Source organism: Panulirus ornatus, chromosome 25 (assembly GCF_036320965.1).
Source record: "Panulirus ornatus isolate Po-2019 chromosome 25, ASM3632096v1, whole genome shotgun sequence".
Classification (NCBI taxonomy): domain Eukaryota; kingdom Metazoa; phylum Arthropoda; class Malacostraca; order Decapoda; family Palinuridae; genus Panulirus; species Panulirus ornatus.
Genome location: NC_092248.1, coordinates 22,312,165 through 22,384,253, shown reverse-complemented (window position 1 = coordinate 22,384,253; position 72,089 = coordinate 22,312,165). Strand labels below are relative to the sequence as shown.

General features: G+C 41.0%; 1 protein-coding gene across 3 annotated transcripts; it reads right to left on the bottom strand.

Moving 5' to 3' along the window:
- Positions 1-18,628: 18,628 nt before the first annotated feature.
- On the bottom strand, positions 18,629-71,312 carry LOC139757317 (solute carrier organic anion transporter family member 74D-like). 3 transcript variants are annotated; one of them, XM_071677721.1, is made up of 15 exons: positions 71,273-71,312; positions 66,237-66,425; positions 58,087-58,219; positions 53,453-53,698; positions 52,840-53,046; positions 45,045-45,185; positions 44,514-44,720; positions 44,112-44,276; positions 30,563-30,749; positions 29,252-29,390; positions 28,870-28,989; positions 22,230-22,357; positions 21,808-21,911; positions 20,563-20,664; positions 18,629-19,720 (listed from the first exon to the last, which is right to left on the bottom strand). In XM_071677721.1, the coding sequence occupies exons 2-15, from the start codon at positions 66,363-66,365 to the stop codon at positions 19,551-19,553; spliced, it is 2,178 nt and encodes a 725-aa protein (XP_071533822.1). In that variant the 5' UTR covers positions 66,366-66,425; positions 71,273-71,312; the 3' UTR covers positions 18,629-19,550. The 3 variants fall into 3 exon arrangements, with proteins under 3 accessions (XP_071533822.1, XP_071533821.1, XP_071533823.1); XM_071677720.1 differs by lacking the exon at positions 71,273-71,312 and adding an exon at positions 69,735-69,886; XM_071677722.1 differs by lacking the exon at positions 71,273-71,312 and adding an exon at positions 69,735-69,826 and having other exon boundaries at positions 66,237-66,437.
- Positions 71,313-72,089: the final 777 nt, after the last annotated feature.

Here is a 72,089-nt window from a genome sequence, read left to right as displayed (position 1 = left end):
TCTTTGCCAGCTTAAGGGATAAATCATAGAAACACCTACGAAACTCAAACTTGGATCCAATAGAATATATCTTCTCAAACTCAACATCAATGAACTATAGACTGCAAATACGTAATGCCGTAAGGAACATAGACTAGAATGATGATAATTCAACTCTGTTATGTTGAGCTAAGTAATAATGGATATATGAGCATAAATTGGTAGGTTTTCTGTTTATGCTAAACTTTAACTTGCCTCCGTTCCAGTGGATCATGCAATCTGAAAATGGTAACATACCATTATTTTCATTTTCTACAGTGAATTCCATGGAAAGTACTGCAGTGTTAAAGGGAGAAATGTTTGTAAATTTTCATTTGTTGCCCAAACACAAAGAATATCATCTATATAGCTAAACTAAATTGCATTAGAAGGTAAGATATCCTTTAGTAATTTTGTTTCAAAGAATTCCATGTAAAGATTACTTAATACAGGTGAAAGAGGGTTACCCATCGCCATACCAAATTTTTCAGCATAGTATTCTCCATCAAATTGAAATGCACAGTCTTTTATACAAAATTTCATCAATGCAATAGAAATAGACTTTGAAACATGAAAATGAATATCATCCGATACATCAAATAGACATTCTAAGAGGATATCAACTTGAACTTTTGCGAACAGAGACGAAACATCAAAGCTAACCAGTTTGAAATCAAAATTAGCATTAATATCATTAAGCTTGTTAACTAAGTCTACATTGTTCATGATGTTCGAATTTGATACCTTACCCACTAATGGGCTTAGTAAAGAATCTAACCACTTTGACAATTTATATGTGATGGAGCCCACTAAACTCACTATAGGTCTTGCTGGAAAATTTTGTTTGTTTTGATGAGTCCATACATATATGGCAATAAGGAGACAAAGATGACAAACTTTTGATAAGAGAACCATTACCTTTCAACAACTTCAGTTCTTTACTGAAATGAGAATTAACTGCTTCTATGTGATTCCTACTGAGTTTAAAGTATGTTGTGCCATCACTTAAAAGACCATTGATTCTAGATGAATAATTACTTTTGTCCATAATTACAACTGTGTTAGCCTTCTCTGCGTTAGTAATACATTCGGATAGTCACTTGTTTACCAAATGGCTTCTTAGCTAATGTCTATTCGTGCTACATTAACTGACTTTTATATTTCTTTCTTGTATCTCCCCTGATGATGTGATTATAACACGAAAGTACATCTGGGAACTTATGGTGTTTCATTTCCCCGTGGACTCATAGGAATATTCTTGATCATGCGCTCAATTATGATCCTCTTCAATTATCAATTTATATTCTATTATACTTTGTTGCTGTCCCCCGCGTTAGCGAGGTAGCGCAAAGAAAGAAACGAAAGAATGTCCCAACCCAACCACGTACACATGTATATACAAACACGTCCACACACGCACATATACATATCTATACATTTCAACGCATACATATATATATATATATATATATATATATATATATATATATATATATATATATATATATATATATATAACATACAAAGCTCCATCAGCCAGGATCGAACCTGGGACCCCTTGTGCAAGAGGCAGGCATGCTAACCGCTAGGCTAAGGGACTGTATAATAGGAAACAACTATTCGAAATACTAAGTACTCGAATACCCTTCGTCTCACTATGGTGAGCAACGGGGTCTATCGGTTGTTTCCGAACAGAACACATAGCCAGCTGATAGCGTTTTACCGAACCTGACTATACAACGCGGAGTTATAGTGAGACGAAGGGTATTCGAGTACTTAGTACTTCGAATAGTTTTTTCCTATTATACAGTCCCTTAGCCTAGCGGTTAGCATGCCTGCCTCTTGCACAAGGGGTACCAGGTTCGATCCTGGCTGATGGAGCTTTGTATGTTCTATGAAGGTGGAGGAAGAAAGTTAAGAGTAAATGTGAATAAGAGCAAGGTTATTAGGTACAGTAGGGTTGAGGGTCAAGTCAATTGGGAGGTGAGTTTGAATGGAGAAAAACTGGAGGAAGTGAAGTGTTTTAGATATCTGGGAGTGGATCTGGCAGCGGATGGAACCATGGAAGCGGAAGTGGATCATAGGGTGGGGGAGGGGGCGAAAATTCTGGGGGCCTTGAAGAATGTGTGGAAGTCGAGAACATTATCTCGGAAAGCAAAAATGGGTATGTTTGAAGGAATAGTGGTTCCAACAATGTTGTATGGTTGCGAAGCGTGGGCTATGTATAGAGTTGTGCGCAGGAGGATGGATGTGCTGGAAATGAGATGTTTGAGGAAAATGTGTGGTGTGAGGTGGTTTGATCGAGTGAGTAACGTAAGGGTAAGAGAGATGTGTGGAAATAAAAAGAGCGTGGTTGAGAGAGCAGAAGAGGGTGTTTTGAAGTGGTTTGGGCACATGGAGAGAATGAGTGAGGAAAGATTGACCAAGAGGATATATGTGTCGGAGGTGGAGGGAACGAGGAGAAGAGGGAGACCAAATTGGAGGTGGAAAGATGGAGTGAAAAAGATTTTGTGTGATCGGGGCCTGAACATGCAGGAGGGTGAAAGGAGGGCAAGGAATAGAGTGAATTGGAGCGATGTGGTATACCGGGGTTGACGTGCTGTCAGTGGATTGAATCAAGGCATGTGAAGCGTCTGGGGTAAACCATGGAAAGCTGTGTAGGTATGTATATTTGCGTGTGTGGACGTATGTATATACATGTGTATGGGGGTGGGTTGGGCCATTTCTTTCGTCTGTTTCCTTGCGCTACCTCGCAAACGCGGGAGACAGCGACAAAGTATGATAAAAAATAAAAAAATAATATATATATATATATATATATATATATATATATATATATATATATATATATATAGAAGAGTGTGGTTGAGAGAGCAGAAGAGGGTGTTTTGAAAAGGTTTGGTCACATGAAGAGAATGAGTGAGGAAAGATTGACCAAGAGGATATATGTGTCAGAGGTGGAGGGAACGATAAGTAGGAGACCAAATTGGAGATGGAAAGATGGAGTGAAAAAGATTTTGAGTGATAGGAGCCTGAACATGCAGGAGGGTGAAAGGCGTGCAAGGAATAGAGTGAATTGGAACGATGTTGTATACCGGGGTCGACGTGCTGTCAATGGATTGAACCAGGGCATGTGAAGCGTCTGGGGTAATCCATTGAAAGTTCTGTGGGGCCTGGAAGTGGAAAGGGAGCCATGGTTTCGGTGCATTATACATGACAGCTAGAGACTGAGTGTGAACGAATGTGGCCTTTGATGTCTTTTCCTAGCGCTACTTTGCGCACATGCGGGGGAAAGGGGCTTGTTATTTCATGCGTGGCGGGGTGGCGATGGGAATGAATAAAGGCAGACAGTATGAATTATGTACATGTGTATATATGTATATGTCTGTGTGTGTATATATATGTATACGTTGAGATGTATAGGTATGTATATTTGCGTGTGCGGACTTGCAGCCTTTATTCATTCCCTTCACACATGAAATGACACCCCTTTTCCCAGCGCTACCTCGCGCTGGGAAAAGACAGCAAAGGCCACATTCGTTCACACTCAGTCTCTAACTGTCATGTATAATGCACCGAAACCACAGCTCCCTTTCCACATCCACGGCCCACAGAACTTTCCATGGTTTACCCCAGACGCTTCACATGCTCTAGTTCAATCCACTGACACCATATCGACCCCGGCATACCACATCGTTCCAATTCACTCTATTGCTTGCATGCCTTTCACCCTCCTACATGTTCAGGCACAGATCGCTTAAAACCTTTTTCACTCCAACCTTCCACCTCCAATATGGTCTCCACTTCTCCTCGTTCCCTCCACCTCTGACGCATATATCCTCTTTGTCAATCTTTCCTCACTCATTCTCACCATGTGACCAAACCATTTCAGTAAACCCTCTTCTGCTCTCTCAACCACACTCTTTTTATTACCACACATCTCTCTTACCCTTTCATTACTTACTCGACCAAACCACCACACACCACATATTCTCCTCAAACATCTCATTTCCAACACATACACCCTCCTCCGCACAACCCTATCCATAGCCCGCGCCTCGCAACCATATAACATTGTTGGAACCACTAATCCTTCAAACATACCCATTTTTGCTTTCCGAGATAATGTTCTCGCCTTCCACACATTCTTAAACGCTTCAAGAACTTTTGCCTCTTCCCCCACCCTGTGACTCACTTCCGCTTCCATGGTTCCATCCGCTGCCAGATCCACTCCCAGATATCTAAAACACTTCACTTCTTCCAGTTTTTCACCATTCAAACTTACCTCCCAATTGACTTGTCCCTTGACCCTATGTACCTAATAACCTTGCTCTTATTCACATTTACTCTCAGCTTTCTTCTTTCACACACTTTACCAAACTCAGTCACCAGCTTCTGCAGTTTCTCACCCGAATCAGCCACCAACACTGAATCATCAGCGAACAATAACTGACGCACTTCCCAAGCCTTCTCATCCACAACAGACTGCATAATTGCCCTTCTCGCCAAAACTCTTCTATTCACATCCCTAACAACCCCATCCATAAACAAATCAAACAACCATAGGAACATCATGCACCCCTGCCAAAAACCGACATTCACTGGGAACGAATCACTTTCCTCTCTTCCTACACGTACACATACCTTGAATCCTCGCTACAAACTTTTCACTGCTTCTAGCAACTTACCCCCCACACCTTATACTCTTAATTCCTTCCACAGAGCATCTCTATCAACTCTATCATATGCCTTCTCCAGATTCATAAATGCTACATACAAATCCATTTGTTTTTCTAGATGTTTGTCACATACATTCTTCAAAGCAAACACCTGATCCACACCTCCTCTATCACTTCTGAAACCACACTGCTCTTCCCCAATCTGATGCTCTGCACATGCCTTCACCCTCTCAATCAATACCCTCTCATACAATTTCCCAGGAATACTCAACAAACTTATACCTCTGTAATTTGAACGCTCATCTTTATCCCCTTTGCCTTTGTACAATGGCACTATGCGGCATTCCGCCAATCCTCAGGCACCTCACCATGAGTCTTACATACATTTAATAACCTTACCAACCAGTCAACAATACAGTCACCCCCTTTTTTTAATAAATTCTACTGCAATACCATCCAAACCCACTGCCTTGCCGGTTTTCATCTTCCGCAAAGCGTTTACTGCCTCTTCTGTTTACCAAATTATTCTCCCCAAACCCTGTCACTTCATACACCTCCTCGACCAAAACACCCTATATCTGCCACTCTATCATCTAACGCATTCAACAAACCTTCAAAATACTCACCCCATCTCACATCACCACTACTTCTTATTACCTTCCCATTAGCCCTCTTCACCGATGTTTCCATTTGTTCTCTTCTCTTACGCACTTTATTTACCTTTTTCCAAAACATCTTTTTACTCTCCCTAAAATTTAATGATACTCTCTCACCTCAACTCTCATTTAATGTCCTTTTCACCTCTTACACCTTTCTCTTGACTTCCTGTCTCTTTCTTTTATACATCTCCCAGTCATTTGCACTAGTTCCCTACAAAAATCGTCAAAATGCCTCTCTCTTCTCTTTCAATGATAATCTTACTTCTTCATCACACTACTCACTACCCTTTCTAATCCGCCCACCTCCTACTTCTCATGCCACAAGCATCTAATGTGCAAGCCATCACTGCTTCCCAAAATACATCCCATTCTTCCCCCACTCCCCTTAGTCCTTTGCTCTCACCTTTTTACATTCTGCACTCAGTCTCTCTTATATCCCCTTTGTCAATCTTTCCTAACTCATTCTCTCCATGTGGGCAAAACCATTTCAAAACACCCTCTTCTGCTCTCTCAACCACACACTTTTTTTTACCACACATCTCTCTTACCGTTTTTTACTTACTCGATCAAACCACCTCACACCACATGTTGTCCTCATGCATCTCATTTCCAGTACATCCACCCTCCTCCTCACAACTCTATAGCCCACGCCTCGCAACCATATAACATTGTTGGAACTACCCTTCCTTCAAACATACCCATGGTTGCTTTCTCGACTCCCACACATTTTTCAACGCTTTCAGAACTTTCGCCCCCCCCCCCCCCCCCTATGATTCACTTCCGCTTCCATGGTTCCATCCGCTGCCAAATCCACTCCCAGATATCTAAAACACTTCACTCCTCCAGTTTTCTCCATTCAAACTTACCTACCAATTAACTTGTCCCTCAACCCTACTGTACCTAATATCCTTCCTCTTGTTCACATTTACTCTCAGCTTTCTTCTTTCACACACTTTACCAAACTCAGTCACCAGCTTCTGCAGTTTCTCACACGAATCAGCCACCAGCGCTGTATCATCAGCGAACAACAACTGACTCACTTCCCAAGCTCTCTCATCCACAACAGACTGCATACTTGCCCCTCTTTCCAAAACTCTTGCATTCACCTCCCTAACAACCCCATCCATAAACAAATTAAACAACCATGGAGACATACCGCACCCCTGCCGCAAACCAACATTCGCTGAGAACCAATCACTTTCCTCTCTTCCTACACGTTCACATGCCTTACATCCTCGATAAAAACCTTTCACTGCTTCTAATAACATACCTCCCACACCATATATTCTTAATACCTTCCACAGAGCATCTTTATCAGCTCTATTATATGCCTTCTCCAGATCCATAAATGCTGCATTTGCTTTTCTAAGTATCTCTCACATACATTCTTTAAAGCAAACACCTGATTCACACATCCTCTACCACTTCTGAAACCACACTGCTCTTCCCTAATCTGATGCTCTGTACATGCCTTCACCCTCTCACTCAATACCCTCCCATATAATTTACCAGGAATACTCAACAAACTTATACCTCTGTAATTTAAGCACTCACTTCTATCCCCTTTGCCTTTGTACAATGGCACTATGCAAGCATTCCGCCAGTCTTCAGGCACCTCACCATGAGTCATAGATACATATATATAGTACAGTCATCCCCTTTTTTTAATAATTTCCACTGCAATACCACCCGAACCCGCTGCCTTGCCGATATTCATCTTCCGCAAAGCTTTTACTACCTCTTCTCTGTTTACCAAATCATTTTCCCTAACCCTTTCTCACTTTGCACACCACCTCGACTAAAACACCCTATATCAACCACTCTATCATCAAACACATTTAACAAACCTTCAAAATACTCACTCCATCTCCTTCTCACATCGCCACTACTTGTTATCACCTCCCCATTGGCCCCCTTCCTTGAAGTTCCCATTTGTTCCCTCGTCTTACGCACTTTATTTACCTCCTTCCAAAACATCTTTTTATTCTCCCTGAAATTTAATGATACTCTCTCACCCCAACTCTCATTTGACCTCTTTTTCGCCTCTTGCACCTTTCTCTTGACTCCTGTCTCTTTCTTTTATACATCTCCCAGTCATTTGCAAAAATCGTCCAAATGCCTCTCTCTTCTCTTTCACTAACAATCTTACTTCTTTATCCCACCACTCACTACCCTCTCTAATCTGCCTACCTCCCACTCTTCTCATGCCACAAGAATCTTTTGCACAAGCCATCATTGTTTCCCTAAATACATCCCATTCCTCCCCACTCCCCTTACCTCCTTTGTTCTCACCTTTTTCCATTCTGTACTCACTCTCTCCTGGTACTTCCTCACACAAGTCTCCTTCCCAAGCTTACTCACTCTCACCACTCTCTTCACCCCAACATTCTCTCTTCTTTTCTGAAAACCTCTACAAATCTTCACCTTCGCCTACACAAGATAATGATCAGACATCCCTCCAGTTGCACCTCTCAGTACATTAATATCCAAAAGTCTCTTTTTCGAGCGCCTATCATTTAACACGTAATCCAATAACGCTCTCTGGCCATCTCTCCTACTTACATACGTATACTTATCTATATCTCTCTTTTTAAACCAGGTATTCCCAATCACCAGTCCTTTTTCAGCACATATCTATAAGCTCTTCACCATTCTCAATTCCAACACTGAACACCCCATGTACAACAATTTTTCCCTCAACTGCCACATTACTCACCTTTCACTCAAATCACCCATCACAATAACCCGGTCTCGTGCATCAAAACTACTAACACACTCCCTTGGCTGCTTCCAAAACACTTGCCTCTTATGATCTTTATTCTCATGCCCAGGTGCATATGCACCAATAATCACCCATCTCTCTCCATCCACTTTCACTTTTACCCATATCAATCTAGAGTTCACTTTCTTACACTCTATCACATACTACTACCACTCCTGTTTCAGGGGTAGTGCTACTCCTTCCCTTGCTCTTGTCCTCTCACTAACCCCTGACTTTACTCACAAGACATTTCCAAACCACTTTGCTCTTTACCCTTGAGCTTCGTTTCACTTACAGCTAAAATATCCAGGTTCCTTTCCTCAAACATACTACCTATCTTTCCTTTTTTCTCATATTGGTGTATATACATATATATATATCAGCATCTCTATCAACTCTATCATATGCCTTCTCCAGATCCATAAATGCCACATACAAATCCATTTGCTTTTCTAAGTATTTCTCACATACATTCTTCAAAGCAAACACCTGATCCACACATCTATATATATATATATATATATATATATATATATATATATATATATATATATATATATATATATATATATGTATATATATATATTCCCTGGGGATAGGGGAGAAAGAATACTTCCCACGTATTCCCTGCGTGTCGTAGAAGGCGACTAAAAGGGGAGGGAGCGGGGGGCTGGAAATCCTCCCCCTCTCGTTTTTTTTTTTAATTTTCCAAAAGAAGGAACAGAGAATTGGGCCAGGTGAGGGTATTCCCTCAAAGGCCCAGTCCTCTGTTCTTAATGCTACCTCGCTAATGCGGGAAATGGCGAATAGTTTGAAAGAAAGAAGAAATATATATATATATATATATATATATATATATATATATATATATATATATATATATATATATATATATATATATATCTTGACCTCCTGTATCTTTCTTTTATACATCTCCCACTCAATTGCATTTTTTCCCTGCAAAAATCGTCCAAATGCCTCTCTCTTCTCTTTCACTAATACTCTTACTTCTTCATCCCACCACTCACTACCCTTTCTAATCAACCCACCTCCCACTCTTCTCATGCCACAAGCATCTTTTGCGCAATCCATCACTGATTCCCTAAATACATGCAAGAGGTGAAAAAAAGGGCAAATGAGAGTTGGGGTGAGAGAGTATCATTAAATTTTAGGGAGAATAAAAAGATGTTCTGGAAGGAGGTAAATAAAGTGCGTAAGACAAGGGAGCAAATGGGAACTTCAGTGAAGGGCGCAAATGGGGAGGTGATAACAAGTAGTGGTGATGTGAGAAGGAGATGGAGTGAGTATTTTGAAGGTTTGTTGAATGTGTTTGATGATAGAGTGGCAGATATAGGGTGTTTTGGTCGAGGTGGTGTGCAAAGTGAGAGGGTTAGGGAAAATGATTTGGTAAACAGAGAAGAGGTAGTGAAAGCTTTGCGGAAGATGAAAGCCGGCAAGGCAGCAGGTTTGGATGGTATTGCAGTGGAATTTATTAAAAAAGGGGGTGACTGTATTGTTGACTGGTTCGTAAGGTTATTTAATGTATGTATAACTCATGGTGAGGTGCCTGAGGATTGGCGGAATGCGTGCATAGTGCCATTGTACAGAGGCAAAGGGGATAAGAGTGAGTGCTCAAATTACAGAGGTATAAGTTTGTTGAGTATTCCTGGTAAATTATATGGGAGGGTATTGATTGAGAGGGTGAAGGCATGTACAGAGCATCAGATTGGGGAAGAGCAGTGTGGTTTCAGAAGTGGTAGAGGATGTGTGGATCAGGTGTTTGCTTTGAAGAATGTATGTGAGAAATACTTAGAAAAGCAAATGGATTTGTATGTAGCATTTATGGATCTGGGGAAGGCATATGATAGAGTTGATAGAGATGCTCTGTGGAAGGTATTAAGAATATATGGTGTGGGAGGCAAGTTGTTAGAAGCAGTGAAAAGTTTTTATCGAGGATGTAAGGCATGTGTACGTGTAGGAAGAGAGGAAAGTGATTGGTTCTCAGTGAATGTAGGTTTGCGGCAGGGGTGTGTGATGTCTCCATGGTTGTTTAATTTGTTTATGGATGGGGTTGTTGGGGAGGTGAATGCAAGAGTTTTGGAAAGAGGGGCAAGTATGAAGTCTGTTGGGGATGAGAGAGCTTGGGAAGTGAGTCAGTTGTTGTTCGCTGATGATACAGCGCTGGTGGCTGATTCATGTGAGAAACTGCAGAAGCTGGTGACTGAGTTTGGAAAAGTGTGTGGAAGAAGAAAGTTAAGAGTAAATGTGAATAAGAGCAAGGTTATTAGGTACAGTAGGGTTGAGGGTCAAGTCAATTGGGAGGTGAGTTTGAATGGAGAAAAACTGGAGGAAGTGAAGTGTTTTAGATATCTGGGAGTGGATCTGGCAGCGGATGGAACCATGGAAGCGGAGGTGGATCATAGGGTGGGGGAGGGGGCGAAAATTCTGGGGGCCTTGAAGAATGTGTGGAAGTCGAGAACATTATCTCGGAAAGCAAAAATGGGTATGTTTGAAGGAATAGTGGTTCCAACAATGTTGTATGGTTGCGAGGCGTGGGCTATGGATAGAGTTGTGCGCAGGAGGATGGATGTGCTGGAAATGAGATGTTTGAGGACAATGTGTGGTGTGAGGTGGTTTGATCGAGTGAGCAACGTAAGGGTAAGAGAGATGTGTGGAAATAAAAAGAACGTGGTTGAGAGAGCAGAAGAGGGTGTTTTGAAGTGGTTTGGGCATATGGAGAGAATGAGTGAGGAAAGATTGACCAAGAGGATATATGTGTCGGAGGTGGAGGGAACAAGGAGAAGAGGGAGACCAAATTGGAGGTGGAAAGATGGAGTGAAAAAGATTTTGTGTGATCGGGGCCTGAACATGCAGGAGGGTGAAAGGAGGGCAAGGAATAGAGTGAATTGGAGCGATGTGGTATACCGGGGTTGACGTGCTGTCAGTGGATTGAATCAAGGCATGTGAAGCGTCTGGAGTAAACCATGGAAAGCTGTGTGGGTATGTATATTTGCGTGTGTGGGCGTGTGTATATACATGTGTATGGGGGGGGGGGGGGGGGGGGTTGGGCCATTTCTTTCGTCTGTTTCCTTGCGCTACCTCGCAAACGCGGGAGACAGCGACAAAGTATAATAATATATATATATATATATATATATATATATATATATATATATATATATATATATATATATATATATATATATATATATTTGCTTTGTCGCTGTCTCCCGCGTTTGCGAGGTAGCGCAAGGAAGCAGACGTAAGAAATGGCCCAACCCAACCCCATACACATGTATATACATATGTCCACACACGCAAATATACATACCTACACAGCTTTCCATGGTTTACCCCAGACGCTTCACATGCCCTGATTCAATCCACTGACAGCACGTCAACCACGGTATACCACAGCGATCCAATTCACTCTATTCCTTGCCCTCCTTTCACCCTCCTGCATGTTCAGGCCCCGATCACACAAAATCTTTTTCACTCCATCTTTTCACCTCCAATTTGGTCTCCCACTTCTCCTCGTTCTATCCACCTCCGACACATATATCCTCTTGGTCAATCTTTCCTCACTCATTCTCTCCATGTGACCAAACCATTTCAAAACACCCTCTTCTGCTCTCTCTACTAGGCTCTTTTTATTTCCACACATCACTCTTACCCTTACGTTACTTACTCGATCAAACCACCTCACACCACACATTGTCCTCAAACATCTCATTTCCAGCACATCCATCCTCCTGCGCACAACTCTATCCATAGCCCACGCCTCGTAACCATACACCATTGTTGGAACCACTATTCCTTCAAACATACCCATTTTTGCTTTCCGAGATAATGTTCTCGACTTTCACACATTCTTCAAGGCTCCCAGGATTTTCGCCCCCTCCCCCACCCTATGATCCACTTCCGCTTCCATGGTTCCATCCGCTGCCAGATCCACTCCCAGATATCTAAAACACTTTACTTCCTCCAGTTTTTCTCCATTCAAACTTACCTCCCAATTGACTTGACCCTCAACCCTACTGTACCTAATAACCTTGCTCTTATTCACATTTACTCTTAACTTTCTTCTTTCACACACTTTACCAAACTCAGTCACCAGCTTCTGCAGTTTCTCACATGAATCAGCCACCAGCGCTGTATCATCAGCGAACAACAACTGACTCACTTCCCAAGCTCTCTCATCCCCAACAGACTTCATACTTGCCCCTCTTTCCAAAACTCTTGCATTCACCTCCCTAACAACCCCATCCATAAACAAATCAAACAACCATGGAGACATCACACACTCCTGCCGCAAACCTACATTCACTGAGAACCAATCACTTTTCTCTCTTCCTACACGTACACATGCCTTACATCCTCGATAAAAACTTTTCACTGCTTCTAACAACTTTCCTCCCACACCATATATTTTTAATACCTTCCACAGAGCATCTCTATCAACTCTATCATATGCCTTCTTCAGATCCATAAATGCTACATACAAATCTATTTGCTTTTCTAAGTATTTCTCACATACATTCTTCAAAGCAAACACCTGATCCATACATCATCTACCACTTCTGAAACCACACTGCTCTTCCCCAATCTGATGCTCTGTACATGCCTTCACCCTCTCAATCAATACCCTCCCATATAATTTACCAGGAATACTCAACAAACTTATACCTCTGTAATTTAAGCACTCACTCTTATCCCCTTTACCTTTGTACAATGGCACTATGCACGCATTCTGCCAATCCTCAGGCGCCTCACCATGAGTTATACATACATTAAATAACCTTACCAACCAGTCAATAATACAAATATATTTTTTCTTTTTTTATACTTTGTCGCTGTCTCCCGCGTTTGCGAAGTAGCGCAAGGAAACAAACGAAAGAAATGGCCCAACCCCCCCCATACACATGTATATACATACGTCCACACACGCAAATATACATACCTACACAGCTTTCCATGGTTTACCCCAGACGCTTCACATGCCTTGATTCAATCCACTGACAGCACGTCAACCCCGGTATACCACATCGCTCCAATTCACTCTATTCCTTGCCCTCCTTTCACCCTCCTGCATGTTCAGGCCCCGATCACACAAAATCTTTTTCACTCCATCTTTCCACCTCCAATTTGGTCTCCCTCTTCTCCTTGCTCCCTCCACCTCCGACACATATATCCTCTTGGTCAATCTTTCCTCACTCATCCTCTCCATGTGCCCAAACCACTTCAAAACACCCTCTTCTGCTCTCTCAACCACGCTCTTCTTATTTCCACACATCTCTCTTACCCTTACGTTACTCACTCGATCAAACCACCTCACACCACACATTGTCCTCAAACATCTCATTTCCAGCACATCCATCCTCCTGCGCACAACTCTATCCATAGCCCACGCCTCGCAACCATACAACATTGTTGGAACCACTATTCCTTCAAACATACCCATTTTTGCTTTCCGAGATAATGTTCTCGACTTCCAGACATTCTTCAAGGCCCCCAGGATTTTCGCCCCCTCCCCCACCCTATGATCCACTTCCGCTTCCATGGTTCCATCCGCTGCCAGATCCACTCCCAGATATCTAAAACACTTCACTTCCTCCAGTTTTTCTCCATTCAAACTCACCTCCCAATTGACTTGATCCTCAACCCTACTGTACCTAATAACCTTGCTCTTATTCACATTTACTCTTAACTTTCTTCTTCCACACACTTAACCAAACTCAGTCACCAGCCTCTGCAGTTTCTCACATGAATCAGCCACCAGCGCTGTATCATCAGCGAACAACAACTGACTCACTTCCCAAGCTCTCTCATCCCCAACAGACTTCATACTTGCCCCTCTTTCCAAAACTCTTGCATTTACCTCCCTAACAACCCCATCCATAAACAAATTAAACAACCATGGAGACATCACACACCCCTGCCGCAAACCTACATTCACTGAGAACCAATCACTTTCCTCTCTTCCTACACGTACACATGCCTTACATCCTCGATAAAAACTTTTCACTGCTTCTAACAACTTGCCTCCCACACCATATATTCTTAATACCTTCCACAGAGCATCTCTATCAACTCTATCATATGCCTTCTCCAGATCCATAAATGCTACATACAAATCCATTTGCTTTTCTAAGTATTTCTCACATACATTCTTCAAAGCAAACACCTGATCCACACATCCTCTACCACTTCTGAAACCACACTGCTCTTCCCCAATCTGATGCTCTGTACATGCCTTCACCCTCTCAATCAATACCCTCCCATATAATTTACCAGGAATACTTAACAAACTTATACCTCTGTAATTTGAGCACTCACTCTTATCCCCTTTGCCTTTGTACAATGGCACTATGCACGCATTCCGCCAATCCTCAGGCACCTCACCATGAGTCATACATACATTAAATAACCTTACCAACCAGTCAACAATACAGTCACCCCCTTTTTTAATAAATTCCACTGCAATACCATCCAAACCTGCTGCCTTGCCGGCTTTCATCTTCCGCAAAGCTTTCACTACCTCTTCTCTGTATATATATATATATATATATATATATATATATATATATATATATATATATATATATATATATATATATATATATATTGTTACGAACATATGTGTGTGTGGCCACATGTTCGTATATATGTATGTGTGTGTCTTTGTGTATGGTGTTGCTGCTATTTCTTGTTAGGACGAGGATTAGGGTCTTCCTCTGCTATCGGCTCGGACCTCACTTCTCTGACTGAGCCATTAGTCTTGATAATCCTGTTATAAACCAGATGACGTCAGTCCCTCAGCACTTGGGCCTCACCCAAGGCGTCAGGTCAAGTCGTGAGGTCAGCCTAAGGAGTATGTCATCCCGTGCATCATCGCCACTGTCGTAAAGAAGATAACAGAGGAGGTTGAGCTTTAGGCAAGATGTGGGACGGACTCAGGATCCTCCAAGCCAATCAGTAGTTTCGGATACCACCCTCCTCCAATCACAATTGGATCTTAGGCTCATAGTCAATCAAGAATAACATTGTAGGGTAACAGGACAGACGCTCGTTCTTACTTGTAATAAATACCCCTGACACCTGCTGAGCCTCGATTTTCCCTCTCTAGCCCAGCGAGGTAAGTGGTGTACCTCTGTCCCAAAAGCCCCTTACCCGATTGTAGTGCACGATATAGACTCTACGATATTGTACCATCTCTGCAATTCAATTTCGAGTGTCATGGAGTATTGTAACTTATCATAGAAGAGTTTAACAATGAGTGTATCTTGAATCATGTCATCGAAGATAAATTGTCATAAAGGAAAGAGATCTCCTAGTTTGAAATCTTATCTCGAATGTTAAACTCATGTTCAGTGTTAACGTAAATGATTTGTGCCTGGTTTCATGTGTTTATTTTGTGCACTTTAGTTCTTTCATTATAAGTAGTTTTAATGCTGGTGTTAGATTTAATCCCATGACTTTAAGATAGTGTTATCCTGTGTTGTGCAACATAACAAATCTAACGTCTCTGCAAAGACAAGGATCAGTATAGTATTTGTAACATATATGTAATTGGCGACCTTGCTAGAATAAGTATTGAGTTCGTAACATTATATATATACATATATATATATATATATATATATATATATATATATATATATATATATATATATATATATATATATATATATATCGTTAATGGGATGGCCTTGATTAGGGCTTCATCTGCCTGTGCCGTCTCATGAAAAAAAATAAAGATGAGCTCATAAAGAAACTAGACCCATGTGAAGCATATGACCCCAATGGCATATCACAGTTTGTACTCAAGGAAATGGGCTATATATTCTCGATGGGCCACCTGACTTATTCATCATCAACCCAGCAGAAGAAGGATCTGCACCGAGGAAGTTGTAGACCTTGAACTATATTGTCACACGTGCACTCATGGACAACATGACCTGTCAGGAAACGGGTGATTGCTTGTGAAGACCAATACGAAGGATCATTACCCTCGCGCCAATTTGCTCGTCACACAAACGACCAACGCGGCGTTTTTACCCATCTCCCCAAAGTATGATTTACGTTTACTTGTAGAGGACAAAACTAAAACGTGATGGAGAAGTAATAATGAAAGTGAAATCAACTGAAAGACTAAGGTACAACCTCGACATTTTTCACAGACCAAAGCAAAAATCCTTCCGTACTATACTACCTAAAGCCACTGTCAGATGGATATGTCTACGCAAGTTGAAACTCTTACCTGTCACTCCGGTGCTTGTGGCGGCTTGAGCTGATAACGGTGGGCAACTTCAAGTTTGATGAGATAAAACACACTGTACTCGAAGCATATTCGTGGCTTTATCTCGCACTATAGCACTATACAGAAGACAGAATAATCCGCTGACGACGAGTTCGTGGGGTTAACAAAAGCAACACAAGCACCTATAAGTAACACAGTGGTAAGTGATCTACTCTGAGCTTATTAGGGTCTCTGGATTCGGCTGCAAGTTTGGGATACCTCCCCTGGTGGCGACCCATGAAACTAAAAGTATAAACAAACTAAATCTTCACCACGCACTTTAAACCATGTATCCTTGTTCTTATGCAAGAACTTAAAAAGCCTTTGATTTTCTATCTTTGTTTTTTTACTGTGATGCACATGTGTTAGGAGAAAAACATTCAAAGGAGATCTAGTAAATTAGATAAGTCCCGACATATCCGGGTAACTGCGCATCGCATGTAAAACCGTTCTTTAAAAAATACACACACATACATACACACACACACACATACACACACATACACACACATACACATACACACACATACACACACACATACACACACACACACACACACACACACACACACTCACACACACATTTGGGTTGCATAGAAAGCGAGACTATAAGAAAGTGGTCTTAACACTTGAAGAACGTTGTCAACATTTTTCGCTTACTGGATGAAGCGTGACGTTGACATACGGCTTTAATGAACAACCACACACACACACACACACACACACACACACACACACACACATGGACCTTTTTGATGTAACGCTCAGCGTTGCATGGGATCAAACTCGCGTAAGTTCGATTTATGGTTGTGGCAACAGGTCCACAGTCCATCCAACTGTTCATACTCCCCTGGAGCTGGTCGATAAAGTGGGTGCTTGGCAAAGGCTAGGGTGTGTAGACATGGTACATGTATGCAAGGTTAGGAGACGCGGCCACACGAGTCCCGGTACCACAGAAATAGTAATCCTCATATACCTAGCTTGAGCTGCAGGATGTGTGTGTGTGTGTGTGTGTGTGTGTGTGTGTGTGTGTGTGTGTGTGTGTGTGTGTGTGTGTCTAATTACAAAAACTAAAGACGCAGTACATACACAAGTTTAACCCGAGACGCACACTGACTCAACTACAGCTTTTATTCTAACAGATGAATAGAATTAAAAAATACGGTTTCAGATCATTATTCAAACTAAAAAAGACCAATATATTCTGAAAATAACTACTAATAAGTGTAGGAATTACATTACTTTTCCCCAGGACTGATCGACTGATCGATTCACGTCTTGGAAAAGTTGTTACAATCATCCAAATTCCTTTAGATATTCATTTTCACATGAAAATGATTTTTCTAATCTTCACATGAAAACCTGAGCTCACATGATTCATTACACTGCATAAAGGAAAGAAAAATTGATCTCTTTCAAACCCCTGACGAACGAGAACGTCAGATTCTCAATGATTCAAACTTGTAAAAAGTTGATTAAGCCACAAACGACATACGTAATGAAACGAAGGGAGGTTTTGAGGTACAAGAGAAATATTAGGTTAAAACTAGTCAGACCAAACAGTCACCACCCAACCCCTCCTCACACCTCCCAAGAGACCCAACCTGTCTCCCTCCTCACACCTCCCAAGAGACCCAACTTGTCTCCCTCCTCACACCTCCCAAGAGACCCAACCTGTCTCCCTCCTCACACCTCCCAAGAGACCCAACCTGTCTCCCTCCTCACACCTCCCAAGAGACGCAACCTGTCTCCCTCCTCACACCTCCCAAGAGACCCAACCTGTCTCCCTCCTCACACCTCCCAAGAGACCCAACCTGTCTCAAAGTTAACCCAGGTACGGACTCAGGGAAGGATGATGACCCGGAAATATTGAACGAGCAGCCTGGACACTTGCTAAGCCTCTTCCCACGCACGATCCAGTTTCTTGGTGTTTATGCCTTGATCAAGGCCACGGTTACGCAAAAGACGGTTCTTCCAGCAAGAAGCTACATCATTCTTTAAAGTGCGAAAGCAAAAACATAGAACTCTGAAGAAGATTCATAATAACATGGAAAACTATACATAAACAATGTATTATAAACAATGAAGTCACCATCCCAGATGATAACTGAAAGTAATCATGGCAATAGTAAGCAATCCACGCGGACGACTCAGGCTGGACTTTTCCATCGAGTTTTTAGGTTAGTTTTGGTCGAGCAACAAAACAGATGTTTGGATCTCGATCCTTTAATAAACTGTGAAGGAATGGTCGATTAATCTCATAAAAAAGTGGTGCTACCAAAGTCAACGATGAACGATGTTCGTTGTGAATAATGAACATAATGTAGGTACAATATATATCTATTTATACACAACATTTCTATATGCCTATGAATAGATTATGATGACAATGGAAGCAATGAAGATTATTATTACTTACGTCACTTGAAAATTAGAACTTGTAAAAGGTTAGCTCATGTTGACGCGCATGACCTGACCAGCAGACGAGGTTACAGTGTAAATTACTGGATGTTTATATACAAGGTGATCCTAAAGTAAAACAGAGGGAAATTACTGTAACGCCACATAGTTACATCTGTTACCTATAAATGTTTACATGTGCATTGGTAATTATTCCTATGATATATGTTAACATTACATGAATGGTTTGGTGAAACATTTGAAAACATAACTAAACTTACATCAATCTGGCATCAAGAAAACAACAGCCTCAACAACCCTCTACAATCGCGATTGTTGCAGCAAATAAAATTATTGCAGTTACCAGAGGCCTAGCTATGGACTGCACAGTAGTACATAATCACAGGGAGTGGAGACAACACCGTCATTATACCTAGACGTTCTTCCTTCCTAGGCAGCTCAGTCTCCTGTACTTAAGACTATATTCTGCCCTTTTAAATTAAAGCACGAGATATTTCTGTCGTGCTGTGTGTTGTATGGTTGAAGCCTGGGATCTTCCTGTTGTGCAGTGAGTGTCATATGGTCGAAGCCAGGGATCTTTCGTGCAGTGAGTGTCGTATGATCGAAGCCAGGGATCTTTCGTGCAGTGAGTGTCGTATGGTCGAAGCCAGGGATCTTTCTCTCGTGCAGCGAGTGTGGCAAGGTCGAAGCCAGGGATCTTTGGTCGAAGCGCATCACAAGAAAACATCGCCGTCAACTTGCTCATGTGTCGAGGGCTGAACTTCTTCCATGGCGGCGCGAGTCTTCTCCAGCATCATGTCCTCTTCTTTCTCACCGTAGAGATCGAGCTGACGACTGTAGTAGAATACCACTAGGTCACCGAACACCGAGACGAAGATGAACGCTGTCGGGGAGGGAAACAGACGAGTTGTATTCACGTGAAGATGAACAGAGAACATGGTGGAACGTATTCTAAATGGAACTCTTTATGTGGGCAAGTACACATCGGAGAATGGTGCATGATGGTACGACGGCATGACCCTTGGGTACAATGGCCTGGTTTTCCACTTGACCGTTGTATTCAAGGGTCGCACCGGCATCGTGTTCAAGGGTCGTACCGTCGTGATCTAGGGACGACTTAAGTCTTCAAGGTTCATTCGGTCATGTTTATGATGCACAATAAGAAACAAGACAACATTATCCAACGGAATTATGTGTAGAAGACATTTGAAGGAAACGTATGATGCATACTAGCAACCTCCAGGTGACATATACTAGCCACATACGAGCAAGTACTTACCAGGGGAGGGACAGTCAATAGTTAGCTACATACTAGCAAGCACCAGGAAGGATAGTAACATAACTAGCCACATACTAGCAAGCATCAGGATGGAGACAGACAACTAGCCACATACTAGCAGGCTTCAGGATGGAGACAGCCAAGTAGCCACATACTAGCAAGCTTCAGGATGAAGACAGACACAACTAGTCACATACTAGCAAGCATCAGGAAGGAGACACGAAACTAGCCACATAGTAGCAAGCATCAGGGTGGAGACAAACACAACTAGCTACGTATTACCGGGCGTCAGGCGGAAGATAGACACATTTATCCACATACTAGCAAGCACCAGGAGGGAGACACGAAATTAGCCACATACTAGCAAGCATCAGGATGGAGACAGACACAACTAGCCACACACTAGCAAGCACCAAGGGGAAGACAGACAACAACTAGCACCTTACCAGCAGGCACCAGGTGGATAATGAGTCTAAACTTGTCTGTATCGTAGAGCCAACAGTTGCCAGACTTCCCACATGAGTTGTCCCACACCAGACACGCCGAATCTATCAAGAAATAAAGAAAATTAAATCTACTTGATAAAGTAAGTAAAGACATAAATGAAGACAAAAAATATACATGTTAGCATAAAAGGAGATAGCATTTATGAAGGGTTCGTAAAGTTTTTGGTTAGTAATACGAACGGGAGGTGTAGTAGTAGTAAAATCAACATCAGAATGTAAATTATGTGAGTGATTTTAATGCTTCATCTTTATTCATTGTTCTCATGAAGACAAAAATGGCCGGGTGGAATAAAATGAAGTTAGTTACAGTATGTCGGAGTTACAATAGGAAATGAAAAAAAAAAATCAAAATATAGTTCCTCATAAGTGCTATACAGCCATCTCTTCTCAGGGTTATGTGTCCGAGAACATTTTTTCTTTAATGTTAAACGCCATTTTGAAATATTACATAAACTACACTGTCAGTGTCGATAATTGAATGTTCCCTGTAATATCAAGTCTTCGTTATGATAAGTCTGCGGTAACCATAACTTTTACTTGGATATTATTCCAAATATAATAAGAAAAAGAATAATAATGAGACCCTAAACAGGACCTTGCGGAACCCCACTGTTTACCAGTATTTACTACACATCACCATGTTCACCTAAGCTTCTCCAGGCTGGACGGTCCTGGAACGTTACTGATCAGCAACAACTGACACTTGACACACGAAAATACATACTATCAAACATAGCAATCCAGTTTTGCCTGTAGTATCACCTTATAAGAAAGATACAAGAATACAAACTATGATTTCCAGTATTCCATGACTCACGCTGCCGCCCAACAGACCTGTATTAATTTCCAGTGTTCTGTGACTCGCCCGCAATGACGCCTAGTTCCACAATTTCTAGTATTCCATGACTTACCTAGGATGACTCTCATTACCATAATTTCCAGAATTCTATGACTCATCTACGAAGACGTTCAGGTTAATTTCCATGATCCCATGATTCACCTACAATGATGGTCCATAACGATGATTTCCAGCATTCCATGACTTACCTACAAAGGCGTCCATAGCGATAACTTCCAGTATACCATGACCCACTTACAGTGACGTCCATTATGATGATTTCCAGTATTCCATGACTCTTCTATAATGGCGGCCACCAAGACAACTTCCAGTGTTCCATATCTTACCTATGATGGCGCCGAAGACAATGGGCGCGGGGATGAAGGCGAAGACACTAAGGAAGACATTGAGGGTCCCCAGGGCTATGCCTTTGTCCTCGTCCGCTACAGACCTGTCCACAAGTCAAAGCGTTACAGTATCAGTGCAGAAATCTTAAACTACTTGAAGATGAAAAAGATATCTACGACCTCTGAATGAAATTCTGAAACAGACATTCCAAATGCAGAAGGAAATAGCGCCTGATCTACAAAGCCATCTGAAATTTCAAAGATGTTAAGCTGAAAACTTTAGAAATTGCCCACTGAAATTCATCCCACGAACGACCACAATATAGAAAATTGTATATACGTGGGTGAGGGGGGGGGGATATCATCCCTACCCGACCCTCCTCTTTGATGCGTGGATGAAGGCGTGGATGAAGGTGGCTTACCGTAAGTGGATGAGACTGCTGCCCACCCTGCCGGTGGAAGCGACCGTCTTGATCACCATCTGGATGATGATGTAGTAGAAGAACATCCCACACGGCTCCGGGCAGTACCCGCTCCTGCCAGACCCGAGCTGCAAGAACGTCCATAACAAGAGACCAGGTCAACCTCTGGTTAGGTTAGGTTAGGTTGACTGGTCGGGGCTTTTAGGCCTATCGAGTGATTCAGTCATTAAGGCTGTCAAGTTAAAACTTATAACCACCACACGATAGTTCTCAGACCATGCACACTTTCAGTGCCATATATATATATATATATATATATATATATATATATATATATATATATATATATATATATATATATATATGAGGATTGGCGGAATGCTTGCATAGTGCCATTGTATAAAGGCAAAGGGGATAAAAGTGAGTGCTCAAATTACAGAGTTATAAGATTGTTGAGTATTCCTGGGAAATTATATGGTAGGGTATTGATTAAGAGGATTAAGGCATATACAGAGCATCAGATTGGGGAAGAGCAGTGTGATTTCAGAAGTGGTAGAGGATGCGTGGATCAGGTGTTTGCTTTGAAGGATGTATGTGAGAAATACTTAGAAGAGCAAATGGATTAGTATGTAGCATTTATGGATCTGGAGAAGGCATATGAGAGAGTTGATAGAGATGCTCTGTGGAAGGTATTAAGAATATATGGTGTAGGAGGTAAGTTGTTAGAAGCAGTGAAAAGTTTTTATCGAGGATGTAAGGCATGTGTACGTGTAGGAAGAGAGGAAAGTGACTGGTTCTCAGTGAATGTTGATTTGCGGCAGGGGTGCGTGATGTCTCCAAGGCTGTTTGATTTGTTTATGGATGGGGTTGTTTGGAAGGTGAATGCAAGAGTTTTGGAAAGAAGGGCAAGTATGCAGTCTGTTGTGAATGAGAGTGCTTGGGAAGTGAGTCAGTTGATGTTCCCTGATGATACAGCGCTGGTGGCTGATTCGGGTGAGAAACTGCAGAAGCTGGTGACTGAGTTTGGTAAAGTGTGTGAAAGAAGAAAGCTGTGAGTAAATGTGAATAAGAACAAGGTTATTAGGTACAGTACGGTTGAGGGACAGGTCAATTGGGAGGTAAGTTTGAATGGAGAAAAACTGGAGGAAGTGAAGTGTTTTAGATATCTGGGAGTGGATTTGACAGCGGATGGAACCAGGGAAGCAAAAGTGAATCATCGGGTGGGAGAGGAGGCGAAAGTTTTGGGAGCGTTGAAGAATGTGTGGAAGTCGAGAACGTTATCTCGGAAAGCAAAATTAGATATGTTTTAAGGAATAGTGGTTCTAACAATGTTATATGGTTGTGAGACGTGGGCTATAGATAGAGTTGTGCGGAGGTGGGTGGATGTGCTAGAAATGAGATGTTCGAGGACAATATTTGGTGTGACGTGGTTTGATCGAGTAAGTAATGAAAGGATAAGAGAGATGTGAGGTAATAAAAAGAGTGTGCTTGAGAGAGCACAAGAGGGTGTTTTGAAATGGTTTAGTCACATGGAGAGAATGAGTAAGGAAAGATGACAAAGGGGATATATGTGTCAGAGATGGAGGGAACGAGGAGAACTCGGAGACCAATTTGGAGGTGGAAAGATGGAGTGAAAAAGATTTTGAGTGATCGGGGCCTAAACATGCAGGAGGGTGAAAGACGTGCAAGGAATAGAGTGAATTGGAACGATACGGTATACCGGGGTCGACGTGCTGTCGATGGATTGAAGCAGAGAGGTAGCAAGTCCCAACTTTATTACCAAGAGAGTTAGATAGTCCAAACCTAATTACCAAGAAAGGTTGCTAGTCCAAACCATATAACCAAGGATGGTAGCTAGTCCAAACCTTATTACCAAGGGAAGTAGCTAGTCCAAACCTTATTACCAAGAGAGGTAGCTAGTCCAAACCTTATTACCAATAGAGGCAGCTAGTCCAAACCTTATAACTAAGGAAGGTAGCTAGTCCAAACCTTATTAACAAGAGAGGTAGCTAGTCCAAACCTTATTACCAAGAGAGGTAGCTCGTCTAAACCTTATTACCAATAGAGGCAGCTAGTCCAAACCTTATAACTAAGGAAGGTAGCTAGTCCAAACCTTATTACCAAGAGAGGTAGCTAGTCCAAACCTAATAACCAAAGAAGGTAGCAAGTTCAAACTTGATTACCTAGGAAGGTAGCTAGTCAAAACCTTAAAACCAAGAGAGGTAGCTAGTCGAAACCTTATTACCAAGAGAGGTATATAGTTCAGACCTTATTACCAAGAGAGGTAGCTAGTCCAAACATGATAACCATAGGGAGGTGGCTACCCCAAACCTTATTACCCAGGGAGGTAGCTAGTCGAAACCTTATTTCCAAGAGCGGCAGCTAGTCCAAACCTTATTACCAAGAGGGGTAGCTAGTCCAAACCATATAACCAAGGAAGGTGGCTAGTCCAAACTTTATTACCTAGGGAGGTAGCTAGTCCAAACCTTATTACCAAGGAAGGTAGCTAGTCCAAACCTTATTACCAAGGAAGGTAGCTAGTCCAAACTTTATTACCAAGGGAGGTAGCTAGTCCAAATCATATAACCAAGAAAGGTAGCTAGTCCAAACCTTATTACCAAGGAAGGTAGCTAGTCCAAACCTTATTACCAAGAGAGGTAGCTAGTCCAAACCATATAACCAAGAAAGGTAGCTAGTCCAAACCTTATTACCAAGGGAGGTAGCTAGTCCAAACCTTATTACCAACAGAGGTAGCTAGTCCAACCTTATTACCAGAGAGGTAGCTAGTCCAAACCTTTTTACCAAGGGAGGAAACTAGTCCAAACCTCATTACCAACGGAGGTAGCTAGTCCAAACCTTATTACCAAGGGAGGTAGCTAGTTCAAACCTTACTACCAAGGGAGGTACCTAGTCCAAACCTTATTACCAAGGGAGATTTACAAATATTCATTTATTATACTTTGTCGCTGTCTCCCGCGTTAGCGATGTAGCGCAAGAAAACAGACGAAAGAATGGCCCAACCCACCCATATACAAATGTATATACATACACGTCCACACACAGCACATATACATATCTATATATCTCAACGTATACATATATATATATATATATATATATATATATATATATATATATATATATATATATATATATATATATATATATATGCACACACAGAGTTAAACATATATACACATGTACATAATTCATACTGTCTGTCTTTACTCATTCCCGTTGCCACCCCGCCACACATGAAATGAAAACCTCCCCCCAACCCCCGCATGTGCGCAAGGTAGCGTTAGGAAAAGACAACAAAGGCCACATTCGTTCACACTCAGTCTCTAGCTGTCATGTATAATGCACCGAAACCACAGCTCCCTTTCCACATCCAGGTCCTACAGAACTTTCCATGGTTTACCCAAGACGCTTCGCATGCCCTGGTTCAATTCATTGACAGCACGTCGACTCCGGTATACCACAGCGTTCCAATTCACTTCATTCCTTGCACGCCTCTCACCCTCCTGCATGTTCAGGCCCTGATCACTCAAAATCTTTTTCACTCCATCTTTCCACCTACAATTTGGTCTCCCACTTCTCGTTCACTCCACCTTTTACACATATATCCTCTTTGTCAATCTTTCCTCACTCATTCTCTTCATGTGGCTAAACCATTTCAAAACACCTTCTGCTCTCTCAACCACACTCTTCTTATTACCACATATCACTCTTACCCTTTCATTACTTACGCGATCAAACCACCTCACACCATATATTGTCCTCAAACATCTCATTTCCAGCACATCCACCCTCCTCCGCACAACTCTATCTATAACACACGCCTCGCAACCATATAACATTATTGGAACCCTATTCCTTCAAACACACCCATTTTTGCTATCCAAGATAACGTTCTTGACTTCAACACATTTTTCAACGCTCCTAAAGCTTTCGCCCCCTCCCACGCCCTGTGACTCACTTCCGCTTCCATGGTTCCATCCGCTGTCAAATCCTCTCCCAGGTATCTAAAACACTTCACTTCCGCAAGTATTTCTCCATTCAAACTTACCTCCTAATTGACTTGTCCTTCAACCCTACTGTTCCTTGCTTTTATTCACATTTACTCTCAGCTTTCTTCTTTCACACATTTTACCAAACTCAGTCACCAGCTTCTGCAGTTTCTCACATGAATCAGCCACCAGCGCTGTATCATCAGCGAACAATAGCTGACTTACTTCCCAAGCTCTCTCATCCACAACAGACTGCATACTTGCCCTTCTTTCCAAGATCCTTGCATTCACCTCCCTTACAATCCCATCCGTGAACAAATTAAACAACCATGGAGACATCACACACCCCTGCCGCAAACCTACATTCACTGAGAACCAATCACTTTACTCTCTTCCTACACGTACACATGCCTTATATTCTCGATAAAAACCTTTCACTGCTTCTAACAACTTACCTCCCACGCCATATATTCTTAATACCTTCCACAGACTATCTCCATCAATATCATATGCCTTCTCCAGATCCATAAATGCTACATACAAATCCATTTGTTTTTCTAAGTATTTCTCACATACATTTTTCAAAGCAAACACCTGATCCACACATCCTCTACCACTTCTGAAACCATACTGCTCTTCCCCAATCTGATGCTCTGTGCATGCCTTCACCCTCTCAGTCAATGCCCTCCCATATAATTTCCCAGGAAAACTCAACAAACTTATACCTCTGTAATTTGATCACTCTTATCCCCTTTGCCTTTGTACAATGGCACTATGCACGCATTCCGCCAGTCCTCAGGCACCTCATCATGAGTCATACATACATGAAATAACCTTACCAACCAGTCAACAATACAGTCACCTCCTTTTTGAATAAATTCCACTGCAATACCATCCAAACCCGATGCCTTGCCGGCTTTCATCTCTCGCAAAGCTTTTACTACCTCTTCTCTGTTTACCAAATTATTCACCGTAACTCTCTCACTTTGTGCACCACCTAGACCAAGACACCCTATATCTGTCCACTCTATCATCAAACACATTCAACAAACCTTCAAAATACTCAATACTTCAAATTACGCTCTCTGGCCATTTCTCCTACTTACATGCGTATACTTATGTATATCTCTTTTTAAACCAGGTATTTCCAATCACCAGTCCTTTTTCTGCACATAAATCTACAAGCTCTTCACAATTTCCATTTACAACACTGAACACTCCATGTACACCAATCATTCCCTCAACTGCCACATTACTCACCTTTGCATTCAAATCACCCATCACTATAACCTGGTCTCGTGCATCAAAACTACTAACTCACTCACTCAGCTGCTCCCAAAACACTTGCCGCTCATGATCTTTCTTCTCATGCCCAGGTGCATATGCACGAATAATCACCCATCCCTCTCCATTCACTTTCAGTTTTACCCATATCAATCTAGAGTTTACTTTCTTACACTCTATCACATACTCCCACCACTCCTGTTTCAGGAGCAGTGCTACTCCTTCCCTTGCTCTTGTCCTCTCATTAACCCCTGACTTTACTCTCAAGACATTCCCAAACCACTCTTCCCCTTTACCCTTGAGCTTCGTTTCACTCAGAGCCAAAACATCCAGGTTCCTTTCCTCAAACATACTACCTATCTCTCCTTTTTTCTCATCTTGGTTACATCCACACACATTTAGACACCCCAATCTGAGCCTTCGAGGAGGATGAGCACTCCCCGCCTGACTCCTTCTGTTTCCCTTTTTTGAAAGTTAAAATACAAGGAGGGGAGAACTTCTAGCCCCCCGCTCCCGTCCCCTTTAGTCGCCTTCTACGACACGTGAGGAATGCGTGGGAAATATTCCCCAGGGATAGGGGGATATATCTAACATAAATCTTATTACCAAGAGAGGTATCAAGAGCAAACCTTACTATCAAGGGAGGTAGCTAGTCCAAACCTTATTTCCAAGAGAGGTACTTAATCCAAACCTGATTACCAAGGGAGGTAGCTAGTTCAGGCCTTATTACCAAGGAAGGTTGTTCGTCCAAACCTTATTACCAAGGGAGGTAGCAACTCCAAACCTTATAGCAAAGGAAGATAGCTAGTCTAAACCTCATCACCAAGAGAAGTAGCTAGTCCAATCCTTATTACCAAGAGAGGTAGCTAGTCCAAACCTTATTACCAAGAGAGGTAGCTAGTCCAAACCCGATAATCAAAGAAGGTAGCTAGTCCAAATCTTATTTCCAAGACAGGTAGCTAGTCAATACCTTATAACCAAGGGAGGTAGCTAGTCCAAACCTTATCACCAAAAGAGGTAGCTAGCCCAAACCTTATTACCAAGAGAGGTAGCTAGTCCAAACCTTATTACCAAGGGAGGTAGCTAGTCCAAACCTTATTACCAAGAGAGGTATATAATCCATACCTTATTACCAAGGGAGGTAGCTAGTCCAAACCTTATTACCAAGAGAGGTATATAATCCATACCTTATTACCAAGGGAGGTAGCTAGTCCAAACCTTATTACCAAGAGAGGTAACTAGCCTAAAACTCATCACCAAGGTAGCTAGCGAGCCCAGATTTATCACCAAGAAAGGAACCTAACCTAAACTTTATTACCAAGATGAGTTCTTAGCCACAATCTTACCGCTGGGATCGCTGCCGTCAGATTCACTAAGTTGTCCTGGTGAGGTGAGGCTGCCGGGTGGAGTGCATGGTCAGGCGGGGAGGTGGTCTTATTGACGATACACCGACAGTCGCTGTACTCCTGCCACCATCATCGTCAGGAGAGAACAGTTAGGTCATCACACCAATCAGTATAATACAGTTCACCATCTTATACTATGACGAAGATCATGTCTACGGTATGAAACAGCTGTACACAGGAGTGACTAATTTGGGGACGACCATGGCATGAATTCAGTAGAAATGGAAAGACTTCATGAATACAAATACTTTACAGTATATGGCAACCAGAGGGTGTCCATGGGATACTGGACTTAGAGGGAGAGACGGTATGAAGCACGTACTATGGGACTGGCGGTGACGTTGATGGAGGAGCAGCCGGCGTAACATGCTGAGTAGAAGAGGGTGGTCTGATCCTCACCACACACGGGAGAGAACTTGTCCGTGCAGCCACAGTCAGCGGAGCACGCCGTCGCCTCCCACCTGACGGTTATCCTTTTATTACTCATACGAAAATACAGTCAGGGTTGAACTAATCTACCAGCCAGTTAGTCGAGATATCCCTACACGCGAGCCCAGACTTATGACAAAGCCTTGAGGTTTGAAGGTTCAGTCAATTCAATTCAATTTCAATACTTATACCTTCATAAAGGAACGGGATCCTATTGGTCTTAGGTACCCATGCACAGAGATTCAATCTCTCTCTCTCTCTCTCTCTCTCTCTCTCTCTCTCTCTCTCTCTCTCTCTCTCTCTCTCTCTCTCTCTCTCTCTCTCTCTCTCTCTCTCTCTCTCTCTCTCTCTCTCTCTCTCTCTCTCTCATTTACCATCTTACACAGTCTCTGATCCAATAGCATTGAGAAGCGCGTTCCAAACTTAAAATAGCGGGGCTTCCCTTATCCTAGCTGCGTTCCCCCTAACTCAACATTTCCTCTACTCCTCCTTCCCCAGCTACTGCTCCTTTATGAAACAGTCTTCATTACCATACGACATATCATGAAAACAATGCTACTGAGGAGCGAGGAAACGTGAGAGGAAAAGAGAGAAGTCTGGCGGGGAAAGTGATCGTCTTGTTAGTGTACCGTCTTCTCACTAACGTCTGTGGGTCTTCCTTCGTTATCCTGGGATTCTGACGCTAAAAATGCCACACTCTCTCTGGCCTGGAAACCACTGGACCATGTCATCATGAGCTAGTGTATTCTACGAGCCACACTTTACAATCCAAGATTTCTAAAGATGAAAAAAAATATGAACGTGGCATGAAATTATTAGAATACAAAAGGAATACGAAGGAATTCAAACACTAACACACCAATGGGTCCTTTCGAGGCTGTTTGTGACAGCGGAAGGAATGAGAAACTCACAGAATACTGTGGTAGAAGATAGAAGGTAAGCATACAAGTCAGAGAATAACTTGCAAATTGTCATTTTGTCAATGGAGGCGCAAATATAACGAAAGTCATGGACTAAAAGCGAAGTAATCAAGTCTGTTCTTGGCAAATCGTCCCATATGTAAACAACTTAAGAGCTTATGATAACACAGGAAAATACAACTGAACAGGAGGACAGATAATCTGAAGACGAGGGAAAACTATACTAAAAGAAAACGTATACAGCTGACGAACATGACATGAGGTAGTAGTGCCAGTACTCTTACTTTCCTACTGGACCGACGACCTGGAGTTTCGGGCATCCGATGAAGCTGAGGATGATGTAGCTACAGCACATGAGTAACGTGATGAAGATGTTGTAGCCGGTGACGAACCTGGGGCCAGGCTTGGCAAACCGCAGGATAACTCCACCCAGACCCGTCCCGAACACCAGCGACACGAGACTGGCCATCCCTGAGACGTCGTGGGTAAAGTGTTAACATGGGCTCGATTTGGCCACCCGTAAATATGGCAGTCACGAAAACATACGAATAAGGTTTGGAATTAAGGGAAAAAAATTAGTTTATGATGTAAGACACAAGTGAACTTGGAGTGGATATATATATATATCTATTTATTTATTTATTTTGCTTTGTCGCTGTCTCCCGCGTTTGCGAGGTAGCGCAAGGAAACAGACGAAAGAAATGGCCCAACCCACCCTCATACACATGTATATACATACACGTCCACACACGCAAATATACATACCTATACATCTCAATGTACACATATATATACACACACAGACACATACATATATACCCATGCACACAATTCACACTGTCTGCCTTTATTCATTCCCATCGCCACCTCGCCACACATGGAATACCATACCCCTCCCCCCTCATGTGTGCGAGATAGCGCTAGGAAAAGACAACAAAGGCCCCATTCGTTCAAACTCAGTCTCTAGCTGTCATGCAATAATGCCCGAAACCTCAGCTCCCTTTCCACATCCAGGCCCCACACAACTTTCCGTGGTTTACCCCAGACTCTTCACATGCCCTGATTCAATCCACTGACCGCTCGTCGACCCCGGTATACCACATCGATCCAATTCACTCTATTCCTTGCCCGCCTTTCACCCTCCTGCATGTTCAGGCCCCGATCACTCAAAATCTTTTTCACTCCATCTTTCCACCTCCAATTTGGTCTCCCATTTCTCCTCGTTCCCTCCACCTCCGACACATATATCCTCTTGGTCAATCTTTCCTCACTCATTCTCTCCATGTGCCCAAACCATTTCAAAACACCCTCTTCTGCTCTCTCAACCACGCTCTTTTTATTTCCACACATCTCTCTTACCCTTCCATTACTTCCTCGATCAAACCACCTCACACCACACATTGTCCTCAAACATCTAATTTCCAGCACATCCACCCTCCTGAGCACAACTCTATCCATAGCCCACGCCTCGCAACCATATAACATTGTTGGAACCACTATTCCTTCAAACATACCCATTTTTGCTTTCCGAGATAATGTTCTCGACTTCCACACATTCTTCAAGGCTCCCAGAATTTTCGCCCCCTCCCCCACCCTATGATTCACTTCCGCTTCCATGGTTCCATCCGCTGCCAGATCCACTCCCAGATATCTAAAACACTTTACTTCCTCCAGTTTTTCTCCATTCAAACTTACCTCCCAATTGACTTGACCCTCAACCCTACTGTACCTAATAACCTTGCTCTTATTCACATTTACTCTTAACTTTCTTCTTTCACACACTTTACCAAACTCAGTCTCCAGCTTCTGCAGTTTCTCACATGAATCAGCCACCAGCGCTGTATCATCAGCGAACAACAACTGACTCACTTCCCAAGCTCTCTCATCCACAACAGACTACATACTTGCCCCTCTTTCCAAAACTCTTGCATTTACCTCCCTAACATCCCCATAAACATAAACAAATTAAACAACCATGGAGACATCACACACCCCTGCCGCAAACCTACATTCACTGAGAACCAATCACTTTCCTCTCTTCCTACACGTACACATGCCTTACATCCTCGATAAAAACTTTTCACTGCTCCTAACAACTTGCCTCCCACACCATATATTCTTAAAACCTTCCACAGAGCATCTCTATCAACTCTATCATACATTCCTCAAAGCAAACACCTGATCCACACATCCTCTACCACTTCTGAAACCACACTGCTCTTCCCCAATCTGATGCTCTGTACATGCCTTCACCCTCTCAATCAATACCCTCCCATATAATTTACCAGCAATACTCAACAAACTTATACCTCTGTGATTTGAGCACTCACTCTTATCCCCTTTGCCTTTGTACAATGGCACTATGCAAGCATTCCGCCAATCCTCAGGCACCTCACCATAAATCATACATACATTAAATAACCTTACCAACCAGTCAACAATACAGTCACCCCCTTTTTTGATAAATTCCACTGCAATACCATCCAAATCTGCTGCCTTGCCGGCTTTCATCTTCCGTAAAGCTTTTACTACCTCTTCTCTATTTACCAAATCATTTTCCCTAACCCTCTCACTTTGCACACCACCTCGACCAAAACACCCTATATCTGCCACTCTATCATCAAACACATTCAACAAACCTTCAAAATACTCACTCCATCTCCTTCTCACATCACCACTACTTGTTATCACCTCCCCATTAGCCCCCTTTACTGAAGTTCCCATTTGCTCCTTTGTCTTACGCACTTTATTTACCTCCTTCCAAAACATCTTTTTATTCTCCCTGAAATTTAATGATACTCTCTCACCCCAACTCTTATTTGCACTCTTTTTCAACTCTTGCACCTTTCTCTTGACCTCCTGCCTCTTTCTTTTATACATCTCCCACTCATTTGCATTTTTTCCCTGCAAAAATCGTCCAAATGCCTCTCTCTTCTCTTTCACTAATGATCTTACTTCTTCATCCCACCACTCACTACCTTTTCTAATCAACCCACCTCCCACGCTTCTCATGCCACAAGCATCTTTTGCGCAAGCCATCACTGCTTCCCTAAATACATCCCATTCCCCCCCACTCCCCTTACCTCCTTTGTTCTCATCTTTTTCCATTCTGTACTCACTCTCTCCTGGTACTTCCTCACACAAGTCTCCTTCCCAAGCTCCCTTACTCTCATCACCCTCTTCACCACAACATTCTCTCTTCTTTTCTGAAAACTCCCACAAATCATCACCTTCGCCTCCACAAGATAATGATCAGACATCACTATATATATATATATATATATATATATATATATATATATATATATATATATATATATATATATATATATATATATATATATATATATATATATATATCATTTACTTATTTTGCTTTGTCACTGTCTCTCGCGTTTATTATCTATTTATTTATCTATTATTTATTTATTTTGCTTTGTCGCTGTCTCCCGCGTTTGCGAGGTAACGCAAGGAAACAGACGAAAGAAATGGCCCAACCCACCCCCATACACATGTATATACATACACGTCCACACACGCAAATATACATAGCCATACATCTCAATGTACACACATATATACACACACAGACACATACATATATACACATGCACACAATTCACACTGTCCCCCTTTACTCATTCCCATCGGCACCTCGCCATACATGAAACAACATCCCCCTCCCCCCCTCATGTGTGCGAGGTAGCGCTAGGAAAAGATAACAAAGGCCCCATTCGTTCACACTCAGTCTCTAGCTGTCATGCAATAATGCCCGAAACCACACCTCCCTCTCCACATCCAGGACCCACAGAACTTTCCATGGTTTACCCCAGACGCTTCACATGCCCTGGGGGTAGGGGAGACAGAATAAATCCCACGCATTCCTCTCGTGTCGTAGAAGGCGACTAAAGGGGAAGGGAGCGGTGGGCTGGAAACCCTCCCCTCCATGTATTTTAACTTTCGAAAAGGGGAAACAGAAGAAGGAGTCACGCGCGGAGTGCTCATCCTCTTCGAAGGCTTCGAATGGGGTGTCTAAATGTGTGTGGATGTAACAAAGATGAGAAAAAATAGAGATGGGTAGTATGTTTGAGGAAAGGAACCTGGATGTTTTGGCTCTGAGTGAAACGAAGCTCAGTGGTATGGTGAAGGGGAAGAGTGGTTTGGGAATGTCTTGGGAGTGAAGTCAGAGGTTAGTGAGAGGACAAGAGCAAGGGAAGGAGTAGCACTACTCCTGGAACAGGAGTGGTGGGAGTATGTGATACAGTTTAAGAAAGTAAACTCTATATTGATATGGGTAACACTGAGAGTTGATGGAGAGATATGGGTGATTATTGGTACATATGCACCTCGCCATGTGAAGAAAGGTCATGAGAGGCAAGTGTTTTGGGAGCAGCTGAGTGAGTGAGTTAGTAGTTTTGATGCACGAGACCGGGTTATAGTGATGGGTGATTTGAATGCAAAGGTGAGCAACGTGGTAGTTGAGGGAATAATTGGTGGACATGGGGCGTTGAGTGTTGTAAATGGAAATGGTGAAGAGCTTGTAGATTTATGTGCTGAAAAAGGACTGGTGATTGGGAATACCTGGTTTAAAAGCGAGATATACATAAGTATACGTATGTAAGTAGGAGAGATGCCCAGATGGCGTTATTGGATTACGTGTTAATTGATAGGCGCGCGAAAGAGAGACTTTTGGATGGTAATATGCTGAGAGGTGCAACTGGAGGGATGTCTGATCATTATCTTGTGGAGGCAAAGATGAAGATTTGTAGGGGTTTTCAGAAAAGATGAGAGAATGTTGGGGTGAAGAGAGTGGTGAGAGTAAGTGAGCTTGGGAAGGAGACTTGTGTGAGGAAGTACCAGGAGAGACGGAGGACAGAATGGAAAAAGGTGAGAACAAAGGAAGGGGGAGGAATGGGATGTATTTAGGGAAGCAGTGATAGCTTGCGCAAGAGATGCTTGTGGCAAGAGAAGCGTGGGAGGGGGGTTGATTAGAAAGGGTAGCGAGTTGTGGGATGAAGAAGTAATATTATTAGTGAAAGAGAAGAGAGAGGCATTTGGACAATTTTTGCAGGGAAAAAATGCGAGTGAGTGGGAGATGTATAAAAGAAAGAGGCAGGAGGTCAAGAGAAAGGTGCAAGAGTTGAAAAAGAGGGCAAATGAGAGTTGGGGTGAGAGAGTATCATTTAATTTTAGCGAGAATAAAAAGTTCTTTTGGAAGTAGGTAAATAAAGTGCGTAAGACAAGTGAGCAAATGGGAACTTCAGTGAAGGGGGCTAATGGGGAGGTGATAACAAGTAGTGGTGATGTGAGAAGGAGATGGAGTGAGTATTTTGAAGGTTTGTTGAATGTGTTTGATGATAGAGTGGCAGATATAGGGTGTTTTGGTCGAGGTGGTGTGCAAAGTGAGAGGGTTAGGGAAAATGATTTTGTAAACAGAGAAGAGGTAGTAAAAGCTTTGCGGAAGATGAAAGCCGGCAAGGCAGCAGATTTGGATGGTATTGCAGTGGAATTTATTAAAAAAGGGAGTGACTGTATTGTTGACTGGTTGGTAAGGTTATTTACTATATGGTTATTTAATGTATTCATGGTGAGGTGCATGAGGATTGGCAGAATGCTTGCATAGTGCCACTGTACAAAGGCAAAGGGGATAAGAGTGAGTGCTCAAATTACAGAGTTTGTTGACTATTCCTGGGAAATTATATGGAAGGGTATTGATTGAAAGGGTGAAGGCATATACAGAGCATCAGATTGGGGAAGAGCAGTGTGGTTTCAGAAGTGGTAGAGGATGTGTGGATCAGGTGTTTGCTTTGAAGAATGTATGTGAGAAATACTTAGAAAAACAAATAGATTTGTATGTAGCATTTATGGATCTGGAGAAGGCATATGAGTGAATTGATAGAGATGCTCTGTGGAAGGTATTAAGGGTATATGGTGTGGGAGGCAAGTTGTTAGAAGCAGTGAAAAGTTTTTATCGAGGATGTAAGGCATGTGTACGTGTAGGAAGAGAGGACAATGATTGGTTCTCAGTGAATGTAGGTTTGTGGCAGGTGTGTGTGATGTCTCCATGGTTGTTTAATTTGTTTATGGATGGGGTTGTTTGGGAGGTAAATGCAAGAGTTTTGGAAAGAGGGGCAAGTATGAAGTCTGTTGGGGATGAGAGAGCTTGGGAAGTGAGTCATTTGTTGTTCGCTGATGATACAGCGCTGGTGGCTGATTCTTGTGAGAAACTGCAGAAGCTGGTGACTGAGTTTCGTAAAGTGCGTGAAAGAAGAAAGTTAAGAGTAAATGTGAATAAGAGCAAGGTTATTAGGTACAGTAGGGTTGAGGGTCAAGTCAATTGGGAGGTAAGTTTGAATGGAGAAAAACTGGAGGAAGTAAAGTGTTTTAGATATCTGGGAGTGGATCTGGCAGCGGATGGAACCATAGAAGCGGAAGTGAATCATAGGGTGGGGGAGTCGGCGAAAATTTTGGGAGCCTTGAAGAGTGTGTGGGTCTCGAGAACATTATCTCGGAAAGCAAAAATGGGTATGTTTGAAGGAATAGTGGTTCCAACAATGTTGTATGGTTGCTATGCGTGCGCTGTGGATAGAGTTGTGCGCAGGAGGGTGGATGTGTTGGAAATGAGATGTTTGAGGACAATATGTGGTGTGAGGTGGTTTGATCGAGTAAGTAATAATCGAGTAAGAGAGATGTGTGGTAATAAAAAGAGTATGGTTGAGAGAGCAGAAGAGGGTGTTTTGAAATGGTTTGGTCACATGGAAAGATTGACCAAGAGGATATATGTGTCGGAGGTGGAGGGAACGAGGAGAAGTGGGAGACCAAATTGGAGGTGGAAAGATGGAGTGAAAAAGATATTGAGTGATCGGGGCCTGAACATGCAGGAGGGTGAAAGGCGTGCAAGGAATAGAGTGAATTGGAACGATGTGGTATACCTGGGTCGACGTGCTGTCAATGGATAGAACCAGGGCATGTGAAGCGTCTGGGGTAAACCATGGAAAGTTGTGTGGGGCCTGGATGTGGAAAGGGAGCTGTGGTTTCGGTGCATTAATACATGACAGCTAGAGACTGGGTGTGAACGAATGGGGCCTTTGTTGTCGTTTCCTAGCGCTACCTCGCACACATGAGGGAGGAGGTGGTTGTTAATTCATGTGTGGCGAGCTGGCGATGGGAATGAATAAAGGCAGACAGTATGAATTATGTACATGTGTATATATGTATATGTCTGTGTGTGTATACATATGTGTACATTGAGATGTATAGGTATGTATATTTGCGTGTGTGGACGTGTATGTATATACATGTCTATGTGGGTGGGTTGGGCCATTTCTTTCGTCTGTTTCCTTGCGCTACCTCGCTAACGCGGGAGACAGCGACAAAGCAAAATAATAGAAAAAAAAAAAAAAAAATATATATATATATATATATATATATATATATATATATATATATATATATATATATATATATATATATTCTTTTTTTTTTTTTTTTTGCTTTGTCGCTGTCTCCCGCGTTTGCGAGGTAGCGCAAGGAAACAGACGAAAGAAATGGCCCAACCCACCCCCATACACATGTATATACATACGTCCACACACGCAAGTATACATACCTACACAGCTTTCCATGGTTTACCCCAGACGCTTCACATGCCTTGATTCAATCCACTGACAGCACGTCAACCCCGGTATACCACATCGCTCCAATTCACTCTATTCCTTGCCCTCCTTTCACCCTCCTCCATGTTCAGGCCCCGATAACACAAAATCTTTTTCACTCCATCTTTCCACCTCCAATTTGGTCTCCCTCTTCTCCTCGTTCCCTCCACCTCCGACACGTATATCCTCTTGGTCAATCTTTCCTCACTCATTCTCTCCATGTGACCAAACCATTTCAAAACACCCTCTTCTGCTCTCTCAACCACGCTCTTTTTATTTCCACACATCTCTCTTACCCTTACGTTACTTACTCGATCAAACCACCTCACACCACACATTGTCCTCAAACATCTCATTTCCAGCACATCCATCCTCCTGCGCACAACTCTATCCATAGTCCACGCCTCGCAACCATACAACATTGTTGGAACCACTATTCCTTCAAACATACCCATTTTTGCTTTCCGAGATAATGTTCTCGACTTCCACACATTCTTCAAGGCCCCCAGAATTTTCGCCCCCTCCCCCACCCTATGATCCACTTCCTCTTCCATGGTTCCATCCGCTGCCAGATCCACTCCCAGATATCTAAAACACTTCACTTCCTCCAGTTTTTCTCCATTCAAACTCACCTCCCAATTGACTTGACCCTCAACCCTACTGTACCTAATAACCTTCCTCTTATTCACATTTACTCTTAACTTTCTTCTTTCACACACTTTACCAAACTCAGTCACCAGCTTCTGCAGTTTCTCACATGAATCAGCCACCAGCGCTGTATCATCAGCGAACAACAACTGACTCACTTCTCAAGCTCTCTCATCCCCAACAGACTTCATACTTGCCCCTCATTCCAAAACTCTTGCATTCACCTCCCTAACAACCCCATCCATAAACAAATTAAACAACCATGGAGACATCTCACACCCCTGCCGCAAACCTACATATATAGGAACCTGGATGTTTTGGCTCTGAGTGAAACGAAGCTCAAGGGTAAAGGGGAAGAGTGGTTTGGGAATGTCTGGGGAGTAAAGTCAGGGGTTAGTGAGAGGACAAGAGCAAGGGAAGGAGTGGCAATACTCCTGAAACAGGAGTTGTGGGAGTATGTGATAGAATGTAAGAAAGTAAATTCTCGATTAATACGGGTAAAACTGAAAGTTGATGGAGAGAGGTGGGTGATTATTGGTGCATATGCACCTGGGCATGAGAAGAAAGATCATGAGAGGCAAGTGTTTTGGGAGCAGCTGAATGAGTGTGTTAGTGGTTTTGATGCACGAGACCGGGTTATAGTGATGGGTGATTTGAATGCAAAGGTGAGTAATGTGGCAGTTGAGGGAATAATTGGTATACATGGGGTGTTCAGTGTTGTAAATGGAAATGGTGAAGAGCTTGTAGATTTATGTGCTGAAAAAGGACTGATGATTGGGAATACCTGGTTTAAAAAGCGAGATATACATAAGTATACTTATGTAAGTAGGAGAGATGGCCAGAGAGCATTATTGGATTACGTATTAATTGACAGGCGTGCGAAAGAGAAACTTTTGGATGTTAATGTGCTGAGAGGTGCAACTGGAGGGATGTCTGATCATTATCTTGTGGAGGCTAAGGTGAAGATTTGTATGGGTTTTCAGAAAAGAAGAGTGAATGTTGGGGTGAAGAGGGTGGTGAGAGTAAGTGAGCTTGGGAAGGAGACCTGTGTGAGGAAGTACCAGGAGAGACTGAGTACAGAATGGAAAAAGGTGAGAAAAATGGAAGTAAGGGGAGTGGGGGAGGAATGGGATGTATTTAGGGAATCAGTGATGGATTGCGCAAAAGATGCTTGTGGCATGAGAAGAGTGGGAGGTGGGTTGATTAGAAAGGGTAGTGAGTGGTGGGATGAAGAAGTAAGATTATTAGTGAAAGAGAAGAGAGAGGCATTTGGACGATTTTTGCAGGGAAAAAATGAAATTGAGTGGGAGATGTATAAAAGAAACAGACAGGAGGTCAAGAGAAAGGTGCAAGAGGTGAAAAAAAAGGGCAAATGAGAGTTGGGGTGAGAGAGTATCATTAAATTTTAGAGAGAATAAAAAGATGTTCTGGAAGGAGGTAAATAAAGTGCGTAAGACAAGGGAGCAAATGGGAACTTCAGTGAAGGGCGCAAATGGGGAGGTGATAACAAGTAGTGGTGATGTGAGAAGGAGATGCTGTGAGTATTTTGAAGGTTTGTTGAATGTGTTTGATGATAGAGTGGCAGATATAGGGTGTTTTGGTCGAGGTGGTGTGCAAAGTGAGAGGGTTAGGGAAAATGATTTGGTAAACAGAGAAGAGGTAGTGAAAGCTTTGCGGAAGATGAAAGCCGGCAAGGCAGCAGGTTTGGATGGTATTGCAGTGGAATTTATTAAAAAAGGGGATGACTGTATTGTTGACTGGTTGGTAAGGTTATTTAATGTATGTATGACTAATGGTGAGGTGCCTGAGGATTGGCGGAATACGTGCATAGTGCCATTGTACAAAGGCAAAGGGATAAGAGTGAGTGCTCAAATTACAGAGGTATAAGTTTGTTGAGTATTCCTGGTAAATTATATGGGAGGGTATTGATTGAGAGGGTGAAGGCATGTACAGAGCATCAGATTGGGGAAGAGCAGTGTGGTTTCAGAAGTGGTAGAGGATGTGTGGATCAGGTGTTTGCTTTGAAGAATGTATGTGAGAAATACTTAGAAAAGCAAATGGATTTGTATGTAGCATCTATGGATCTGGAGAAGGCATATGATAGAGTTGATAGAGATGCTCTGTGGAAGGTATTAAGAATATATGGTGTGGGAGGCAAGTTGTTAGAAGCAGTGAAAAGTTTTTATCGAGGATGTAAGGCATGTGTACGTGTAGGAAGAGAGGAAAGTGATTGGTTCTCAGTGAATGTAGGTTTGCGGCAGGGGTGTGTGATGTCTCCATGGTTGTTTAATTTGTTTATGGATGGGGTTGTTAGGGAGGTAAATGCAAGAGTTTTGGAAAGAGGGGCAAGTATGAAGTCTGTTGGGGATGAGAGAGCTTGGGAAGTGAGTCAGTTGTTGTTCGCTGATGATACAGCGCTGGTGGCTGATTCATGTGAGAAACTGCAGAAGCTGGTGACTGAGTTTGGTAAAGTGTGTGGAAGAAGAAAGTTAAGAGTAAATGTGAATAAGAGCAAGGTTATTAGGTACAGTAGGGTTGAGGGTCAAGTCAATTGGGAGGTGAGTTTGAATGGAGAAAAACTGGAGGAAGTGAAGTGTTTTAGATATCTGGGAGTGGATCTGGCAGCGGATGGAACCATGGAAGCGGAAGTGGATCATAGGGTGGGGGAGGGGGCGAAAATTCTGGGGGCCTTGAAGAATGTGTGGAAGTCGAGAACATTATCTCGGAAAGCAAAAATGGGTATGTTTGAAGGAATAGTGGTTCCAACAATGTTGTATGGTTGCGAGGCGTGGGCTATGGATAGAGTTGTGCGCAGGAGGATGGATGTGCTGGAAATGAGATGTTTGAGGACAATGTGTGGTGTGAGGTGGTTTGATCGAGTGAGTAACGTAAGGGTAAGAGAGATGTGTGGAAATAAAAAGAGCGTGGTTGAGAGAGCAGAAGAGGGTGTTTTGAAGTGGTTTGGGCACATGGAGAGAATGAGTGAGGAAAGATTGACCAAGAGGATATATGTGTCGGAGGTGGAGGGAACGAGGAGAAGAGGGAGACCAAATTGGAGGTGGAAAGATGGAGTGAAAAAGATTTTGTGTGATCGGGGCCTGAACATGCAGGAGGGTGAAAGGAGGGCAAGGAATAGAGTGAATTGGAGCGATGTGGTATACCGGGGTTGACGTGCTGTCAGTGGATTGAATCAAGGCATGTGAAGCGTCTGGGGTAAACCATGGAAAGCTGTGCAGGTATGTATATTTGCGTGTGTGGACGTATGTATATACATGTGTATGGGGGTGGGTTGGGCCATTTATTTCGTCTGTTTCCTTGCGCTACCTCGCAAACGCGGGAGACAGCGACAAAGTATAATAAAAAATAAATAATTTTTTTTTTTTCAAACTATTCGCCATTTCCCGCGTTAGCGAGGTAGCGTTAAGAACAGAGGACTGGGCCATAGAGGGAATATCCTCACCTGGACCCCTTCTCTGTTCCTTCTTTTGGACAATTAAAAAAAAAAAAAAAAAAAAAAATTGAGAGGGGAGGATTTCCAGCCCCCCGCTCTCTTCCCTTTTAGTCGCCTTCTACGACACGCAGGGAATACGTGGGAAGTATTCTTTCTCCCCTATCCCCAAGTATAATAATATATAATATAAATTATAATATATATATATATATATATATATATATATATATATATATATCTTCTGTTTCCCATTTTAGAAAGTTAATACAAGGAGGGGAGGATTTCCGGCCCCCCGCTCCCGTCCCCTCTAGTCGCTTTCTACGACACGCGAGGAATACGTGGGAAGTATTCTTTCACCCCTATCCCCAGGGATAATATACATATATATATACATATACACACACACACACATACACACACATACGCACATACCCACACACACACACACATACATATATATACATATGAAAAATGTAAGAAACAATTTAGAAACAAACTTTTAGCTTGAAATGAATGAAAAAAAAATGAATGTCACATAATGGTTCAACCTCTGGCTATGGAAAAGGAAATGTACAATTTATTCACACAAACGTAAATAGCAGTTCTCATCAATTTCACCACTGAGTTTGGTAAAGTGTGTGGAAGAAGAAAGTTAAGAGTAAATGTGAATAAGAGCAAGGTTATTAGGTACAGTAGGGTTGAGGGTCAAGTCAATTGGGAGGTAAGTTTGAATGGAGAAAAACTGGAGGAAGTGAAGTGTTTTAGATATCTGGGAGTGGATCTGTCAGCGGATGGAACCATGGAAGCGGAAGTGGATCATAGGGTGGGGGAGGGGGCGAAAATTTTGGGAGCCTTGAAAAATGTGTGGAAGTCGAGAACATTATCTCGGAAAGCAAAAATGGGTATGTTTGAAGGAATAGTGGTTCCAACAATGTTGTATGGTTGCGAGGCGTGGGCTATGGATAGAGTTGTGCGCAGGAGGATGGATGTGCTGGAAATGAGATGTTTGAGGACAATGTGTGGTGTGAGGTGGTTTGATCGAGTAAGTAACGTAAGGGTAAGAGAGATGTGTGGAAATAAAAAGAGCGTGGTTGAGAGAGCAGAAGAGGGTGTTTTGAAATGGTTTGGGCACATGGAGAGAATGAGTGAGGAAAGATTGACCAAGAGGATATATGTGTCGGAGGTGGAGGGAACGAGGAGAAGAGGGAGACCAAATTGGAGGTGGAAAGATGGAGTGAAAAAGATTTTGTGTGATCGGGGCCTGAACATGCAGGAGGGTGTAAGGAGGGCAAGGAATAGAGTGAATTGGAGCGATGTGGTATACAGGGGTTGACGTGCTGTCAGTGGAGTGAATCAAGGCATGTGAGGCGTCTGGGGTGGACCATGGAAAGCTGTGTAGGTATGTATACACGTGTGTGGACATGTGTATGTACATGTGTATGGGGGGGGGGGGTATAAAAAAAAAAAAAAAAAAAAAAAAAAAAATATATATATATATATATATATATATATATATATATATATATATATATATATATATATATATATATATATATATATATATATACTTCCCACGTATTCCCTGCATGTCGTAGAAGGCGACTAAAAGGGAAGGGAGCGGGGGGCTGGAAATCCTCCCCTCTCATTTTTTTTTAAATTTTCCAAAAGAAGGAACAGAGAAGGGGGCCATATGAGGATATTCCCTCAAAGGCCCAGTCCTCTGTTCTTAACGCTACCTCGCTAATGCGGGAAATGGCGAATAGTATGAAAAAAAAAAAAAAAAAAAAAATATATATATATATATATATATATATATATATATATATATATATATATATATATATATATATATATATATATATACAACGTTGAAAACACAATTTTTTCATTAACGAACTTGAGTTATTGGGAAAGAAATTATATACATTTAATAATTTTCAGTGATTGATGGGCCAAGTGAATATACATAACTAATAGATTAGTCGTTGGAACACATCTGCCAGAAAGATAGCTGGTACAATCTTGAACAAAAATCAAGATGAAAGAAAAACTCCCACGTCAGATGTACTTGTGACTCGCCTGTATAATAGCTGGCGGTGGTGGCGCTCTGCCGGAATTGAGTCTCGAGATACTTGGGCTTGAAGTTCCAGTAGCCAGCCACCCCAAGAAGGTAGACGCTGGTGTTGAAAAGGTTACCCACCCAGATTTTGTTGGTGAAGAGCCGCTTCAGCGCCTTCCCCAGGCCTGTGAGTGATGTCGTGAGATCAGGCCACAAAAGAAGAAGCCAGAAGTCGTCTGTCCTCTTAGGCTAAACAGAACCATTATGATAACAATAAAAGAGACGACAATGCAAAGGTATATCAGCTTTCCAATACCTATTGATTATTCCCTGTACGCTACCTCAGGTTCTGTACATCACAGTGATCTGACAAACGAACTCCAGGGAAGGCTTCGCAAAGAAGTAATCAGACAGATACTTACTCTTCATGTTTGGTTTTTCTTCCTGCCGCTGGCTCTTGGCCAGAGAAGCAAAGAACTCCACTCTCCTCTTGCCTCCCGCTTTCTCTTCCTTTTCGGCTAGTCTCGCCGCTCTCTTGGCCTCCCTCTTCAGCGTCGTCGGCAATTTACGCGGGAAGAGGAACAGGAAACTCCCCGAGAAGAGCAAAGCAAATCCAATGAACAGAAATCCTGGAAATGGAACAGAGCGAGTCATGAAGATCGACTCGTTCAACCCCGTGAGCACCAGGTCAAGACCCTTGAGCACGCCGGCGCGTCTCTTAGGTATGATGGCGTAACCTTTGGCTTGACTCACACGGGTCAAGTCAAGAGCGATGCTATCATATCCAAGGGCCTCACCCTCATGCTGAAGGTTGACGGTCAAGGGCCTCATAGCTGACTCTGGACATTCTAAGCTTATGAAATTCTCATCTCAAAGTTTTTCATTCATTTCTTTCATATCGAAAAACCAGTGGCAGTGTCCAGTGCTTCTGGATACCGGAAAGATGACGTTACCTATCCACCAGGCGCCGAACCATCTGGGATCCCTCCTGCTGATGTTGGGCTGGATGGACGGGTCGATCCACACCGACAGACACTTCCCTCCGACGAAGAAGCCGAGCACCGGACCCAGGATCCTCAGCATGAAAGTGATGGCTGCGCCCAACACACTACATTAGTGGACCGTGAACGTACAGCAGGTCATGGCTGTTGCTTGATCTTTTTCTTATTATAGCTAAGACGGTACGGGCAACTGTGGCCCCAGTCATGGCCACGTCATTAATGCTATATGTAGATTTAGAAAGACAAATAGATACATAGATAGATAACGTAGCCTGATCCAGGTGCCCATCTCGTCGACCAACCCCTAAAGGTGGATGAACAGCTGAGTTTACTGAGGACCAACTACCACAACCAGAATTCGAATCGATGCGCTCGACACTGGCGGCCCGTGAGTACGTTCATGTTCAGGAACGCTAACTGCTCCACCAAGGAGGACCTGGTGATATTACCTATTGTGTTTAAGGTGAAGTACACAACATCCAAGACAGATATCCACCTCACGTGCTCTGGATGATGGCTACAACCTAGACAATAAAGCTTTCCCCTTGCCAGTTTCAGAGTGAGGACTTGAACTCGTAACATGGGATGTGAGATGTTACAAGCATTGGTTGTTATAACCCTGCGAGCCTAGCTTGATGGTTCACGCAACGGGCATGATTTGTTATAGCCCTTATTATTTGCTATAACTCATTTATTGTTATAACCCTCATTATTTGTTATAACCCTCATCATTTATAACCCTCATTATTTGTTATAACCCTCATTATTTACTATAACTCATTATTCACTATAACTCATTATTTGTTATAAACATCATTATTTGTTATAACCCTCATTATTTGTTATAACCCTCATCATTTACTATAACTCATTATTCACTATAACTCATTATTTGTTATAAACATCATTATTTGTTATAACCCTCATTATTTGTTATAACCCATATTATTGTTATAACCCTCATTATTTACTATAACTCATTATTCACTATAACTCATTATTTGTTATAAACATCATTATTTGTTATAACCCTCATTATTTGTTATAACCCATATTATTGTTATAACCCTCATTATTTACTATAACTCATTATTCACTATAACTCATTATTTGTTATAAACATCATTATTTGTTATAACCCTCATTATTTGTTATAACCCTCATCATTTATAACCCTCATTATTTGTTATAAACATCATTATTTGTTATAACCCTCATTATTTGTTATAACCCATATCATTCTTATAACCCTCATTATTTACTATAACTCATTATTCACTATAACTCATTATTTGTTATAAACATCATTATTTGTTATAACCCTCATTATTTGTTATAACCCATATTATTGTTATAACCCTCATTATTTACTATAACTCATTATTCACTATAACTCATTATTTGTTATAAACATCATTATTTGTTATAACCCTCATTATTTGTTATAACCCATATTATTGTTATAACCCTCATTATTTACTATAACTCATTATTCACTATAACTCATTATTTGTTATAAACATCATTATTTGTTATAACCCTCATTATTTGTTATAACCCATATTATTCTTATAACCCTCATTATTTACTATAACTCATTATTCACTATAACTCATTATTTGTTATAAACATCATTATTTGTTATAACCCTCATTATTTGTTATAACCCATATCATTCTTATAACCCTCATTATTTACTATAACTCATTATTCACTATAACTCATTATTTGTTATAAACATCATTATTTGTTATAACCCTCATTATTTGTTATAACCCATATCATTGTTATAACCCTCATTATTTACTATAACTCATTATTCACTATAACTCATTATTTGTTATAAACATCATTATTTGTTATAACCCTCATTATTTCTTATAACCCATATTATTGTTATAACCCTCATTATTTACTATAACTCATTATTCACTATAACTCATTATTTGTTATAAACATCATTATTTGTTATAACCCTCATTATTTGTTATAACCCATATTATTGTTATAACCCTCATTATTTACTATAACTCATTATTCACTATAACTCATTATTTGTTATAAACATCATTATTTGTTATAACCCTCATTATTTGTTATAACCCATATTATTGTTATAACCCTCATTATTTACTATAACTCATTATTCACTATAACTCATTATTTGTTATAAACATCATTATTTGTTATAACCCTCATTATTTGTTATAACCCATATTATTGTTATAACCCTCATTATTTCTTATAACCCATATTATTGTTATAACCCTCATTATTTACTATAACTCATTATTCACTATAACTCATTATTTGTTATAAACATCATTATTTGTTATAACCCTCATTATTTGTTATAACCCATATTATTGTTATAACCCTCATTATTTACTATAACTCATTATTCACTATAACTCATTATTTGTTATAAACATCATTATTTGTTATAACCCTCATTATTTGTTATAACCCTCATCATTTATAACCCTCATTATTTGTTATAACCCTCATTATTTACTATAACTCATTATTCACTATAACTCATTATTTGTTATAAACATCATTATTTGTTATAACCCTCATTATTTGTTATAACCCTCATCATTTATAACCCTCATTATTTGTTATAACCCTCATTATTTACTATAACTCATTATTCACTATAACTCATTATTTGTTATAAACATCATTATTTGTTATAACCCTCATTATTTGTTATAACCCTCATCATTTATAACCCTCATTATTTGTTATAACCCTCATTATTTGTTATAACCCACATTATTGTTATAACCCTCATCATTTATAACCCTCATTATTTGTTATAACCCTCATCATTTACTATAACTCATTATTTATTATAACTCATTATTTGTTATAAACATCATTATTTGTTATAACCCTCATTATTTGTTATAACCCACATTATTGTTATAACCCTCATTATTTGCTATAACTCATTATTTGTTATAATCCTCATTATTTGTTATAACCTTCATTATTTGTTATAACCCTCATTATTTGTTATAACCCTCATTATTTGTTATAACCCTCATTATTTGCTATAACTCATTATTTGTTATAGCCCTCATTATTCGTTATAACCCTCATTGTCTGTTATAACCCTCATTATTTGTTATATTCCTCATTATTCGTTATAACCCCGATTATTTGTTATAACCCTCATTATGTTATAGCCCTCATTATTCGTTATAACCCTCATTGTTTGTTATAACCCTCATTATTCGTTATAACCCTCATTATTTGTTATAATCCTCATTATTTGTTATAATCCTCATTATCTATAACCCTCATCATTTGTTATAACCCTCATTCTTATAACCCTCATTATTTGTTATAAGCCTCATTATTTGTTATAACCCTCATCATTTGTTATAACCCTCATTGTTATAACCCTCATTATTTGCTATAACCCTCATTATTTGTTATAACTCATTATTTACTAAACCCATTATTTGTTATAGCCTTCATTATTTGTTATATTCCTCATTATTCGTTATAACCCTCATTATTTGTTATAACCCTCATTATTTACTATAACTCATTATTTGTTATAAACCTCATTATTTCTTATATTCCTCATTATTTACTATAACTCATTATTTGTTATAGCCTTCATTATTTGTTATGACCCTCATTATTTGTTATGACCCTCATTATTTGTTATGACCCTCATTATTTGTTATAACCCTCATTATTTGTTATAACCCTCATTATTTGCTATAACTCATTATTTGTTATAGCCCTCATTATTCGCTATAGCCCTCATTGTTTGTTATAACCCTCATTATTTGTTATAACCCTCATTCTTTGTTATAACCCTCATTATTGGTTATAATCCTCAGTATCTATAACCCTCATTATTCGCTATAACTCATTTGTTATAACACTCATCATTTGTTATAACACTCATAATTTGTTATAATCTTCATTATTTGTTATAACCCTCATTATTTGTTATAACCCTCATTATTTGTTATAACCCTCATTATATGTTATAACCCTCATTGTTTTAACCCTCATTATCATAACCCTCTTTATTTGTTATAACCCTCATTATTTGTTATAACCCTCATTATTTGTTATAACCCTCATTGTTTTAACCCTCATTATCATAACCCTCTTTATTTGTTATAACCCTCATTATTTGTTATAATCCTCATTTTTTGTTACAGCCCTCATTATTTGTTATAACCATTATTATTTATATTCCTCATCATTCGTTATAATCCTCATTATCTATAACCCTCATTATTCGTTATAAATCATTTGATTTAACCCTCATCAATCGCTGTAACACTCATAATTTGTTATAACCCTCATTATTTGTTATAACCCTCATTACTATAACCCTCATTATTTGTTATAACCCTCATTATTTGTTATAACCATTATTATTTATATTCCTCATCATTCGTTATAATCCTCATTATCTATAACCCTCATTATTCGTTATAAATCATTTGATTTAACCCTCATCAATCGCTGTAACACTCATAATTTGTTATAACCCTCATTATTTGCTATAACCCTCATTATTATAACCCTCATTATTTGTTATAACCCTCATTACTATAACCCTCATTATTTGTTATAACCCTCATTATTTGTTATAACCATTATTATTTATATTCCTCATCATTCGTTATAATCCTCATTATCTATAACCCTCATTATTATAACCCTCATTATTTGTTATAACCATTATTATTTATATTCCTCATCATTCGTTATAATCCTCATTATCTATAACCCTCATTATTCGTTATAAATCATTTGATTTAACCCTCATCAATCGCTGTAACACTCATAATTTGTTATAACCCTCATTATTTGCTATAACCCTCATTATTATAACCCTCATTATTTGTTATAACCCTCATTACTATAACCCTCATTATTTGTTATAGCCCTCGTTGTTTTAACCCTCATTATTATAACCCTCATTATTTGTTATAACCCTCATTATTTGTTATAACCCTCATTATTTGTTTTAACCCTCATTATTTCTTATAACTCTCATTATTTGTTATAACCCTCATTGTTATAACCCTCATTATTTGTTTTAACCCTCATTATTTGTTATAAGCCTCATTATTTGTTATAACCCTCATTATTTGTTTTAGCCCTCATTATTTCTTATAACTCTCATTATTTGTTATAACCCTCATTGTTATAACCCTCATTATTTGTTTTAACCCTCATTATTTGTTATAAGCCTCATTATTTGTTATAACCCTCATTGTTATAACCCTCATTATTTGTTTTAACCCTCATTATTTGTTATAAGCCTCATTATTTGTTATAACCCTCATTGTTATAACCCTCATTATTTGTTTTAACGCTCATTATTTGTTATCACCCTCATTATTTGGTATAACACATTTGTTATAACCCTCATTATTTGTTATCACCCTCATTATTTGTTATAACACATTTGTTATAACCCTCATTATTTTCATAAGCCTCATCATCTATTATAACCCTCATCATGTTATAACCCTCATTATTTGCTATAACCCCATTATTTGTTACAACCCTCATTATTTGTTATAACCCTCATTATTTGTTATAACCCTCATTATTTGTTATAACCCGCATTACTATAACCCTCATTATTTGTTATAGCCCTCGTTGTTTTAACCCTCATTATTATAACCCTCATTATTTGTTATAACCCTCATTATTTGTTATCACCCTCATTATTTGTTATAACACATTTGTTATAACCCTCATTATTTGTTATCACCCTCATTATTTGTTATAACACATTTGTTATAACCCTCATTATTTTCACAAGCCTCATCATCTATTATAACCCTCATCATGTTATAACCCTCATTATTTGCTATAACCCCATTATTTGTTACAACCCTCATTATTTGTTATAACCCTCATTATTTGTTATAACCCTCATTATTTGTTATAACCCGCATTACTATAACCCTCATTATTTGTTATAGCCCTCGTTGTTTTAACCCTCATTATTATAACCCTCATTATTTGTTATAACCCTCATTATTTGTTTTAACCCTCATTATTTCTTATAACTCTCATTATTTGTTATAACCCTCATTGTTATAACCCTCATTATTTGTTTTAACCCTCATTATTTGTTATAAGCCTCATTATTTGTTATAACCCTCATTATTTGTTACAACCCTTATTTCTTGTTATAACCCTCATTATTTGCTATAACCCTCATTATTATAACCCTCATTATTTGTTATAACCCTCATTACTATAACCCTCATTATTTGTTATAGCCCTCGTTGTTTTAACCCTCATTATTATAACCCTCATTATTTGTTATAACCCTCATTACTATAACCCTCATTATTTGTTATAGCCCTCGTTGTTTTAACCCTCATTATTATAACCCTCATTATTTGTTATAACCCTCATTACTATAACCCTCATTATTTGTTATAGCCCTCGTTGTTTTAACCCTCATTATTATAACCCTCATTATTTGTTATAACCCTCATTATTTGTTTTAACCCTCATTATTTCTTATAACTCTCATTATTTGTTATAACCCTCATTGTTATAACCCTCATTATTTGTTTTAACCCTCATTATTTGTTATAAGCCTCATTATTTGTTATAACCCTCATTATTTGTTACAACCCTTATTTCTTGTTATAACCCTCATTATTTGCTATAACCCTCATTATTATAACCCTCATTATTTGTTATAACCCTCATTACTATAACCCTCATTATTTGTTATAGCCCTCGTTGTTTTAACCCTCATTATTATAACCCTCATTATTTGTTATAACCCTCATTATTTGTTTTAACCCTCATTATTTCTTATAACTCTCATTATTTGTTATAACCCTCATTGTTATAACCCTCATTATTTGTTTTAACCCTCATTATTTGTTTTAACCCTCATTATTTCTTATAACTCTCATTATTTGTTATAACCCTCATTGTTATAACCCTCATTATTTGTTTTAACCCTCATTATTTGTTTTAACCCTCATTATTTGTTATAAGCCTCATTATTTGTTATAACCCTCATTATTTGTTACAACCCTTATTTCTTGTTATAACCCTCATTATTTGTCATAACCCTCATTATTTGTTTTAACCCTCATTATTATAACCCTCATTATTTGTTATAACCCTCATTACTATAACCCTCATTATTTGTTATAGCCCTCGTTGTTTTAACCCTCATTATTATAACCCTCATTATTTGTTATAACCCTCATTATTTGTTTTAACCCTCATTATTTCTTATAACTCTCATTATTTGTTATAACCCTCATTGTTATAACCCTCATTATTTGTTTTAACCCTCATTATTTGTTATAAGCCTCATTATTTGTTATAACCCTCATTATTTGTTATAACCCTTATTTCTTGTTATAACACTCATTATTTGTTATAGCCCTAAACATCGTCAACATCACTGCTCACCATCCTCAGTGTCACAGGCAAACATCAACATCACTGCTCATCACCCTCAGTGTCACAGGTAAACATCGTCAACATCACTGCTTAACACCGTCAGTGTTAAAGGTAAATTCCCTCAACATCATCTCAAAATCACGGCAAAATAGCCCCAGTTTCACTGCTAAACACTCATAACATCACTGCTAAACATCTTCTTACTCTCCACTGCTCAACACACTCAACGTCACAGGTAAACATCTTCATCGTCACTGCCAAACAGCTTTACCATCACTGACCAACAGTGACGAAGGAAGTGACTCACAGTAGTAGATGGGGTACACCTTCTTGCTGATGTTGTCGTCCAGGTAGGTGATGCCCAGGCTGTAGAAGATGCTCAGTGTGACGCCGAACAAGAACTGGGAGACGAAGAAGAGGATGATGGGGCCCAAGTACGACTCTCCACCTCCAGCGCCTCCGCCATCCTCGCCGCAGATCTCCTCAGGCTGGAAGAAGCACAGCTCCTCCTTCTCTGACGGGAGAGAGAAGGAGTCTTTAAGTCTACCTGACGAAGTCACAGACGGAGGAGCTATGCCTCCCCCACTCCACCATAAGTTCACGTCACTTACGAGGTTGACAGAATAGTAACCGATTATTTTGGACAACTTTTTTTCTTCTATTTGAGGTTACTTTAACAAAGAGCCTTCATATATAATCTGGATATCCTGATTGTGAGGTGATACTGGAAAACGTACACATCGTACACAAATGATCATTACTTCTACAGAAGGAGGAACCAACTTGGCTACCAGAAGATGAAGAAAAGATTTTGAATAATCGCTTACTCTTATCTGTGTTCAAGACCAGGGTCTTAATGCTACTATACGGCAACTGTTGCCCAAACTCGTGTATCGAGGTGACATCGCGTCTGTTCTTACTCGTCTCGGCGGAGAGAGCAGTGAGGTTCTGGAGGAGGGTGTCGCCGGAGGCGGCGGCCCTGGCGACGGCGATGGCGTCCTTGCCGGGGCCGTAGATGAAGTGCGGGAGGGCGGCGGCGAAGCCCGACAGAGCGGCGCACATCACGCCGATCCCCATCCAGCGGGGACGGTTGCCGTAGTTGCCATAGTAACCCAACACGATGGACAGGATGATCTGCGACAGGTCGTTGCCAGACAGGATCGTCCCTGGACGAGAGAGGACCTGGTTTAGTGCCATATGGGGCCTGTCTGGGTGTCGTCTGACCGTCTGCTGTGGCCTATCCGTCTGTTAGTGTCGTCTGCTGTAGCCTATCCGTCTGTCAGTGTCGTCTGACTGTCTGTCAGTGTCGTCTGCTGTGGCCTGTCCATCTGTCTGTGCTATCTGTCCATCTCTATTGTCTGCCCGTCTGTTAGTCCTATCTGTCCGTCTGTGCTGTCTGCCCGTCTTTTAATAGTGTTGCTCATACCTATGTATATATATATATATATATATATATATATATATATATATATATATATATATATATATATATATATATTATTTTATTTATTATACTTTGTCGCTGTCTCCCGCGTTTGCGAGGTAGCGCAAGGAAACAGACGAAAAAAATGGCCCAACCCCCCCCCCCCATACACATGTATATACATACGTCCACACACGCAAATATACATACCTACACAGCTTTCCATGGTTTACCCCAAACGCTTCACATGCCTTGATTCAATCCACTGACAGCACGTCAACCCCGGTATACCACATCGCTCCAATTCACTCTATTCCTTGCCCTCCTTTCACCCTCCTGCATGTTCAGGCCCCGATCACACAGAATCTTTTTCACTCCATCTTTCCACCTCCAATTTGGTCTCCCTCTTCTCCTCGTTCCCTCCACCTCCGACACATATATCCTCTTGGTCAATCTTTCCTCACTCATTCTCTCCATGTGCCCAAACCACTTCAAAACACCCTCTTCTGCTCTCTCAACCACGCTCTTTTTATTTCCACACATCTCTCTTACCCTTACGTTACTCACTCGATCAAACCACCTCACACCACACATTGTCCTCAAACATCTCATTTCCAGCACATCCATCCTCCTGCGCACAACTCTATCCATAACCCACGCCTCGCAACCATACAACATTGTTGGAACCACTATTCCTTCAAACATACCCATTTTTGCTTTCCGAGATAATGTTCTCGACTTCCACACATTCTTCAAGGCCCCCAGAATTTTCGCCCCCTCCCCCACCCTATGATCCACTTCCGCTTCCATGGTTCCATCCGCTGCCAGATCCACTCCCAGATATCTAAAACACTTCACTTCCTCCAGTTTTTCTCCATTCAAACTCACCTCCCAATTGACTTGACCCTCAACCCTACTGTACCTAATAACCTTGCTCTTATTCACATTTACTCTTAAATTTCTTCTTCCACACACTTTACCAAACTCAGTCACCAGCTTCTGCAGTTTCTCACATGAATCAGCCACCAGCGCTGTATCATCAGCGAACAACAACTGACTCACTTCCCAAGCTCTCTCATCCCCAACAGACTTCATACTTGCCCCTCTTTCCAAAACTCTTGCATTTACCTCCCTAACAACCCCATCCATAAACAAATTAAACAACCATGGAGACATCACACACCCCTGCCGCAAACCTATATATATATATATATATATATATATATATATATATATATATATATATATATATATATATATATATATATATATATATATATATATATATATATTGTCGCTGTCTCCCGCGTTTGCGAGGTAGCGCAAGGAAACAGACGAAAGAAATGGCCCAATCCACCCCATACACATGTATATACATACGTCCACACACGCAAATATACATACCTACACAGCTTTCCATGGTTTACCCCAGACGCTTCACATGCCCTGATTCAATCCACTGACAGCACGTCAACCCCGGTATACCACATCGATCCAATTCACCCTATTCCTTACCCTCCTTTCACCCTCCTGCATGTTGAGGCCCCGATCACACAAAATCTTTTTTACTCCATCTTTCCACCTCCAATTTGGTCTCCCACTTCTCCTCATTCCCTCCACCTCCGACACATATATCCTCTTGGTCAATCTTTCCTCACTCATTCTCTCCATGTGCCCAAACCATTTCAAAACACCCTCTTCTGCTCTCTCAACCACGCTCTTTTTATTTCCACACATCTCTCTTACCCTTACGTTACTTACTCGATCAAACCACCTCACACCACACATTGTCCTCAAACATCTCATTTCCAGCACATCCATCCTCCTGCGCACAACTCTATCCATAGCCCACGCCTCGCAACCATACAACATTGTTGGAACCACTATTCCTTCAAACATACCCATTTTTGCTTTCCGGGATAATGTTCTCGACTTCCACACATTCCTCAAGGCTCCCAGGATTTTCGCCCCCTCCCCCACCCTATGATCCAATTCCGCTTCCATGGTTCCATCTGCTGCAAGATCCACTCCCAGATGTCTAAAACAGATATATATATATATATATATATATATATATATATATATATATATATATATATATATATATATATATATATATATATATATATATATATACATATATATATATATGTATATATATATATATATATATTCTGCTTCTCCGTCATCTTGCCCTCTTCACATCCTATCGTTTTTTCTAAGACCAGTTCCTTTTCAAGACCTCCTAAATCAAAGTGTCGTAACGCAGTTAATATAACCGAGCTGGAGAGAGAGAGAGAGTCGCCATCGGTGTTGAAATACTTGAAAAGGACTTTTAATAAAACCCTGTCATCTGGAAAGGCTTGGAGACATCCCTCTGATCACCAGGGAGGTTGTCAGAACGGGTCATTAGTGAACCAAACGAGGACGCTAGTGATCATCACAGTAATGTCCAGACAGGTAGAGGGGAAAACTGTTCGTCAAGTAAGAAGAAATTGTTAGATACGAGAATCGTTAATGAGCCGAAGGTGATTTGGTTATTGGAAGAAAAATTCTATAGGAGAAAAATTGTTAGAAAACATGTATGGTGGGGTTGAAATTGTTAGTAATGAAGGATATAACTGTTATGGACGAGAACTGTTGATAATTGTGGTTGTGGAGTTGTTAGTTAGCTGGGAGAGAAGTGTTCAGGACGAGAAGAACTTGTGATTATGATGAGAAGGAAATTACTGGTAGTCGGGCGGGCAAAAACTGCTAAGTCAGGTACGAAGTTGTTAGTCATGTGGGAGAAAAGCTGGTCGTCAGATAAGAGAGATAGTGTTCGTCAGGAGGGAAAAACTGAAATGGGGAAGATAATGATAGTTGGATGAGGGGGAAATATACCATCCAGTGGGTGAGATATTCTTAGGTCTGTGGGATACTGCTTGTTGGACGGAGTAAAAATTTATTAGTCATGTGGGAATGAAACTGTGAGTCATGTGGGGAGAAATTGTTTGCCAGGTGGAGGAACTGTTAGGTGGAAGAGAAACTATGAGCCAGGTGGGGGAATTGTTAGTTAAGTGGGAGAGAAATTGTTAGCCAGATGGAAGAGGTAAGGTTTGCCAGGTGGGAAAACTGTTAGATAAGAGAGGCAGAAACTTCTGAATCAGATGGCTAGTAAATAATATTAGGTGGGAGCAAAAATTGTTAGGAGAAAAAGAGAAATTGTTTAGTTAGCACTGAAACTGTTAGTGAGGAGAGAAAAATATTTATTTGTGAAAATGAGAGAAAGTGTTATTAAGGTGGAGGTGCAAGCTGGTTGAAGTCAGGTGGAAGAGAAGCAAAAGGACATCCTAGTGGAAGAGAAGCAAAAGGACATCCTAGTATGAGATGAAGTGAAGGGATCATGAGCTCACTCAGAAGAAGGAAGACACTGGAGGAAGTTGAGGTGAACACGAGGACCAGACACCAGGATGACTGGGAGGCCGGCGTCGGTGAGAACGTCAGGGGGGTTAAATAAGACAGACAGGAGCCACTGGTGGCAAGATTTAGACTCTGGGGCAAAGACCTGAGTGAGCACTCGGACACATCAAGCGTTCTCTCGACCCGTAACGTTCCACTGTCTGGGACTTTGATACGGTGACAAGGCTACGTTATTGTATCAGTCCGCGCCTGCGTCGCTACCGTAATGATTTGTCCGAAACGACGAAGTCAAGGCTACGACTGTGTTCAGACAGTAGTACGAGAGATGAGAAGAAACTACGGTACTAGAAGGATCACGAGCTACTGAGTAGTTTGACTCAGGTTTCTGAGTTTGGTTGATGAGGAAAGTATGGATATGGAGGTGCCGTTGAGGGGGACATGATATGAGTGCCCAACCACATCGTCACTAGAGGCTGACCATGGGCTGATGTCAGGGCGCTGTTGTGCCCAGGTTCGATCCCAGTCCAGGCGGTGATGTTGGTATGTGTAGAGGGAGGGAGTAGATGACAAATGGCGTCTCACTCAGTAACTAGACTCAGCCAACCCTTCTCCCTTGGCAGTACAGCAACGCCACCGAATCAGGAGACACGACGCAGGTCGACATCACCAGTGGTCACCAGTCCCAGTGGTTGGCATTACGTGACGTCTGGGGTTGGTGAAATGGCTCACCCGTCTCCTTGCTGGTGAACTTGAACCTCTTCTCGATAGTGGAGATGACAGAGACCATGTAGGTGAAGTAGATGCCCTGGGTCAGGCCCACCATACAGAAGACGACTATGTAGGTCTCTTTCTTCGCCAAGCGCTGCCGGAGGGGAACATACAATCAGTGGCACACTCATCAACCAGTAAAAAGGTTATCTGTGTAAAGAAGTGGCACCCAGTACCGTCCCTCTCAGTATGCTCGTACTAATGTGGGAAGAAAAAGTGGCAAAGACCATGATTGTACTGTCGTTCTAAGAGGCCATAGTGGGGGGGGAGGACTCACTACACAGTGTGACAGTTTATATATAAACATTCTCTCTTCCTAAGCCTACGTATGTATATATATATATATATATATTTATATATATATATATATATATATATATATATATATATATATATATATATATATATATATATATATATATATATATATTTATATATTTTTTTTCTTTTTTTCCTTTTTTTTTCAAACTATTCGCCATTTCACGCATCAGCAAGGTAGCGTTAAGAACAGAGGACTGGGCCTCTGAGGGAACATCCTCACCTGGCCCCCTTCTCTGTTCCTTCTTTTGGAAAATTAAAGAAAAAAAAACAAGAGGGGAGGATTTCCAGCTCCCCGCTCCCTCCCCTTTTAGTCGCCTTCTACGACACGCAGGGAATACGTGGGAAGTATTCTTTCTCCCCTATCCCCAGGGATAATATATATATATATATATATATATATATATATATATATATATATATATATATATATATATATATATATATATATATAGTGATTGGTTCTCAGTGAATGTAGGTTTGCGGCAGGGGTGTGTGATGTCTCCATGGTTGTTTAATTTGTTTATGGATGGGGTTGTTAGGGAGGTAAATGCAAGAGTTTTGGAAAGAGGGGCAAGTATGAAGTCTGTTGGGGATGAGAGAGCTTGGGAAGTGAGTCAGTTGTTGTTCGCTGATGATACAGCGCTGGTGGCTGATTCATGTGAGAAACTGCAGAAGCTGGTGACTGAGTTTGGAAAAGTGTGTGGAAGAAGAAAGTTAAGAGTAAATGTGAATAAGAGCAAGGTTATTAGATACAGTAGGGTTGAGGGTCAAGTCAATTGGGAGGTGAGTTTGAACGGAGAAAAACTGGAGGAAGTGAAGTGTTTTAGATATCTGGGAGTGGATCTGGCAGCGGATGGAACCATGGAAGCGGAAGTGGATCATAGGGTGGGGGAGGGGGCGAAAATCCTGGGGGCCTTGAAGAATGTGTGGAAGTCGAGAACATTATCTCGGAAAGCAAAAATGGCTATGTTTGAAGGAATAGTGGTTCCAACAATGTTGTATGGTTGCGAGGCGTGGGCTAAGGATAGAGTTGTGCGCAGGAGGATGGATGTGCTGGAAATGAGATATTTGAGGACAATGTGTGGTGTGAGGTGGTTTGATCGAGTGAGTAACGTAAGGGTAAGAGAGATGTGTGGAAATAAAAAGAGCGTGGTTGAGAGAGCAGAAGAGGGTGTTTTGAAGTGGTTTGGGCACATGGAGAGGATGAGTGAGGAAAGATTGACCAAGAGGATATATGTGTCGGAGGTGGAGGGAACAAGGAGAAGAGGGAGACCAAATTGGAGGTGGAAAGATGGAGTGAAAAAGATTTTGTGTGATCGGGGCCTGAACATGCAGGAGGGTGAAAGGAGGGCAAGGAATAGAGTGAATTGGAGCGATGTGGTATACCGGGGTTGACGTGCTGTCAGTGGATTGAATCAAGGCATGTGAAGCGTCTGGGGTAAACCATGGAAAGCTGTGTAGGTATGTATATTTGCGTGTGTGGACGTATGTATATACATGTGGGGGGGGGGGGGTTGGGCCATTTCTTTCGTCTGTTTCCTTGCGCTACCTCGCAAACGCGGGAGACAGCGACAAAGTATAATAGAAAAAAAAAAAAAAAAATATATATATATATATATATATATATATATATATATATATATATATATATATATATATATATATATATATATATCCCTGGGGATAAGGGAGAAAGAATACTTCCCACGCATTCCTCATGTGTGGTAAGACGCGATTAATGGGGACGAGAGCGGGAGGCTGCAAACCCTCCCCTCCTTGTACTTTAACTTTTTAAAAGGGGAAACAGAAGGAGTCACGCCGGGAGTGTTCATCTTCCTCGAAGGCTCAGATTGGGGTGTCTAAATGTGTGTGGATGTAACCAAGGTGACAAAAAAGGAGAGATAGGTAGTATGTTTGAGGAAAGGAACCTGGATGTTTTGGCTCTGAGTGAAACGAAGCTCAAGGATAAAGGGGAGGAGTGCTTTGGGAATGTCTTGGGAGTAAAGTCAGGGGTTAGTGAGAGGACAAGAGCAAGGGAAGGAGTAGCACTACTCATGAAACAGGAGTGGTGAGAGTATGTGATAGAGTGTAAGAAAGGAAACTCTAGATTGAAATGGGTAAAACTGAAAGTTGATGGAGAGAGATGGGTGATTATTGGTGCATATGTACCTGGGCATGAGGAGAAAGATCATGAGAGGCAAGTGTTTTGGGAGCAGCTGAGTGAGTGTGTTAGTAGTTTTGATGCACGAGACCGGGTTATAGTGATGGGTGATTTGAATACAAAGGTGAGTAATGTGGTAGTTAAGGGAATAATTGGTGTACATGGGGTGTTCAGTGTTGTAAATGGAAATTTTGAAGAGCTTGTAGATTTATGTGCTGAAAAAGGACTGGTGATTGGGAATACCTGGTTTAAAAAGAGAGATATTCATAAGTATACATATGTAAGTAGGAGAGATGGCCAGAGAGAATTATTGGATTACGTGTTAATTGATAGGCGCGTGACTGAGAAAGACTTTTGGATGTTAATGTGCTGAGAGGTGCAAATGGAGGGATGTGTGATCATTATCTTGTGGAGGCGAAGGTGAAGATTTCTAAAGGTTTTCAGAAAAGAAGAGAATGTTGGGGTGAAGAGAGTGGTGAGAGTAAGTGAGCTTGGGAAGGAAACTTGTGTGAGGAAGTACCAGGAGAGACTGAGTACAAAATGGAAAAAGGTAAGAATAAAGGACGTAAGGAGAGTGGGAGAGGAATGGGATGTATTTAGGGAAGCAGTGATGGCTTGCGCAAAAAATGCTTGTGGCATGAGAAGCGTGGGAGGTGGGCAGATTAGAAAGGATAGTGAGAGGAGGGATGAAGAAGTAAGATTATTAGTGAAAGAGAAGAGAGAGACTTTTGGACGATTTTTGAAGGGAAATAATGCAAATGACTGGGAGATGTATAAAATAAAGAGGCAGGAGGTCAAGAGAAAGGTGCAAGAGGTGAAAAAGACGGCAAATGGGAGTTGGGGTGAGAGAGTATCATTAAATTTTAGGGAGAATAAAAAGACGTTTTGGAAAGAGGTAAATAAAGTGCGTAACACGAGGGAACAAATGGGAACTTCAGTGAAGGGGGCTGATGGGGAAGTTATAACAAGTAGTGGTGATGTGAGAAGGAGATGGAGTGAGTATTTTGAATTTTTTTTTAATGTGTTTGATGATAGAATGGTAGATAGAGGGTGTTTTGGTCGAGGTGGTATGCAAAGTGACAAGGGTTAGGGGAAATGATTTGGTAAACAGAGAAGAGGTAGTAAAAGCTTTGCGGAAGATGAATGCCGGCAAGGCAGCGGGTTTGGATGGTATTGCAGTGGAATTTATTAAAAAAAGGGAGTGACTGTATTGTTGACTGGTTGGTAAGGTTAATGTATGGTGAGATGACGGAGGATTGGCGGAATGCTTCTATAGTGCCATTGTATAAGGGCAAAGGGGATGAAAGTGAGTGCTCAAGTTAGAGAGGTATAAGTTTGTTGAGTATTCCTGTTAAATCAAATTGGAGGGTATTGATTGAGAGGGTGAAGGCATGTACAGAGCATCAGATTGGAGAAGAGCAGTGTGGTTTCAGAAGTGGTAAAGGATGTGTGGATCAGGTGTTTGCTTTGAAGAATGTATGTGAGAAATACTTATAAAAGCAAATGGATTTGTATGTAGTATTTATGGATCTGGAGAAGGCATATGATAGAGTTCCTAGAGATGCTCTGTGGAAGGTATTAAGAATATATGGTGTGGGAGGCAGGTTGTTAGAAGCAGTGAAAAGTTTTTATCGAGGATGTAAGGCATGTGTTCGTATAGAAAGAGAGGAAAGTGATTGGTTCTCAGTGAATGTAGGTTTGCGGCAGGGGTGTGTGATGTCTCCATGGTTGTTTAATTTCTTTATAGATGGGGTTGTTAGGGAGGTGAATGCAAGAGTTTTGGAAACAGAGGCAAGTATGCAGTCTGTTGTGGATGAGAGACCTTGGGAAGTGGGTCAGTTGTTGTTCGCTGATGATACAGGGCTGATTGCTGATTCATGTGAGAAACTGCAAAAGCCAATGACTGAGTTTGGTAAAGTGGGTGTGAAAGAAGAAAGCTGAGAGTAAATGTGAATAAGAGTAAGGTTATTAGGTACAGTAGGGTTGAGGGTCAAGTCAATTGGGAGGTAAGTTTTAATGGAGAAAAACTGGAGGAAGTGAAGTGTTTTAGATAGGAGTGGATTTGGCAGCGGATGGAACCATGGAAGCTGAAGTTAATCACAGGGTGGGGAAGGGGGCGAAAGTTCTGGGAGCGTTGAAAAATGTGTGGAAGGCGAGAACATGATCTCGAAAAGCAAAAATGGGTATGTTTGAAGGAATAGTGGTTCCGACAATGTTATATGGTTGCGAGGAGTGGGCTATAGATAGGGTTGTGCGGAGGTGCATAGATGTGTTGGAAATGAGATGTTTGAGGACAATATGTGGTGGGAGGTGGTTTGATGGGGTAAGTAATGACATGGTTAGAGAGATGTATGGTAAAAAAAGTAGTGTGGTTGAGAGAGCAGAAGAGGGGGTATTGAAATGGTTTGGTCACATGGAGAGAATGAGTGAGGAAAAATTGAAAAAGAAGATATGTGTGTCAGAGGTGGAGTGAACGAGAAGTGGGAGACCAAATTGGATATGGAAGGATAGAGTGAAAAAGATTTTGAGTGATCGGGGCCTGAACATGCAGGAAGGTGAAAGGCGTGCAAGGCATAAAAGTGAATTGGAACGATGTGGTATACCGGGGTCGACGTGCTGTCAATGGATTGAACCAGGACATGTGAAGCGTCTGGGGTAGACCATGGAAAGTTTTGTGGGCCTGGATGTGGAAAGGGAGCTGTGGTTTCGATGCATTACACATGACAGCTAGAGACTGAGTGGGAACAAATGTGGACTTTGTTGTCTTTTCCTAGCGATACCTTGTGCGCGTGCGGGGGGAGGGGGTTGTCATTTTTATGTGTGGCGGGGTGGCGACGGGAATGAATAAAGGCAGCAAGTATGAATTGTGTACATGTGTATACAAGTATATGTCTGTGTATGTATATATATGTATACGTTGAAATGTATAGGTATTTATATGTGCGTCTGTGGACGCGCATTTATATAAATGTGTATGTGGGTGGGTTGGGCCATTTTCTCGTCTGTTTCCTTGCGCTGCCTCGCTAACGCGGGAGACAGCGACAAAGTATAATAAATAAATAGAATACATAGTCGCCATTTCCAGCGCTAGCGAGGTAGCGTTAAGAACAAAGGACTGAGCCTTAGAGGGAATATCCTCAAATGGCCCCCTTCTCTGTTCCTTCTTTTGGAAAATTAAAAAAACGAAAGGGGAGGATTTCCAGCCCCCCCCCACCCCCCTCCCCTCTTAGTTGCCTATTATGACATGCAGGGAATACGTGGGAAGTATTCTTTCTCCCCTATCCCTTGGGATATATATATATACATATATATATATTTTTTATTATTATTTTGCTTTGTCGTTGTCTCCCGCGTTTGCGAGGTAGCGCAAGGAAACAGACGAAAGAAATGGCCCAACCCACCCCCATACACAATGTATATACATACACGTCCACACACGCAAATATACATACCTATACATCTCAATGTACACATATATATACACACACAGACACATACATATATACCCATGCACACAATTCACACTGTCTGCCTTTATTCATTCCCATCGCCACCTCGCCACACATGGAATACCATCCCCCTCCCCCTTCATGTGTGCGAGGTAGCACTAGGAAAAGACAACAAAGGCCCCATTCGTTCACACTCAGTCTCTAGCTGTCATGCAATAATGCCCGAAACCACAGCTTCCTTTCCACATCCAGGCCCCACACAACTTTCCATAGTTTACCCCCGACGCTTCACATGCCCTGATTCAATCCACTGACAGCACGTCAACCCCGGTATACCACATCGCTCCAGTTCACTCTATTCCTTACCCTCCTTTCACCCTCCTGCATGTTCAGGCCTCGATCACTCAAAATCTTTTTCACTCCATCTTTCCACCTCCAATTTGGTCTCCCACTTCTCCTCGTTCCCTCCACCTCCGACACATATATCCTCTTGGTCAATCTTTCCTCACTCATTCTCTCCATGTGCCCAAAACATTTCAAAACACCCTCTTCTGCTCTCTCAACCACGCTCTTTTTATTTCCACACATCTCTCTTACCCTTACATTACTTACTCGATCAAACCACCTCACACCACATATTGTCCTCAAACATCTCATTTCTAGCACATCCACCCTCCTGCGCACAACTCTATCCATAGCCCACGCCTCGCAACCATACAACATTGTTGGAACCACTATTCCTTCAAACATACCCATTTTTGCTTTCCGAGATAATGTTCTCGACTTCCACACATTCTTCAAGGCTCCCAGGATTTTCGCCCCCTCCCCCACCCTATGATCCACTTCCGCTTCCATGGTTCCATCCGCTGCCAGATCCACTCCCAGATATCTAAAACACTTTACTTCCTCCAGTTTTTCTCAGTTCAAACTTACCTCCCAATTGACTTGACCCTCAACCCTACTGTACCTAATAACCTTGCTCTTATTCACATTTACCCTTAACTTTCTTCTTTCACACACTTTACCACACTCAGTCACCAGCTTCTGCAGTTTCTCACATGAATCAGCCACCAGCGCTGTATCATCAGCGAACAACAACTGACTCACTTCCGAAGCTCTCTCATCCACAACAGACTTCATACTTGCCCCTCTTTCCAAAACTCTTGCATTTACCTCCCTAACAACCCCATCCATAAACAAATTAAACGACCATGGAGACATCACACACCCCTGCCGCAAACCTACATTCACTGAGAACCAATCACTTTCCTCTCTTCCTACATGTACCCATGCCTTACATCCTCGATAAAAACTTTTCACTGCTTCTAACAACTTGCCTCCCACACCATATATTCTTAATACCTTCCACAGAGCATCTCTATCAACTCTATCATATGCCTTCTCCAGATCCATAAATGCTACATACAAATCCATTTGCTTTTCTAAGTATTTCTCACATACATTCTTCAAAGCAAACACCTGATCCACACATCCTCTATATATATATATATATATATATATATATATATATATATATATATATATATATTCCAGGGATGGTCAATAACATCTGGAAGAATATCCAAGCCTGACTTACTGTCAAGTGGAGCCAAACGTGCTTTATTTTTCTCATTGATATCAGCAGGTACTAGATCACGCGCATCGCTGAGAGAGAGAGAGAGAGAGAGAGAGAGAGAGAGAGAGAGAGAGAGAGAGAGAACCATTCAGATAATCATACCCACAAGAATTAACAGGTGGTTGGCTCTACAGCTGAAGGTCTTTTCTTACTTACTAATGGCATCGGATGTTAATCTTTCCTACGTTTCACTAGTCTTATCTGATAATGTGATATGAATATCTTTATTTTTCTTGGGGTATTCAATTGGCATGTCACTACACTTGGAAGTCGTATCACTGAAATATGTTGTGCCGTGTGCAGGGAATACGTGGGAAGTATTCTTTCTCCCCTATCCCCAGGGATATATATATATATATATATATATATATATATATATATATATATATATATATATATATATATATATATATATATATATATATATATATATATATATTTCTTCTGGTAAATTGCATACTCACAGAATCATCACCACACTTGAAATAAAAGCAGTCATCGCCCGATACCTAACAACATTTAGCCATGAAGTTCGTTCCCTCACCTGAAGCCAGTTTGGTTTGAACAATCCGAGGCCACACTTGGTGTCCTCCAGGTCGGCCTCATCGTGGAGGAGCAACCTGGCCTCCTCCTCCTTCGTCAGTTGCTTCTGGTCGGGGTTCTTGGTCTCCATGGCTGTCCCTCTCCCTCGCTCCCTCCACCAGGATCTTTAGATGCTTCTACTCCCTCGGGTCTGAGGGTAGAACTGCTCAATCATTGGACGAAACAAAGAAGAGAAAATCTAGCCTAATGACCAACCATACGCCTCTGGCCATTAAACTCATTACTTGAAAGTAAAATTGAATTAGAAAACTTACAAACAAGAGTTATTGAACAATATAGATCATATATATATATATATATATATATATATATATATATATATATATATATATATATATATATATATATATATATATATATATATATATATAGATATATCCAATGTAAAGGCCACCGGGAACCAATGATGATTTTTAAGAATAAACGCACGAAAAAATACTGACGATTAAGGGGAAAGTCCGGTCCCAATGGTCTTATTTACGATAGGATCGCTGAAGGATTTGGAAAGTCACAGATGAAGGTTGTGTGAGCATACTGAACTATAAGACATCAGAAAATATGAATATATAAAAGAATGAGTTGAATATGAGTGATAACTGAATCAATCTAAAGTACTTGATGCAGCCCACTGCAGTTCCTGACATGAAATGATAGAGATAACAAATGCGGAAAGCTAATCGGATGGTCATTCTCGTCCACGCATCATTGATGAAGACTTTACTTATGTCTAATCACCGTACACGGCTGCCACAATATGTCGTACACGGCTGCCACAATATGTCGTACACGGCTGCCACAATATGTCGTACACGGATGCCACAATATGTCGTACACGGCTGTCACAATATGTCGTACACGGCTGCCACAATATGTCGTACACGGCTGCCACAATATGTCGTACACGGCTGCCACAATATGTCGTACACGGCTGCCACAATATGTCGTACACGGATGCCACAATATGTCGTACACGGCTGCCACAATATGTCGTACACGGCTGCCACAATATGTCGTACACGGCTGCCACAATATGTCGTACACGGCTGCCACAATATGTCGTACACGGCTGCCACAATATGTCTGCCTAGCTCAGAAAATACCGTCCAGAAGGGGAGAGAGAGAGAGAAAAAAAATAGAAACTGGGAATGTCGGTGATAAATAGTAGGAGAACACCGACGCCGATGACTGGGTGACGGCACAATGTCCAGATTTTCATGTGACACTTATATAACGAAGGGGGCTGGGAGACCGAGAGGTTGAGGGCTAGAATAATTATGGTGATAATGAAGGGACAGACAGCCATACAGTCGCCATATGCAATGAACAACAACAAAAAATTTCGATGGTTTAAAGAAAAATTTCCTTGTACTGTCATTTACGGAGGTGACTTAACTTAGAAAAGGTTAAGACAACATTGCTTGAAAGCACAGAAAGGGAAATGACCAGCACTGTGTAATAATCTGTATCATTTTCTGTTGACGAAATCTTTCTGAAGATCGAAGTCCCGCAGGATATTACATTACCTTTTTAGCAAATCAAATCACCTCATCTTATTTTCTTTCGTGTTGAACGTTAAACGTAGTACATCACAGATATACGCTGGCCTTTTTGTATCATCTAGACTTCCTATTTGCCAAGAAGCACGTCTGTTGACTCAAAATCCACACCCTAAACCGCAAACAACTCACCTTCTTCTCCTACTCGCCACTATGCTATGTTTTACCGGTAAAAACTCCACATTGTGTTCCTTAACTCTTCACCCATGGTACATAGTCATAGCATCTTCCCTGGTGAACTCTGTTAACTTTATCCTACGCTTAACTCAGATCCGTTAATGCTGTATACAAGTCATTTTCCGGTTCCAGGAGACATTCGTCTCTCGTAAGCAATCGTCACTGTCAACGATCACTTCCCCACATAACAGTTCTGAAGTTCTCAATCCCCTGAGCAGGACAGTACAACAATAAGCTATGATGATGTGTCGACAATAAGGTGTGCCAGGTTGGCATGTGACTTGACACAACTAGCGTCGGTTAACTTTGGTTTCGGATGAGCAGGACCAATGGTAAGATCGTCAATATTTACCAGGTACACATCTTTACTTAAATGTCTACTTGGAAAAAAAAATTACCTACAGATGGTAAAGCCCATATGGTAAGATCGTCAATATTTACCAGGTACACATCTTTACTTAAATGTCTATTTTTTCCTGAAGTAATCTTAATTTCCTATAAATCTGAGGTTAATGAAAAAAGTGAACTTTTGGAAAAGTGTTGGCTATACAAATGGCACATGACAATCTGTGATATTGACCTTGTTTCTATGACTCATATTCCTAATAGCTGGCTAAACAGGGGAAAAGAACAAATCCTTAAAAATCTATAGTATTTCCATCTCCAAACTGGTAATAATAGGTTGACTTTGCAATTTGGGGATGGAAATGGTCTGGATTTTCAGGAACCGTTCGCTTCAGTTTACCAGCGTTGCGAAGTACACTAGAAACAAAGTCATCCATAGGAATAGGCATGGCAGTCACAGACAAGAGAGAAGGATCATACTTCATGATGACTGTCACATGCTTCAATGAGCAGTTTGCTCTGCGATTATCAAAACTGTTATACCATTCATCCTCCACAAGTCAAATTATTATTACTATTACTACTACTACTACTACTACTAATAATAATAATAATAATAATATTGATAGCAATCAGCTTAGCCCACTCCAATTTCATACGCTACTACTGACTGCAGACGGACCTCAGCCTCGTACCTCATGAAAGCAACACGCCAGAGTAATGTCACTGATTGACTTACTTCAGTCAGGCGATGTTTCAATGCTCAAACTTTTTTTTTTTTTTACTTTCAAGTTAAAACACTTATCACTTCCATTGAGGATGGTGAAGTCATTCAAAACTGATTGGTATGTATGCTGTTGTTGCACATATTCAGTAAGGTAACACAAACATTTATCTTGAAAAAGAAAACCTCTCTGTGATGGAGAGTATATATGGATATAAACACCGAGAATAAGAACACTCGATCTAGCCACTTCGAGCGTGATGTTGAGAAAAATCCCATCTTAGTAAAGAGAAATCCAACCTCAGATCAAAGAATTACTTACAGGTAAATTGAAGCCTGGATATCTCCTTAATCCAGCTTCGTTAATCATCAAACGCTCGTAATGTTTAACTATACGTTAAGAGCAGTGCATTCATCTACTACTGGCAGTCAGTTGTGAATCACCAACATACGTCGAGAACTGAGAACGGCAAGTATCGAACACTAGCCGTCATCTGTCTAATGTGAGCTGAAGGGTAATGTCGGGTTTCCTTGCCTAAACATAAGTACTTTCAGAAAAAGATTCAGATGTTATAAACTGGAGCGCATATCTTATATGTATTACAAACTGTATTCCAAAGAATAAATGGAAACTTACAGCGAAGACCTTTAACAGCAAAAGTTGCGCTCAAATGTGTGTCGCTGGCAGGAACTATGGAGCTACTGACTGACACAAATATAGTGGACCCGCTCTTTCAGCTGAAGAAATCATGACCAGCCACAAAGCTGCCTCCTCATCATTTATATAACACTTGCTCCCCGTCTCTATTATATGTAACGGTCACGTAAGCTTCCTCATTCTCGTATAACATCTGCAGTTAAAACCATCCATTTACGTCACCCTTCTGCTTGTCCTCCATTTTCTCTCCTCATTGCCAATTGGTGTATTTGCACTGCTACGTACCTCGATATAAATATCAATTAACAACCACCTTGCGACCCGATAAGATGCTCCTTTCGTGGCGCCACGAGCGGATAAACAAACGTGTCAAGCAATAACCCCTCGTGCATTAACCTTCGGTACACTGTCCATTGAACTGAATCTTGTCTAACTCGACAGTAAATGGTGACGAGGGATGTGCTATTGCTGACCCTACGTACTTACCATGTTGACATGGCTGGACTAAAATCGTATTTCTCCGTGAGGGTGAGAGCAAATAGGATAACATGTAAGACTAATGTTTAATAAGATATGCTGTTCATAAACGTGACCTGTATGGTGGAACGATGGCAGACTCTATTTCGTAGCTAATGAAACAAACTTTATCAAATCAACGTGATATTTCCAAGCGTAATAAAAGGGCGCATCCACAAGGTGGTACGACGTAAGCTGGAAGCTGACACTGTCGCAGGAAGAATGATTAGGCCAAGCTAAGACTGTTAATGCCTCGAAAATTAGACACAACATATATCAGCCATTTATCAACCCTATCATGTGCACAGGACGTTCCATTCGACCTGAGTGTGTCTCGCTCCAGCAAGAACTTAGGAAGTCGAAGGAGCTTCGACGTTGTGCTGTCACAGAAATGCGAGTTGAGCGTGATGCTATCACAAAAGGCCTGGAAGAGGCAGAGATGCCTTCATTATTTCAGGCAACTTAAACGAATGGCATTACACTACTGGTGTTAAGTAGCCGATTAGCGCAACCAAACGAATACATTCACTGGAGAATAACATACCTGAATAACCATAGGTGTTTCTTGTGTTCTCAAGCTAACTTACAATATCAATAACAAAGGAGAAATGTTCGTATCAATGCCCTATTTCCATCTTTATGCAGTATCATAAACTTTCTGTTTTGTTAAGGAAATAAACTAGTAATCAATCTATGTATCCCACCTCTTCCGGGACTGCAAATTCAATTCTTTCTTTTTCCATGACAATAGATATGTTCAGCCATGATGTGTTGGCAACTCAACCATTTGCTTCGTAAGAAAACAGGAAATTTCAGGGCAGGTTCACTACGCTGTTATAATGTAGAGTGAACAAATTAAACAAGAACACGTTTTTCTATCAATTCTACAGTATCTGAACTCTCTAAGAATTAGATTCATTTCTTTTCATTATTTCTCTCTCAACTTTTTAAGTTATCAGAAAGTCCGTTCCACCATATATGTGTCACCGTGTTTACGCTACCTGGTCGAAATGAAGGCGCATCTCTTGCTTACGCCCCTGTGCAAGATATCCTGGATAACACGACTACTCATACCAGACCAACGTATCTAATCAGAGTTCGTATCTCACTTGGACATCGTTCGTATGATAAAAGCAAGATGTTTTCGTATCCTGCTTGCTGTCTTGAGGAAAGATCTCACATGAAATATGTTCTGATGTCAGTCTACATACATCGATGTAATGTAAAACATATATTAGATCATACAATTCCTCACGGTCTCTGTTGTTTGTAAAGTTTAAGAATCGTGTTCAGTTTGTTGGGCATAATCTACTAAAGCATGTTGAGAATCATTTATCTAATTGCCTTGAAGACACCATTTCCCGCGTCAGCGAGATAGCGTTCTAGAACAGACGACTGAGCCTTAGAGGGAAAACTCCTCACTTGGCCCCTATCTCTGTTTCTTCTTTTGGAAGAGTTGAACTGAAGGGCAGGATTTCCAGCCCCCTGCTCCCATCCCTTTTAGTTGCCTTCTACGAAACGCAGGGAATACGTCGGAAGTATTCTTTCTCCCCTATCCCCAAGGATATATATATATATATATATATATATATATATATATATATATATATATATATATATATATATATATATATATATATATATATATATATAGTTGGGGTGAGAGAGTATCACTAAATTTTAGGGAGAATAAAAAGATGTTCTGGAAGGAGGTAAATAAAGTGCGTAAGACAAGGGAGCAAATGGGAACTTCAGTGAAGGGCGCAAATGGGGAGGTGATAACAAGTAGTGGTGATGTGAGAAGGAGATGGAGTGAGT

What these genes read in the sequence shown, in the direction of transcription:
- LOC139757317 (XM_071677721.1), bottom strand. Translation starts at nt 66,365, where the DNA reads ATGGAGACCAAGAACCCCGACCAGAAGCAACTGACGAAGGAGGAGGAG. An exon ending in AGCAGTCTCATCCACTTACG is followed by an intron (nt 21,912 to 22,229) that starts GTAAGCCACCTT and finishes ACTTGTGGACAG; the next exon opens with GTCTGTAGCGGACGAGGACA. An exon ending in TATCCACCTGGTGCCTGCTG is followed by an intron (nt 19,721 to 20,562) that starts GTAAGGTGCTAG and finishes CCTCCCCGACAG; the next exon opens with CGTTCATCTTCGTCTCGGTG.